At 39.4% G+C, this 72,089-nt stretch overlaps 1 non-coding gene and 2 pseudogenes across 1 annotated transcript; 2 read left to right on the top strand and 1 right to left on the bottom strand.

The window, feature by feature from the left end:
- Window positions 1-20,739: 20,739 nt before the first annotated feature.
- On the bottom strand, window positions 20,740-38,311 carry LOC120110640 (annotated as a pseudogene).
- On the top strand, window positions 25,669-25,776 carry LOC120110706. The gene has a single exon (XR_005511847.1). It is a non-coding gene; the product is annotated as a small nucleolar RNA R71 (small nucleolar RNA).
- Window positions 38,312-43,228: 4,917 nt separating the features above from the next.
- Window positions 43,229-58,154, top strand: LOC120110369 (annotated as a pseudogene).
- The last annotated feature ends 13,935 nt before the right edge of the window (window positions 58,155-72,089 follow it).

The following is a 72,089-nucleotide window of genomic DNA, read 5'->3' as shown; positions in this document are numbered from 1 at the left end:
AGCTTGGATGGCGAGGGCGGGATGGAAGACCGACTCGATCGAGCCCGAGGTACCGAGCCCGGGAGATGGCTCCGGCTAGGCTGGCCTTGTCGCCTGCTCTGGTTTTTGCTGTTAGACGGCGCGGGAGATGCACGTGGGAAAACGGGTGCTTGTAGTATCCACGTGTGGCGGGATCTCATCGGACCGTATTGGCTGAGCGCAACTCATTTAGGGCTCGTTTGGTTCGCGGGAAAAGAAGGGGGGAAAGTGTGGTCAACGGGAAAGTAATGAGATGCCTCTTGTTTGGTTGGAGTTTTCAAAGGAGAGAGAAGGGAAAGTTGTATTCCCATGGGAATGTGATTCCCACATTTCATGGGAAAGTCTTTCCCATGAGAAACATGGGAAAGTTACTTTCCCATGAGGCGGGAATCACTCCATTTTTACTTTTTCCCAAAAAGTCCCTTCAGCATTAAAGAAGCATTAAAGAGGCATTAAAAACCTAATTTTTATTAAGGGCATAATAGGAATTATATATAACTTTCCTAGGAAAGTGGATGGCCAACCAAACATAAGCATCTTGGAAATTTGTCACTTTCCCATGGTCAACCAAACATGCCAAAAGTACTTTCCTAGGCATCCTCTTCCTAGGAATTTGTTTCCCAGGAATCATATTCCTAGGAAGGAAAATGCTTCCCGCGAACCAAACGAGCCCTTAGGGCCGGGATTAGATGGATTTTCTACCGGTTTGATGGATTCGGCTCCCACGCAAACTGTGCGAGAAAAAAATAAAATAATATATATATATATATATATACATATTCTTTTAAATATCAAAATTATATAAATATTTTTTAATATTAATATATATATATATATATTTATAAAGTATTTATTTTGCTATTTTATTTTTTATCCTTATTTTTCATATATATTCATCCCATCTAATATCATTACAAAATTAATAATTTTAAATTAAAATAATTAAATTATTTTTAATGGATAAATATAAAAAAATATTTCATGATAAAAAATAAAAAACTAATTTCAAAATTTTATTTTATTTTTAATTAAAAATAAATATGATTTCTTTTAATGATGTTAAAAAAATGATATTTGTAAAAAAAAATATTTTATAAAAATATAAAGATAAATATAAATTTTAAAAAATATTTATATATATTTGAATTTTTAGAATAATGTTTATGAAAAAAAATCCGAAATAAAAAGATCGGGTTTTTTTATTTAACTAAACGATAGTGACTCATCTGGTCCCACCTCTCACCTCCTCGAACCCCCACTCTCGGAGGCCCTCCCCAAGCGGAGAATGGAAACCGTCGCGATCGCCTTCGCCTCCCACTTCTAAGCTCTCCTTCTTTTTCTTCTTCTCTTGTGGCCTCCTCTTCTCCTCTGATTCCCTATGGCAAGAGGCGGCGCCGCCGTCTCCAGCCACCACCCGACTCAGGAGAAAAGCGCACCAGTCAGTCAGAGCCCCCGCATTGACGGGACGCAGGAGGATGCTGTCGGAGGGGTGGGCTCTGTCGGGTACAGTGGCCGCGGCTTCTGGGATGCCGAGGTTCGAGGAGCTCGACACCACTAACATGCTTCTCCGCCAAAGGATCATCTTCTTGGGCTCCCAGGTTCTCACAAACACCCATTTTTATCTTATATTCTGGCTTAATTTGTTGAATTTTCTATTTAAATCGCGCATTGCTTTGAACTCGCCCATGCCGCAGCAATTTTTTTTTAAAATTCAGACGCAGCGCAAGAGGCATGTGTGGGATCAACCGTTCATTGCATGAACGTTGTTCAAAAACCGTTCGTAGTTAGATAAGGATTAAATACTTTTGAAACATTAGGAAGATCAGATCTTCACCTTTGTGCGAGTAGGTGATCACCGCAACCTGATGATCGTGGTTTTGGAAGAGGGTTCGCTTGAAGCCGCACAAGCGTCCGGCCTCTACGGGTATCCACACGAAGTAGAAGACCGATCAAGGTTTCCTTGTCTTCCCGGGGTGCTAGCTCCCTTGCAGAGACTTCTTTTGATGGCTGATTTTTTCCCTTTTAATTAACTCTTGACTATGCTTGGAAGGAGGAAGAAGAAGAAAGGATCTTTGAAGAAGAACCAAAGGCTAGACACAGCCTTTTCTTTTCCCTGCGTTGGAAGAAGGAAGGGAAGGGGAGGAGGCCGCCAAGGCCTTCTTCTTGTTCTTCCTTGCTTGTGGCTGAAGACCAAAGGGAGGAAGGGGGCCACAAGTTGGAGAGGAATAAGGCTTCAATGAATGCCCTAGGGTGCCGCCCACTTCTCCTTTTAAAGGCATGAAGGGCTCCTACAAATTAGGAGCCCTTGACTTATTTCCAAGAGGGGCGCCGGCCCCTCTTTTCTTGCCGCACCAAGGAGGAACCCCTCCCTCTTGGTTAGCCCTAATCCTCCTCTAAGGAGGATTGGGATGCCCTAATGTAGCTAAGCCCTAATCTAATTAGGCTTAGTCCAAGGGTAAACCAATTTTGGGTCTAATCTAGGTAAGTCCTAATCCAATTAGAACTTAAATTAATTTTGACTCAATTGACTCTTCAATCCTAATCCAATTAGGAGTCTTGTTAATTCATTAGATTAATAATTAATTAGAACTTAAGAAATCCTAATCCAATTAGGATTTATTCAATTTTAGTCCTAATCCAATTAGGACTCTAATTTGAATCCTATTCTAAGTAGGAATCCAAATTGAATTCAAAATCCTAATCTAATTAGGATTGTAGGAATCCTACTCCAAGTAGGACTCCCAGTCCTACTCCAAGTAGGACTCCCAGTCCTAATCCAATTAGGACTCCAGAAATCCTACTCCAAGTAGGTTTCGTGTTTAAGTCCAATTAATTAATTCCCATTGTTCCTTCTTCAATTTATTATCAATCGAATTGATTACTCGTGATTTATAATCACTTTTCAACCATCAGATCGGTCAATACTTCTAGTGTGTGTGACCCCATAGGTTCTATTCTGACTGGTAGTGAGATATATTGTGATCTCTATCACAATGTCATTGAAAACTCCTTTCAATGAGCCGGAACGATTCCCACTCTACTCATTAGGGTTTATCGATCATCGAAATAATCCCTATGAGTCTCACCATCCACCAGTGACACCTAGCAGCATGTAGTGGCTATCCAGCAGAATGTAATGATGAATCTCTAGGTGCAGTTATCGTGTGATACATGTTAGATGTATGCCCTAGAAGCCAATTTTGGCTGACACATTATTAATTCTGGAACATAATTTGTATTTGACTTTATTATTATTGAATAAATAAAAAGCATCTTTTTATTCATATTGTTTATGTGTCTATGAATCGTCCAAGAATTAATAAGATGATGATGCATATTCTTAAAAGTTAAGAATTTGAGCCATGCATCATTGGTGATTAATTTTTGAATGTTCCTGATCAATGGATCATCACGAGGGCGGTGATCGATCCGATAAGATCAGTGCACACATTACTTTCCTTATGGATGGACGAGACTCGAGTCCACGGTGTGGGGACACTGAAGTAATAGTGTAGGTGCTTGTTAGAGAACAAGGGTACTGAGCATGACCAATACAAGAAGTCACTTGGATGTCTATCCACTCGTCAGTGACTTGCTTGATGTTGCAGTAGTGTGACTGGTCCTTTGACCTGCGGTACTTCGGCTACTCACAGTGAGGTTATTGTAGTTTGACTGCACACATACATGGTCTCTAGCCATATGGGTTCATGCAGTGTAGATTGGCTGCAGTAGGTTCACTGTAGGAGTAGGGTATGCACCTATAAGGAATCTATCGATCTTGATAGATAAGGAGAGATCCTATGTGATTTATAAGACTGAGTTCGTAAGACCTCGGCCGGGGCAGTATGCACAGTGGAGAAAGAGTTTTTCACTCTCGAACTTAAGTCGAATAAATCTTCACATATGACAGACGATGGGGTTTGACGAGTTGTCCATGACCTCCGTCCTGTAGGGATCCACGATAGTAGGACTGTATCACACGTCAACTGCACCTAGAGGTTCATCATTCTATTCTACTGGGTAGCCACTACATGCTGCTAGGTGTCACTGGTGGATGGTGGGACTCACAGGGATTATCTCGATGATCGATAAACCCTAATGAGTAGAGTTGGAATCATTCCAATCCATTGAAAGGAGTTTTTAATGATATTATGATAGAGATCATAATATATCTCACTACCAGTCAGAGTAGAACCTATGGGGTCACACACACTAGAAGTATTGACCGATCCGATGGTTGAATCGTAATTAGGAATCACAAGTAATCAATTTGATTGATATTCAGTTGAAGAAGGAACAAAGGGAATTAATTAATTGGACTTGAAACAAGAGTCCTACTTCGAGTAGGATTTCTAGAGTCCTAATTGGATTAGGACTGGAAATCCTAGTTGGAGTAGGATTGGGATTCCTACTTGGAGTAGGATTCCTACAATCCTAATTAGATTAGGAGTTTTGAATTAAAATTGGATTCCTACTTGGAATAGGATTCCTAGAAGTCCTAATTGGATTAGGACTTCGAATTCAAATAAGAGTCCTAATTGGATTAGGACTAAATTAAATATGTCCTAATTTGGATTAGGGTTTCTTAAGTCACAATTAATTATTAATCTAATGAATCAATAAGACTCCTAATTGGATTAGGATTGAAGAGTTCAATTGAGTCAAAATTGATTTAAGTTCTAATTGGATTAGGACTTACCTAGATTGGATCCAAACTGGTTCACCCTTGGGCTAAGCCTAATTGGATTAGGGCTTGACCACATTAGGGCATTTCAAACCCTACTTAATGTGGATTAGGGTTTACCATGAGGAGGGGCATACGCCCCTCCCCTTTTCATGTGGTGCGGGATGAAGAGAGGGGGCCGGCGCCCCCTCTTAGGAAACTAGTCTAGGGCTCCTAATTTGTAGGAGCCCTAGATGGCTATAAAAAGGGACAAGGGGCCGGCGCCCTAGGTAGAAGTGGATTCCTCCTCCTCCAAGCCGTGGCCACCCCTCTCCCTTCCTTGGTTCAGCCGCCATCAGCAAAGGAAAAAGAAGAAGAGGCGTGCACCTCTCCTTGGCCTCCTTCCTTGGTTCCAACGCAGGGAAGAAAAGAAAGGCTGCAAGGGCTTCGTTCCTCTTCCTCTATCCCTCCTTCTTCTTCCTCCTTTCAAGCACATTCAAGAGTTGAAAGAAAGAGAGGAGATCAGCCATCAAAAGAAGTCTTTGCAAGGGAGCTAGCACCCCGGAAAGACAAGAGAGCTTTGATCGGATCTCTGCTTCGTGTGGATACCCGTAGAGGCCGGGCACTTGAACGGCTTCAAGCGAACCTTCATCCAAAAATCACGATCATCAGTTTGCGGTGATCATCTACCCGCGCAAGGTGAAGATCTGATCTTCTAATTAGATTAAAAGTTTTTAATCCTAACCCATCTACGACCGGTTCATGAAACAACGTTCATGAGATGAACGTCGATCCCGCACATGCCTCTTCCGCTGCCATCTGAATTTTTTTGAATTTTCTGCGGCATGGGCGGGTTCCCAACAGTGGTATCAGAGCCTAGGCTTCGTAGATTAAGGTAAGAATTAATTATCTAAAGGCTTATTAGATCTGAAAATTAAATGATCATGCATGCTGAAAATTTCTGCATGCTGAAAATTTCAGGGGTGCTGATTTTTGCATGCTGATTTTTATGTGATAAGATGATGATTCTAATTGCATTGTTAATGAGATTACAAAGTTTAGAATCATGATTATCATGATCAGCAACCTATGTCATGATATAATCAGTTAGTTTTCAGATCTGAAAATTATAATTGTTGCATATGGTGATGATCATAGGATTCAAACCCTTTTGGTATCAAATGTAATGACCTGCAATGTGATCTGTGATGTCATGTAATTTTTCAGATGCTTGCATGCATCTTATTTGATATTTTGAGAGGCCTGCGTGCCTCCTAAAAGGAGATGTAATTTATTTTTATTTTTATTTTACATCTGGTTGTATTTCTGTGATGTGATGTACGTCAACGATCAAGTCGAAGATGATGCATGAGATGAGCAGGGGTCTAAGCGGTTGATGGCGATTGGATCAAGAGTTGGTCAAGGATCGAATCAAGGAGGCTTGGAACCAATTCAAGAGTTGAAGACCAGTTGATCGATTGACGTGCATGTGCTTGTAATACGACCTAACTAGAATCCATGATCATCACCTATTTAAAGTTTAGCTTTAATTATTGCTGCGATTATAACTGCCTGCAATGTGCCGTTTGCATGTGATGTGAATGAGAGTCGAGTAGATAGGTTTACATGTGATGTAGCAAACCCAATTGAGACCTAAATTAAAACCTCCTCAATCAAGTCGAGAGTGAACCGACATGAGCAAGTCATATTAGATTAATTGATCTAATTGGTGTCTAGGAAAGCATGAAAAGTGGTTACTTAATTAGGACCTTACTCTCTGAGTAAGGGGAGCCTCCCACCTGCTTACCTGGCCAATTGTTCGATTACCTCTTATGAAGAGCTCAAGTTGCAAACACTAAGACCTGATTAACCAATATTAAGTCAACAGGTCTTCCACTGTAGTAGAGCTGCTAAGGCCTTTCTGATGTTGATTTGTCTCGGCTGGACACAGTGGTCAAGTTGCATCGGGGGGCTGGACCTCTCTATAGACATGAGATGTTGTAGGGTAAAGGTGGGGTTGGGCACCAATAACTGTTAGGTGAGGACCCAATGACGACTTTATTCCTACGGTTATACGGTGGGTCTGACTTAACTAAGAAATGGGACCAATAACTGTTAGGTGAGGTTTTCATGGCTTAGAGACTAAGTTGCACTGCAACATACTTGAGAAGCATTGTACAAGAGTTGTACATTCATCAATCTATGTGTCACCAATAACTGTTAGGTGAGGTGGCATGTAAATCGGTGGGACCGCAGTACCCACTAGAAACCCTAGTCGTGTGGGATTTCCGTTTTCCTACCAGGGGAGTGTGAGGGATTCGAGAAAATAGTGGGAGTTACATTTGTTCTAAAAGACCTTAGAACAGATTAATGATCAAGTACAAAAGTCTAACTAGAATCTTTACTCTCTGCAGATACAATGTCAGCTTCAAACCCTTTGACCCGTATTCTTGAGACCAACCGATTGACCGGAACCAATTACAAGGACTGGCTTAGAAACCTCAAAATTGTTTTGGACTGTGAGAAAATAGGCTACATACTCGATTCAGATAGCCCCACACTACCAACACGTCCTACTGATGTTCAGCGTCAGATGCATCAAAAATGGATGGATGATGACATTAGAGTTAAATGCTATATGATGGCATCCATGTCAAATGAACTCCAATGCCAGCATGAAAATATGAAGACTGCTAGGGACATACTGGCACACCTGCAAGAGTTGTATGGTGAGCAGAGTCGCACAGCTCGTTTTGAAGTGTCCAAGAGGCTCTTCAAGACAAAGATGCGCGAAGGGCAGTCCGTCCATGATCACGGTCTAACTATGATCAAGGACCTTGAGGAGCTTGAGAAGCTCGGAATGAACATGCACAAGGAATTGCAAGTGGATTTGATCCTACAGTCACTTCCTGATTCATTTGGTCAGTTTATAGTAAACTACCACATGAATAAGATTGAATGCACTAAGACTGAACTGATAAACATGTTGGTAACTGCTGAGGGAGCCTTGAAAGGTTCAAGGGGCAATGTCCTTGCTGCTGAGTTGACTTCTGGTTCCAAGAGAAAGTCTACTTGGAAGAAAAAGAAGCCTGCTAAGAAGCAGAAGAAAGACAAGAAGCCAAAGAAGGAAGTTCAAAAGAAAAAGGCTAACGACAAAGGAAAATATTTCCACTGCAATGTCGACGGCCACTGGAAGAGAAACTGTCCTTCATACCTCGAGAGCCTGAAGAACAAGAAAGGTGACACACCTTCAGAAGGTATAGACTTGCTCATAATTGAAACGAATCTAACGGTTTCTTCTACTTCTAGTTCGGTTATAGATTCTGGTTCTAATGCTCATTTGTGCACTACCATGCAGGATCTAAAGGAAAGTAGAAGGCTGGCGGAAGGTGCGGTAATCCTTCAGGTTGGCAACGGGGCAAAAGTTGCTGCTGTGGCTGTGGGCACCTACCATCTGCGACTACTGTCTGGTTTTAGTTTATTGCTTAGAGACTGCTATTATGTACCTGCTGCTAGCAGAAATTTGATTTCTGTTTCATGTCTAGCACAGGAAGGTCATGTTTTTACTTTTGACAAAGACTGCTGTTCTATTTATTTTAGAAATAAAATAGTTGCACGTGGTTTTATGATTGACAGTCTCTATCATTTGCATATGGATGTATCTATAAATGTGTCTGAGCAAGAAGTGAGTGCCAAAGGATCCAAAAGATCCAGAGATGAGATAAACCAAAAATATTTGTGGCACCTCAGGCTTGGCCACATTGGAGAGGACAAAATGAACAAAATGGATAAAGATGGGCTTCTCGGCTCATTGACTTCCGAATCATATCCAGTTTGCGAATCCTGTCTTCAAGAAAAAATGGCTAGATTGCCCTTTGTAGGACATGGGGAGAAGACCACTGAAATACTTATCCTAGTACATACAGATGTATGTGGCCCATTTGATGTGCTAGCCAGGGGACGTTATTCGTACTTCATTACCTTTACCGATGATTATTCACGGTATGGGTATGTGTATCTTATGAGACACAAATCTGAATCTTTTGAAAAGTTCAAAGAATTCAGAAATAAAGTAGAAAAACAAACTGGAAAACCCCTTAAGGCTCTTCGATCAGATCGAGGAGGAGAATACCCTAGTGGAGAATTTCGGGACTATCTCAAAGACAATGGCATAGTCTCACAATGGACTTCTCCGGGTACACCTCAACTCAACGGGGTGTCAGAGAGGAGAAATCGGACTCTATTGGATATGGTCTGGTCCATGATGAGCTTCACTGATTTACCGATATTTCTTTAGGGAGATGCCTTACTCACCGCAGTATATCTACTTAATAGAGTTCCCTCTAAATCCGTTCCTACCACACCATATGAGATATGGCATGGTAAGAAACCAAGTCTTGGTCATCTCAAGATTTGGGGATGTTCAGCCCACGTCAAAAGACTACAGGCGGACAAACTAGAGGCTAAGACCATAAGTGCTCGTTTTATAGGGTATCCTAAAGAGTCATTAGGATACAATTTTTACGTCTTAGAGGATCACAATGTGTTTGTGAGCCGTCATGCCATCTTCTTGGAAAACCAGTTTATCCTTGATAGAGGCAGTGGGAGGAAAATTGAGCTTGAAGAGAAAGTCTCTGAAAAGCAACGAGTTATGGATCCTATAGAACCCATTAATACAGAGCCAGTACACGATGTCCCTCAACCACCTCGCAGATCTAGTAGGATCTCCCATCCTCCCGATAGATACTTAGGTGTACTAGAAGAGGATACCGAGAAAATGTTCCTAGTGAGAGATAGGGATCACATACAGGATCCCAAAACCTACAACGAGGCGATATCTGATGTCGATTCTGAGAAATGGTTGGAAGCTATGAAGTCAGAATTAGACTCCATGCATTCCAACCAAGTCTGGACCTTAGTAGACCCACCAGAAGGTATTGTACCTATTGGATGCAAATGGATCTACAAAAGGAAGATAGGTTCGGATGGAGAGGTAGAGACCTATAAGGCAAGGCTTGTGGCGAAAGGGTATAGTCAGCGCGAAGGCATTGACTATCAGGAGACCTTTTCACCTGTAGCCATGCTAAAATCCATCCGAACATTGCTTGCCATTGCAGCATTTCATGATTATAAAATCTGGCAGATGGATGTGCAAACTGCTTTTCTGAATGGATATCTTGATGAAGATATCTATATGAAACAGCCTTTGGGTTTCACTTCCAGTGATGGAGATCACAAGGTCTGCAAGCTGCAAAGGTCCATCTATGGACTAAAGCAAGCATCTCGGAGTTGGAACACTCGTTTCGATGACGCAATCAAAATGTTTGATTTCATCAAAAACGAAGAGGAACCGTGTGTTTACAAAAAGGTTAGTGGGAGTGCTATCGTTTTTCTCGTACTGTACGTAGATGACATTCTCCTGATTGGGAATGATATTCCCATGCTAACCTCGGTCAAGGTCTGGTTGTCAAAAGAATTCTCCATGAAAGACCTTGGGGAAGCATCCTATATTTTGGGAATAAAGGTCTATAGAGATAGATCTAAAAGGATGCTTGGCCTATCACAGAAGATGTACATAGAGGAGGTGCTGAAGAGGTTCAGCATGGAAAACTCCAAAAGGGGTCTTTTACCCCTTAGGCATGGAATTCATCTCTCCAAGAAGATGTGCCCCAACACATCTGAAGAGATTCAATGCATGAGCAAGATTCCCTATGCATCGGCAATAGGAAGCCTCATGTATGCCATGCTATGTACACGACCTGATATAGCTCTTGCTGTGAGTGTCACAAGCAGATATCAGTCGAATCCAGGTGAAGAACACTGGACAGCTGTGAAGAATATTCTTAAATACTTGAGAAGAACTAAAGATTTATTCTTAGTCTTTGGAGGATCATCAGAGTTGAAGGTAGAAGGATACACAGATTCAGACTTCATGACTGATGTCGATGATAGAAAGTCAACATCTGGATATGTGTTCTTGTGCAATGGTGGTACGGTGAATTGGAAGAGTTCTAAACAACCGATCATTGCTGATTCTACTATGGAAGCTGAATACATCGCCGCCTCTGAAGCTGCTAAGGAAGACTTCTGGTTCAAAAAATTCATTGCGGAATTGGATGTAATGTCATCAGATGCCATAACACTCTACTGCGATAATAATGGCGCCATAGCTCTTGCTAAGGAGCCAAGGTCTCATCAGAAGTCCAAGCACATAGAGCGGCGCTTCCATCTCATACGCGACTATGTTGAGAAGAAGTATGTCGAAGTGCAGAGAGTAGACTCCGCGGACAACGTGGCAGACCCATTCACTAAACAGCTAAGTCAGCAAAAGACTGAAGCCCATCTTGAGAAGATGGGACTAAAATATATGACTGGTTGGCTTTAGTGCAAGTGGGAGATTGTTAGATGTATGCCCTAGAAGCCAATTTTGGCTGACACATTATTAATTCTGGAACATAATTTGTATTTGACTTTATTATTATTGAATAAATAAAAGGCATCTTTTCATTCATATTGTTTATGTGTCTATGAATCGTCCAAGAATTAATAAGATGATGATGCATATTCTTAAGAGTTAAGAATTTGAGCCATGCATCATTGGTGATTAATTTCTGAATGTTCCTGATCGATGGATCATCACGAGGGCGGTGATCGATCCGATAAGATCAGTGCACACATTACTTTTCTTATGGATGGACGAGACTCGAGTCCACGGTGTGGGGACACTGAAGTAATAGTGCAGGTGCTTGTTAGAGAACAAGGGTACTGAGCGTGACCAATACAAGAAGTCACTTGGATGTCTATCCACTCGTCAGTGACTTGCTTGATGTTGCAGTAGTGTGACTGGTCCTTTGACCTGCGGTGCTTCGGCTACTCACAGTGAGGTTATTGTAGTTTGACTGCACACATACATGGTCTCTAGCCATATGGGTCCATGCAGTGTAGATTGGCTGCAGTAGGTTCACTGTAGGAGTAGGGTATGCACCTATAAGGAATCTATCGACCTTGATAGATAAGGAGAGATCCTATGTGATTTATAAGACTGAGTTCGTAAGACCTCGGCCGGGGCAGTATGCACAGTGGAGAAAGAGTTTTCCACTCTCGAACTTAAGTCGAATAAATCTTCACATATGACAGACGATGGGGTTTGACGAGTTGTCCATGACCTCCGTCCTGTAGGGATCCACGATAGTAGGACTGTATCACACGTCAATTGCACCTAGAGGTTCATCATTCTATTCTACTGGGTAGCCACTACATGCTGCTAGGTGTCACTGGTGGATGGTGGGACTCACAGGGATTATCTCGATGATCGATAAACCCTAATGAGTAGAGTTGGAATCGTTCCAATCCATTGAAAGGAGTTTTCAATGATATTATGATAGAGATCATAATATATCTCACTACCAGTCAGAGTAGAACCTATGGGGTCACACACACTAGAAGTATTGACCGATCCGATGGTTGAATCGTGATTAGGAATCACAAGTAATCAATTCGATTGATATTCAGTTGAAGAAGGAACAAAGGGAATTAATTAATTGGACTTGAAACAAGAGTCCTACTTCGAGTAGGATTCCTAGAGTCCTAATTGGATTAGGACTGGAAATCCTAGTTGGAGTAGGATTGGGATTCCTACTTGGAGTAGGATTCCTACAATCCTAATTAGATTAGGAGTTTTGAATTAAAATTGGATTCCTACTTGGAATAGGATTCCTAGAAGTCCTAATTGGATTAGGACTTCGAATTCAAATAAGAGTCCTAATTGGATTAGGACTAAAATTAAATATGTCCTAATTTGGATTAGGGTTTCTTAAGTCACAATTAATTATTAATCTAATGAATCAATAAGACTCCTAATTGGATTAGGATTGAAGAGTTCAATTGAGTCAAAATTGATTTAAGTTCTAATTGGATTAGGACTTACCTAGATTGGATCCAAATTGGTTCACCCTTGGGCTAAGCCTAATTGGATTAGGGCTTGACCACATTAGGGCATTTCAAACCCTACTTAATGTGGATTAGGGTTTACCATGAGGAGGGGCATACGCCCCTCCCCTTTCGATGTGGTGCGGGATGAAGAGAGGGGGCCGGCGCCCCCTCTTAGGAAACTAGTCTAGGGCTCCTAATTTGTAGGAGCCCTAGATGGCTATAAAAAGGGACAAGGGGCCGGCGCCCTAGGTAGAAGTGGATTCCTCCTCCTCCAAGCCGTGGCCACCCCTCTCCCTTCCTTGGTTCAGCCGCCATCAGCAAAGGAAAAAGAAGAAGAGGCGTGCACCTCTCCTTGGCCTCCTTCCTTGGTTCCAACACAGGGAAGAAAAGAAAGGCTGCAAGGGCTTCGTTCCTCTTCCTCTATCCCTCCTTCTTCTTCCTCCTTTCAAGCACATTCAAGAGTTGAAAGAAAGAGAGGAGATCAGCCATCAAAAGAAGTCTTTGCAAGGGAGCTAGCACCTCGGAAAGACAAGAGAGCTTTGATCGGATCTCTGCTTCGTGTGGATACCCGTAGAGGCCGGGCACTTGAACGGCTTCAAGCGAACCTTCATCCAAAAACCACGATCATCAGTTTGCGGTGATCATCTACCCGCGCAAGGTGAAGATCTGATCTTCTAATTAGATTAAAAGTTTTTAATCCTAACCCATCTACGAACGGTTCATGAAACAACGTTCATGAGATGAACGTCGATCCCGCACATGCCTCTTCCGCTGCCATCTGAATTTTTTTGAATTTTCTGCGGCATGGGCGGGTTCCCAACAATACAGTCCTACTATCGTGGATCCCTACAGGATGGAGGTCATGGACAACTCGTCAAACCCCATCGTCTGTCATATGTCAAGATTCATTCGACTTAAGCTCGAGAGTGGAAAACTCTTTCTCCACTATACAATCTGCCCCGGCCGAGGTCTTACGAACTCAGTCTTATAAATCACATAGGATCTCTCCTTATCTATCAAGGTCGATAAATTCCTTATAGGTGCATACCCTACTCCTACAGTGAACCTACTGCAGCCAATCTACACTGCATGGACCGATATGGCTAGAGACCATGTATATGTGCAGTCAAACTACAACAACCTTACTGTGAGTAGCCGAAGCATCGCAGATCAAAGGACCAGTCACACTACTGCAACATCAAGCAAGTCACTGACGAGTGGATAGACATCCAAGTGACTTTTTGTTTTGGTCACGCTCAGTACCCTTGTTCTTAACAAGCACCTGCACTATTACTTCAGTGTCGCCACACTGTGGACTCGAGTCTCGTCCATCCATAAGGAAAGCAATGTGTGCACTGATCGGATCGATCACCGTCATCGTGATGATCTATTGATCAGGAGCATTCAGAAATTAATCACCAATGATGCATGGCTCAAATTCTTAACTCTTTAAGAATATGCATCATCATCTTATTAATTCTTGGACGATTCATAGACACATAAACAATATGAATAAAAAGATGCCTTTTATTTATTCAATAATAAATAGTCAAGTACAAAATTATGTCCCTAGAATTAACAATGTGTCAGCCAGATTGGCTTCTAGGGCATACATCTAACAACATGCAACTTAGCAGAAATTGGCAGTCAATTGATCACTGTATCCTATCATAAAATGGGGAATTTCATGCATCATATAAGATAGTCGAGCTGCAAGCCTGCATGCATTTTGCTCCTCATAATGGAAAATCTGCACAACATTGAGAAAAATTTTAAAAAAAGGTTAGATAAGGATGTGAGCCTGTCAGCCTATGAGATTCATATGATAGAATATGTAAATGGGCTATCTATATCTCTTATCTAATGATACTCACTTGGAAAAATATTAGAAATACTAACAAATTTTAAACATATATTAAGAGAAAAATTGTAAAATTTAAGTTGATTGTCTATAGAAACTAAGCCTTGCCTTGCCCCTGTTTCTAATCTAGTATATTTTAGGTTGATCATGCTTGATTCATCCTACCAAATTGAGATCAATCTAAGATGACATGGTTGACTAGAATAGCCCTATGGTCATTAAAACACACACACACACACACACACACACACACAGAGAGAGAGAGAGAGAGAGAGAGAGAGAACTTTTTTTTTTTCTTTTGGATAGTTCAACCCATAGGTCAACAACTTGCTCTATGATTACTAAGTTTAGTTTCAACAAATTGGCTCCATAGTCCTCAATGTCAACTCTCATGGATAATCATAACCTTTTTTTGGTGAAAAACGGCAATTCATATAGCTTTAGTGTGAGTACATCCTGCCAAGTCAGAAGAAAGTAAAAAGTACAATGGGGGCGGTAAATCTACTGTGGACGTCCAAAGGATCTTCCCGAAATATCGCGCAACAAAGGAGGTCACCCAGTCTGTTGCCCGGTTCGCCTTCCGGAACACATGTGCCGCCTGAAACTCATCCAATTCCATAGCCAGTCTACGAGTCTCACGAATAAGAGGATGACCATCTTCGTATCCGTCCGCACCCAGGATCCAATCGATCACCACCGATGAGTCCCCCTCGAGGTACACCCGCTCGACACGAAGAGCCCACCTCGCGGAGGATATACCCTCCCAAGCTGCTCGCAGCTCTGCCCCAACTACAGTAAGTCCTGTCGTACAGCGTCCTCCGGCTGCAACCAACCTACCAAAGTGGTCTCTAATCACAAATCCCACACCTCCAAATAACCCATCCATCAATATGCTACCGTCAAAGTTTAACTTGAGATGGCCAAGGGGTGGAGGCACCCAAGAAACAAGGGTGAACCTGGGCGCTGTAGCAGCGGAGAGAGTACCCCAGATGTCCCTGACCATCCCAGGAGAGAACATAGCAGTACATAAAATAACCTCCATAGCCTGAAGCACAGCTCTATCCACCACCATCCTTGGAGTCGACCTCCTGCCCTCAAACAAGCCCGCGTTCCTGTCTAACCAAATATGATAAACCAGGTATGCTCTAAGTATCCCTGTCATAGCAAACCTAGGACTCCGCAAAGAAACTCTCAGCAGATGTAACATGTCCTGTGGTGACTCCACCTAATGGGGAAGAGGGGCCGGTGATGTCCTCCATATCTCCCTGACCCTGGGGCACTGCAATAGAACATGGCCAATAGTCTCCTCGCAGTCCGTGCACATTCACAATACTAAGAGATCCGCATACCTTGTCAGCCCAGCACACTCCTAGATGGTAGGTAGCCCCAGGCCACCTTCCAAATGAAGAGCGTCACTTGCGGGTGAATCCGCATCCTCCAAATCCAACCTCCCTCGATCTGCCGGGTCGGCTCCCTACTGAATAGAGTCTGAAGATCCCTCGCACGCACCTGGGACCGTCCCGACGGCACCCATACTAACTTATCGAACTCCCCCTAGGCAGGAACCGAGAGAGCCAATACCATCTCAACCAGCTGCTCCCCAAACACCTCCCGAATCAACTCCTCCCTCCAGCGTCCCTTATTAGAGTCCATCAGATTGCTAACCCTGCAGCCATCTAATTGCACTGAGTCCACCATGGTCGGCAGGCGGCTAATCGGCTGCGAGGTCACCCAGCAATCCTCCAGTACATCAATGGACCGGCCATCACCAATAGCCCATCTGATCTTCGGAAGAACCAACATGGCTCTAGCACACATCTCCCTCCACACCAGTGAATAGTGACGGGCCGCTCTCACTCCAGGCAGCAGAACACCATACTTGGCCCTCATCAACGAAGACCACATACTGTCGAGTTCCATCATAAATCTAGCAACATGACGAGCCGCTAGGGCCTCCAGCCTCACCAACAAGGACTGCACCCCCAAGCCCCCGAACCTGATCGGCTGACACACCACCTCCCAAGCCCATAGGTGGATACCACCTCTGCCTCCACTCCTCCCCCAAATAAAGTTCCTAAAGAGCTACTCGAGAGTCCTCAAGACCCCCACTAGAATGAGGGAGTTGGATAGCAAATAAATAGGGATCGAGGAAAGGACTGCCCGAACAAGGGTGATCCTACCCATCATCGACAGTGAATGCATCTGCCATCCCTCCAACTTGTGCCTGATGCTAACCTCCAGGGAAGAGCAGTCCGTACTACGCAGTCACCGACCAGAGATCGGAACCCCCAAGTATCTCAAAGTGCCCTCCTGCTCGCCTACCCCCAAAATCTCCAAAATAGAGTGCCTCACCGCCTGTCTGATCTTCAGACTGAAACAAATTGTTGACTTTGATAAATTGACCCTCTGTCCTGACACTGCACAATAGTCACGAAGAATCCTGCCGATGACCCTAGCATCTTGCCGAGACGACCGGGCTAGCAATAAGCAGTCATCCGCGAAAAGCAAATGAGAGATCGGAGTAGCCCCCACCACTGGCCTGTAAGCCTCCAACTCCTGAGTGAGTACTGCCTGTCGCAGAGCTATAGACAAAGTATCTGCACAAATAATAAATAGCAAAGAGGATAGGGGACATCCCTGCCGCAACCCTCCAGAGGACTCAAAGAAACCAGATGGTGTGCCATTCACTAGGATGGCAAAAGAGGAGACCGAACACAGCCCTTCACCCACCGAATCCATGTCTCATGAAATCCAAACCCCTGCAAAGACTGCTGCACAAAATTCCATCGCATCCTATTGTAGGCCCTCTCCATATTTAGCTTGATCCCCATCAAGCTCCTCCCCATCGGGGCCCTGCCCAAGTCAAACATGAACTCCTGGGCTATAAGTACATTATTAGCAATGCTCCGCCCTCCTATAAAAACTCCCTGCTCCAAACTGATCAGCCTCGGAAGAATATCCCTCAATCTAGTGGCAAGTATCTTCATCGTGGCCTTGTACAAGATGATACACAGGCTAATCGATCGGAAGTGACCCTGCTCAGTAGCATTTTGCCGCTTCGGTATCAAAGTAATAAAGGTCCTCTGCCAATCTGACGACATCACTGCTGTTTTGAAAAACTGCTGAATAGCTGCCGTCACATCCTGTCCTACTATCATCCAATACCTTCGAAAAAAACATCGGTGAAGCCATCCAATCCGGGACCTGATTACGTCCAAAGAATAACGCGGCTAACACAATATATATTGGGGTGTTGATTCTACAAGGAGAAGGTAGGAACACTAAAAGAAACTACAAAACTAAAAGAAAATATCAAAGCAGTAAAATGTGATGTGAATGTTTAAAAGTAAATTGACAATTAGATTGTAGTAGTGAAAAGATGTGACCAGAATTAATGGCAGCAAAGCATGGGAATTCCTCACTTGAATCAGGTAATTCCATTCATATTTGATCCATTGGATAACTCAATTAGAGATCATAGCACTAGATTCTCTAATCGGAAGATATAGCATTACAATCAAAATATTTAGTGGTAATTCTAGAAAATCATTCTTCTCTTTTAAAACTAAGGATTGTTATCCTTTTAGACTCTGATTTAAAGATAAAAATATACCCAATGGCAATATTTCAGCAAAAATCATACTAACTGGATAAACAATCAAATCTTGATATAATTAAGCACCTCAACAATTCTATAGAAAAAGACATGGCTGAATCTATAAAAAGAATATGTTCAAGATTATCCCAATACAAGAAAGATCTATTGATGAGAAATGATAAACAAGAATTGTATCAACATGAGAATCTATAACATAGATCAAATATAAATGAAACTACCATCATCCAAGCAAGTTCATCCCTAGCTTCACCAAAGAATTAGCTCTCCATGAATTTTTGGCTCCTCTTGATGATTTCTTTGTAATGTAACCTTTCTTCCTTCAGAACGGCATGCTCCTCCAAGTATATATATGATTTTTGGGGCTAAAAACCCTAGGAAACACGACTTAGACACGTTTGCATGTATTTTTCCGACTTTACCCCTAAGCACCAACGTCAGCATGAAGTTCGGGAGACTCACCAGATCGCATCTGATCTTCAAATTTTGTGTTCTTATATTTATTTGAAATCTCTAGAAGTCTAGTTTTCAACAAAATTTGAATCATCTCATTTGGACTTCTGTAGCTCCTGAAAACATCGAAATACTACACAAAGGTCTGATCTGTCAGGGCCTAGGCTGGCGGTTTAGGGAAACCTAATTTTGCAACCTCATAACTTTCTCTCTGGAGCTCCAATTGACCTGATTCTTGATGCATATGAAACCTCATCATGTCTACTTCATCTCCACCAAGTTTTATTTCATTCGGACTGCAATGGAATATTCAATCTTCTTAACTCCATTCCTACAATAAAATCACCAAAATCAATTAAGACTTGGACACTTTGTGAAGTAAAGCTCAGATTAGAAAAATATCATAAAAATACCCAAATTATGCTTAAGTCTTAACAATTTAGCCTAAAGTGGTCGTATTAAAAGGTACAATTTCATGCACATATACACCTCCCAACCAGCTTATAGCTAGTCCCTAGCAATTTAAGCGAAGAAAAAGAACGGACTATATCCAACCCAGTGTAGATAGCTTTTGCATGAGCTAAGCAATAATTTTCAAGTATAACAAACAAAGTACTCGCAAGAGATCAACAATACTATCAAAATCAGTCCATCAAGAGCAACTCCTAGAATTCGTGTGTGTGTGTACTCTAAGCCGTAACCATCTTACCACCAACCCTGACACATACAACGTCGAGAACATTTCAAACAAAAGCTTCAACTCCATATCTCACAGGTATAATATTTAATAGTGGACTGGTGTAAGGGGTCTCTCTATGGAGTTGAGAAAGGGTGTTCACACAAATATATGAGAAGGCAAGTGTTCATGAACAAGCAACAAAAAAGCATTGATCTTATGATAGGATCACCAACCATTGGGAACTCAACCATTCTTACCACAAACCCACTTAGGATCAAAAAGATCAATAATAAAAGGTTGTAATGAGGCTAAAGTTAAGTAAAATAAAAATAATAAAAGGATGGATAAGAGAATTCAAAAGAACTTTTCAGTACATGCTAGAGGTCTTCACAAGATATAACATCAAGCACAACTTTCTCAAACCGCTTGTACCTCTCTTTTTTTTTTCTTTTCTCTTTTTTTTTCATGATAGTCATACCATTTGGTTGTATTAGCCTAAACATGTGGGTTATACAACCATGGTACTTGGTTATTTCATCAACAAATTCATACTAGCATTTTGAACCTGTGACAAGCGGTTTAGGAACTAATAGAATCATTTTCAGAATGGAGATTAGAGCCTGAGACATTTTCAAGGCCTATGGTAATAGAAAGCTGAAGCTACTGGTGGAGTTGATTAGTTTCTTTGTTTCTTTCTTTTCTTCTTCTTCTTCCTTTTTTTTTTTTTTAAACACAACCTTTGGTTGCAATATTGGAGTCCATTTCAGCAAACCTGCCAGCACCAATGAGAAACCACCACAGTACATCCCCTTTCTTGTCTTCATTATTTGCGGACCAACATTTATCATCCCTAGCATGTACTTGAAAGTAAAAGGTAGGAAAGATATAATAATTTAGGCTCAACTCCAGTGTGGAGGGGGGGTAACGACATATGGGTTTACAAAGGAAAGGGTTCTTTTTTTTTCGGCTCAAAATGGCTTCTAATGGATAAAACATGGGTTAGCTTGAAAGGCTCAAATGTTCATCCTAAATTGACCTTCATCATCTCCTAAGTATAATCAACCAACATACCACAAACTGTGTAATAAAAATTCCCAATAGAGCAACCAATTCAAAAAAAATCAATGAACGCATGCCACAAGTCTCTGAACATGATGAGCTCTCTCTCTCTCTAATGCTCACCAATGCGTAAATACTTAAGTTTGAGAGTTCTCTAATTGTATGCATTGAACATCCATCAAACCACAAGGCTTAGATGCGTGCATAAAAAAAAGAATTCAAAGGGTGTCTTAATAGTGTGACTAAGATAGAAAAATTGACTCCAGCAAAAATACTCAGTAATCATTTTTTTTTAAGCAAATTCATGCAAAAACACATACACATGAGCTGCCCTCCCCCAACTAAAACATGACATTGTCCTCAATGTATGAAAATAAAAGCATAGAAAAAAAAAATAGGATAGAGGTCACCTGATTAGCGGAGCACAAATCCATGGTAAAAACAAGAAGCTGGCAAACCTAGAAATTAAACTAAGGAAACCAAACAAAATAAAACAAAACAAGCAAAAACAAAAACTGAAACAAAGACAAAATAAAGAAAAACAAAAAGAAACAAGAAAAAAAGAGAAACGTACCTGCATGGGCATAGCATCACTGTTCGTAGACGGGGTCCATGAGAAGAATATCTCCTCTACTGGAGCCTCTTTCTCAAGGACCGGCTTGAGTCTCTGGCCATTTACCTTAAACACCCTACCATCTCTAGAATCTTCTATCTCTACCGCTCCATTCTCAAATGTATGCTTTACCACAAAAGGACCAGTCCACCTAGATCGTAATTTACCAGGGTGTTTATGAAGCCTAGAATCATATTAGTATACTCGTTGATTAGGTGCAAACATTTTTCTAAGGATATTTCTATCATGAAATGCCTTCATCTTAGCCTTGTAAATTCTAGAATTTTCATAAGCTTCATTTCGCAACTCTTCTAACTCGGTCATCTGGAACTTCCTAAGCTCACCGGCTTCAGGTAAATCAAAGTTAAAGTTCTTAATAGCCCAATAGGCTCTATGTTCTAGCTTTATCGGTAGGTGGCAAGGTTTACCAAAAACAAGCCTATAAGGTGACATGCCTAGGGGGGTCTTGAAAGCTGTACGGTATGCCCAAAGCGCATAAGTTAATCGCAATGACCAATCCTTTCGGTCGGGGTTAACCGTTTTCTCTAAAATACGCTTAATCTCTCTATTAGCAAGCTCTACCTGCCCACTTATTTGAGGATGGTAAGCTGTAGAAATCTTATGCACCACCCCATACTTCCTCATCAATGCTTCAAAAGAACGGTTACAAAAATGTGTACCTCGATCACTAATGATAACACGTGGTGTACCAAAATGAGACAACACATTTTCCTTTAGAAATTTAATTACTATCTTATTGTCATTGTTCCTACAAGCTGCAACCTCTACCCATTTGGACACATAATCTACTGCAACAATAATATATAGATAACCAAAAGAAGGAGGAAAGGGTCCCATAAAATCTATACCCCAGCAATCAAAAATTTCTATCACTAAAATTGGATTCAAAGGCATCATATTACGACGGGACAAAGCTCCTAATTTTTGACATCTCTCACAAGAACGATAGTAAACATTTGTGTCTCGAAACAATGATGGCCAATAAAATCCACACTGTAAAATTTTTGCAGCGGTTTTCTTCATAGAGAAATGGCCTCCACAAGCTTGGGAATGACAGAATTCTAAGACACTTGCTATCTCATTATCTGGGACACATCTCCTCATAATTTGGTCGGGACAGTACTTAAAAGATGTGGATCATCCCAATAAAAAGAACGTACCTCTGTTAAGAACTTCTGCTTATCATGTGCATTCCAGTCTGATGGCGTCTCACCTGTTACCAAATAATTGACAATATGTGCAAACCACAGCATGGAGGTGATAGAAAATAATTGTTCATCTGGAAAATCATCATGGATCGGTGGTGTATCTATAGTATCCTCAAATATTAGCCTTGAGAGGTGATCAGCCACCCCATTCTCTAAACCCTTCTTGTCCTTGATGGTTAGATTAAATTCCTGCAAAAGCAAGATCCACCTAATTAATCACGCCTTAGCATCCTTCTTTGCGAGAAGGTACTTAAGGGCTGCATGATCTGTAAAAATTGTAATAGGCGAGCCAATCAAATAAGCACGAAATTTATCTAATGCAAATACTACGGCTAGTAGTTCTTTTTTCAGTAGTAGAATAATTCATTTGAGCCCTATTTAAAGTCCTACTAGCATAATAAATGACAAAGAGCTTTCCCTCTCTCCATTGACCTAAGACAGCCCCTACTGCGTAGTCACTTGCATCACACATAATTTCAAAAGGTAAACTCCAATCTGGTGGCTGCATTATGGGAGCCGAAGTGAGCTTTCCAATGAGCATTTGGAATGCCTCTTGGCACTCTTGTGTCCACTCAAATGGGGTATCCTTAACTAGAAGGTTACACAATGGTCTAGATATGGCAGAAAAATTCTGGATAAATCTCCTATAGAAACCAGCATGACCAAGGAATGATCTAACATCCTTCACAGTCTTAGGTGTGGGCAACTTAGAAATCAACTCAATTTTGGATTGATCAACCTCTATTCCCCTAGAGGAAACAATATGGCCCAAAACAATACCCGAAGGCACCATAAAATGGCATTTCTCCCAATTCAATACAAGGCCTTTTTCTTTGCAACGAGCTAGAACCCTTTTTAAATTAAACAAACATACATCAAAGGAGTTACCAAAAACAATCAAATCATCCATAAACACCTTCATGCAATTCTCAACCATATCACTAAAAATACTCATCATGCACCTTTGAAAGGTAGCTGGAGCATTACACAAACCAAATGGCATACGACGAAATGCATAAGTTCCAAAGGGACATGTAAAAGTGGTCTTATCTTGGTCCTCTAAAGCAATTTCAATTTGATAATAACCAGAATAACCATCTAAAAAACAATAAAAGGGATGACCAGCTACACGCTCTAAGATTTGGTCGATGAATGGAAGGGAAAAATGATCTTTGCGAGTGGCAGCATTTAACTTTCTATAATCAATGCATATGCGCCACCCGGTTACTGCTTTGGTAGGGACTAATTTTCCTACATCATTCTTCACTACTGTGACACCTGACATTTTAGGAACTACCTGCGTAGGACTAACCCACTTGATATCGGCAATCGGGTAAATAATACCCGCATCTAATAGTTTTAAGACTTTATTTTTCACAACTTCTTTCATGGTAGGGTTTAGCCTACGTTGGGAGTCTCTACGAGGGTTAGCTCCCTCCTCCAAGTGAATTCTATGAGAACAAATTAAAGGGCTGATGCCTTTAATGTCGGCCATGGTCCAACCAAGTGCAGATTTATGCTCATTCAAAGTTGTGAGTAATTTTTTACCTGGTGATGCACTTAAATCAGAAGAAATTATTACAGGAAAGGTATCACCTGGACCAAGAAATGCATGTTTTAAACCCTTAGGCAGTGGCTTTAACTCGACTTTTGGGGCTTCAATGGTAGATGGCTTCGATTGTTCTTGCATCAAGGGCAGCTCCTCAAATCTTGGTTGCCATGTCCTCGTCCCATAATCCTGAGATGAATCAAAAACAGCACAAATATTAGTAACATCATTAGAGTCAAATGTGCTATCAAACCTAGAATTAATAAGAAAATATTCAAGAGGATCGGGGTCATGTTTTGTGATGGCTTCCTCTTGCATAAGTATATTTATCAGGTAAGTTTGGTGACACTCATCGTCCTCCTGTGGTTGTTTGCTTATGTGGAAGATATTGACCTCAAGGGTCATATGCCCAAAGGACAACTTCATCAACCCATTCCTGCAATTAATAAGAGCATTAGCAGTGGCAAGAAAAGGCCTACCTAAAATAATGGGGATTTTTGATTCAGAAATAAAAACAGAGTGTGTGTCTAGAATCAAGAAATCAACAGGATAGTAAAATTTATCAACTTGAATTAACACATCCTCAACTATCCCCCTTGGTATCTTTACTGACCGATCAGCTAACTGTAAGACCACAGAGGTGGGTTTGATCTCTCCTAATCCCAATTGCAAGTAAATAGAATAAGGCACGAGATTGACACTAGCTCCCAAATCAAGTAAGGCCTGTGCAAACTCATGATTCCCAATAATACAAGAAATTGTGGGGCATCCTGGGTCCTTATATTTTGGTGGAATTCTCTGTTCAATCAAAGCACTTACTTGTTCCGTCAGAAAAGCTGTTTTCTTAACATGGTGTTTTCTTTTTACAGTGCACAAATCTTTAAGGACCTTTGCATAAGTTGGAACCTATTTTATCACATGTAACAAAGGAAGATTAATTTTCACTTGCCTTAGGTTCTCTAGGATCTCGCCACTATGGTCCATAACTCTTGAGGTAGACTTGAGAGCTTGAGAAAAGGGCACTCTAACTGGACTCTTCACTATCTCTTTCTCTCTTGGAACATTAACTACATCACTACTCAACTTCTCTTGTGTGTCCTTAGGCTTGGGAACCCCTTCTATAACCTTACCACTTCAAGTAGTTATGGAATTAACCTCCTTAAGATCTTGCCTATCAGGGTTAGAAGTTTGTGCCATATGCTGACCTTGGGGATTGGGTTGAGCTTGGGATGAAAATTTTCCTCGCTCATTTACGGTTAAAGCACTAATCAACTTAGACACTTGACTCCTAATCTCTTTATTTTCCTCAACCACCTGAGTAATCATTGATTCAAACTTCTGGTTTGTCTTATTTTAAGCCTCAATAAAAGTATGTAATGTGTCCTCTAAAGGATTCCTGGAAGATGGGGCATGGTATGGAGGTGTAGAATAAGCTCTAGGCAGCTGTGGTTGTGCAGGATGTTGCGGGTCAGATTTCCAACTAAAGTTAGGATGGTTCCTCCAACCAGGATTATAAGTATCTGAAAAGGGTGTAAAAGGCTTCTTGTACATACCTAGGGCATTACAATGTTCCTCATACACACCCCTCATTTCAGCAAATGTGGGACAATCCTGAGCTAGGTGATCCACTCCACCACATACAAAACAGGGTCCATGGGACTCAACACAAGAAACAGTATGTGTAACCTTTGTATCCTTTGTTTTTAAGGCCTCTAACTCCCTAGTCAGAATTTCTATCCGGGCCTTGAGATTATCCTCCTCTCTAAGATGGTAAATTCCTCCACTAGAAGGAGTAGCTGTAGGTCATGACCTACTAGTACTATCAGTCGCACTAGGTCCTGTCCAAGTATGAGCTTTCTCAGCTAGGTCATTCAAGTACTCTATGGCCTCATTCGGATCTTTCTGCAAGAACTCATCATTACACATCATCTCTACAAATTGGCGCTCTCTAGGTGTAAGTCCCTCATAAAAGTAACTAACTAAATGCCAACTCTCATAGCCGTGATGAGGACACAAGTTCAACAAATCTTTAAACCTCTCCCACACCTGATACAAAGTCTCACTATCCTTTTGTGCAAAGGTTGAAATCTGTCTCTTCAAACCACTGGTCTTATGGTGGGGGAAGTATTTGTTAAAGAAAACCTATGTCATCTCATCCCAAGATCCTATTGACCGCGGTCTCAATGAATACAACCAACTTTTCACTCTATCTTTCAGAGAAAATGGAAAAAACTTAAGTCTAACTACATCTATTGTACCGGGTTGACTATGAACAGTCGCCACTACCTTCTCAAACTCTCTAATGTGCACGTAAGGATTTTCATTCTCTAAGCCATGAAAGGTAGGAAGTAACTGTATCATTCCTGGTTTAAAATCCTGTTGTAGGACATTGGGTGGGAACATAATGCATGACGGTGTGGCTGTGCGTGTAGGATGGAGATAGTCCTGGAGAGTCCTAATGGGCTGATCTTCGTGATTGCTCATGGTGTTAGAATTAGATGGCGTATCGGGCAAATTCACAGAAAAAATGTCACGTTCTAATTCCGGTCTTCTTGCAAATCTACCTAACTCGTCTCTATGCCTACGCATGCAACACAAAATATATGTATATTATTTTTTTTTTTTTTTTGCACAATCAAATCAAAACTATGAATGAAATAAACTGAAGACAAAAAGCAAGAGAAAAAAAAAAAGAAGAAGAAACGAGGTTACCGCTTTGATGAATTAATTCAGCAAACTTATTCCTTGAAGCGCTTCTTGTACCGTTCTCCCCGACAACGGCGCCAAAATTTGATTACGCCCAAAGAATAACGCGGCTATCGCAATATATATTGGGGTGTCGATTCCACAAGGAGAAGGTAGGAACACTAAAAGGAACTATAAAACTAAAAGGAAATATCAAAGCAGTAAAATGTGATGTGAATGTTTAAAAGTAAATTGACAATTAGATTGTAGTAGTGAAAAGATGTGACCAGAATTAATGGCAGCAAAGCATCGGGAATTCTTCACTTGAATCAGGTAATTCCATTCATATTTGATCCATTGGATAACTCAATTAGATATCATAGCACCAGATTCTCTAATCGGAAGATATAGCATTACAATCAAAATATTTAGTGGTAATTCTAGAAAATCATTCTCCTCTTTTAAAACCAAGGATTGTTATCCTTTTAGACTCAGATTCAAAGACAAAAATATACCCAATGGCAATATTTCAGCAAAAAATCATACTAACTGGATAAATAATCAAATCTAGATATAATCAGGCACCTCAACAATTCTATAGAAAAAGACATGGCTGAATCTATAAAAAGAATATGTTCAAGATTATCCCAACACAAGAAAGATCTATTGATGAAAAATGATAAACAAGAATTGTATCAACATGAGAATCTATTACATAGATCAAATATAAATGAAACTACCATCATCCAAGCGAGTTCATCCCTAGCTTCACCAAAGAATTAGCTCTCCATGAATTTTTGGCTCCTCTTGATAATTTCTTTGTAATGCAGCCTTTCTTCCTTCAGAATGGCGTGCTCCTCCAAGTATATATATGATTTTTGGGGCTAAAAACCCTAGGAAACACGACTTAGACACGTTTGCATGTATTTTTTCGACTTACCCCCGAGCACCAACGTCAGCATAAAGTTCGAGAGACTCTCTAGATCGCATCTGATCTTCATATTTTCTGTTCTTATATTCATTGGAAAGATCTGGAAGTCTAGTTTCCAACAAAATTTGAATCATCTCATTTGGACTTCTATAGATCCTGAAATTATCAAAATATTATATAAAGGTCTGATCTATCAGGGCCCAGGCTGGCGGTTTAGGAAAACCTAACTTTGCAACCTCATAACTTTTTCTCTGGAGCTCCAATTGACCTGATTCTTGATGCATATGAAACCTCATCATGTCTACTTCATCTCCACTAAGTTTCATTTCATTCAGACTGCAATGGAATATTCAATCTTCTTAACTCCATTCCTACAATAAAATCACCAAAATCAATTAAGACTTGGACACTTTGTGAAGTAAAGCTCAGATTAGAAAAATATCATAAAAATACCCAAATCATGCTTAAGTCTTAACAATTTAGCCTAAAGTGGTAGTGTTAAAAGGTACATTTTCATGCACCTATCAGGACCACACCACCTCCCTAATCTTCCTCTCCGATACCGGACTGATCAGTGCCGCAGTCTCCTCCTCTGACACCCTAGCCACAGGTCTCGGCATCTCCGCCCAGCTCCCATCCCCTAACTGCTCCATCCACCTCGCCCTGAAGAAGCTCTCCATAATCCTCCGAATTATGACGGGGTCCTCCAACAACTGCCCATCCTCTCCCCTGATGACTCTGATCCTATTCTGGTGCCTCCTGATCACTGCCGCCTGATGAAAGAATCCGGTGTCCCAATTTTCCTCTGAAATCTACTGGACTCTAGACTTCTATCTCCACAATGTCTCCTGCTATCTAAGAAGAGAGTCATGAAATGCTAAATGCGATGTGAGCACCCCCACCTCCTCATCCGATAGTCCTCCCCTCTGTGCCTCCTGAAACTGTAACCTGGCAATGGCCTCCTCTACCTCTTCTGTCCTCCTAAAAATGTTCCCCCACTTTCTCATGGTTCCACCTCCGTAGCCGCCTCCTCATCAGCTCTAGCCTACGAGAAAACTGGTACATCGCATCACCCCTAACCGAGGCACTCCAAGCCTCCCTCACCATCTCCCAGGACCGTGGATAGCATAACCAAAACTTCTCAAATCTGAAGGGGGCAAGAATTGGGATATGTGCATCAGTACACAGCAGCAGAGGGCTATGGTCCAACGCAATCCTAGGCAGGTGTCTGACGTGATGATTTGGAAAGCACTGAACCCACCCAATTGTAGCACAAGCTCTGTCTAGTCTCTCCCAAACTTGGGCCCATCCTTGCTGATTATTGCACCAAGTGAACCTAGGGCCCGCAAACTCCAAATCTATCAATCCATTAGAAGTAAGAAAGTCTTGGAAATCCTTGATCTTTCTTTTGTAAGAGAACGGCTTCTCCCCCATCTTCTTCTGGGGATCCACAATACAATTGAAATTACCTGCTATCAACATAGGATAACCCTGACCGATCAGCTGAGAAGCCTCCTTCCACAAGATTCTCCTTTTCCTATAATCAGTGCTAGCATACACAGATGAGAGGACCCACGGGCTTCTATTCCCCTCCGAGATCACCATAATTACCTCTTGATTGCAAACATGGAAGATGTCCACTCTACATCAACCCTAACCCCAAGTTACAATAATACCTTCCGATAGTCCTTGAGATTCCACAGCATAGAAACCCCATGACCTCAGTATCGCCCTCCTAGCCTTCTGAAGGCTACTCCCTGAAAGCCGAGTCTCAAACATGACACAATTGTCAAGGTTGTGCTAGTGCACCAACCTACGAAAAGCTGGGGCAAAAGAGGGTTTCCCCATGCCATGGCAATTCCATAACAGAAGCTTTATAAATCACCCTAAGAGTCAGCACAGCCCATATCACCGAAGCTGTTTGTAATAACCCCAAAATATTTTTTTATATAAAAAAGGATAGAATAGTCCTTTAAAATTGATATGAGGGGTAAAATTGGAAGAAATGAAAAGATAATGGCATAGTTGTAGATGCGTTGAAGTGGTAAGGGTAAAATTGGAAAGAAATCAAAAGTTAATGGCATAACAGTAGATATGTTGAAGTGTTAGGGGCAAAATGGGAATTTAATAATATTAAAAAAAGGGTGAATAGTATTTTGATGTGATTTAATTGGAGGGTTTGCTGTGGCTTTGGAATGAAACCGAGAGACAGAGAGGGGGGGGTTCTCAGACGGCAACAGAGAGGAAAAAAAGAAGGAGAGGAAAGGAAAGGAAGAGGAAGAAGAAGAAGAAAAAGAAAAGATAGGAGATCCCGGATGCGCTGCCAGCTGAAGGGAAAAGTGTAGATCTTCTTCCCCTCTACGCAAGGACCTCGATTTCCAAAAAGAAAAAGGTAAATATCCATCCCTATCTAGTCTTTTGATGACATTAGGCTATACAAAGGGTGGATATAGTCTAGAAGGGTCGGATAAGGGTTGTAGAGGCGGTTAAAAGAGGAAGAATCGGATTTTGACAAATTTTTCCGGCACTACGGAAAAACTGTGTCGAAGTCCCAACTTCGGCGAATTATTTAGGAGGTCAAACGACCTCCGATAGCAATGCATGTTACCTCTTTGGAATCCTCTGTGAGTGTAGAATGTTAGGTAAAAATTTCATCAAATTTGGAGTCCTGAAAGTGGATCAAAACCGGGATGAAGTAACCCACTGTCAGTTCGGGTTACTGTTCATCCGAGTGGGAAAATAGGGGATTTCATGCCATAATAGGGTATTAAGCCCAGATTAAGCTAAGGGAGACCTTGTACTCGTGCAAGGGAGTCCCTAATACACATAAATGATGAGTTAATTAATAGAAAAAGAAAAAGAGAAAGAAAAGAAAAGATTTAGGGAACGGGGGAGTTGAATCAATTAAAGTTCCCTATATTATAATTGGCACGTAGATTATGGCCCTTGATACAAGACTAAATGTATTGTAAATGCATGTCACAGTTGGGCAAGAAGCTAGGAAACAAGAGGAAGAAGTTCCCCACTGCCAGCTGTAGATTTTTGGAGGCGTATCAAGGCTGTGCCAGATTGACAGGTGAGTGGGAGTCATGTACTTTGCACTATGAGCATCCTTAATTCATTTTCATGAATGTCGCCAAGTGTGAATTGATTCCACTTGAGCATATTGATTAATATTGTAGTAGATTCCTCTATAATCTTGATTCTCCATGCTTGATTATTCTGTACATGCATTTGAGGGAACATTGAGAGGAATTACGAGGGGTTGATGAGTAATCAAATTGATTCCGAATTGTGAAATGATTTCTTTTGTAAATTGATTTCATTTCCTCTATTTTAAAGACTTGTGAGTCGTAGCTTGATTATACTCTTTTATGAGTAATTAAATTGGTTCCAAATTGTGAAATAACTTCTTTTGTAAATTGATTTCATTTCCTCCATTTCAAAGATTTGTAGAGCCTTTTTAGTGGTATATTGAGTTGTATTGCACTTCCTTGACCCTCACTCCTAACCCTGATGTTAGTTTATGATTGGGTCATGATCGAGTGAGTGGTAATCTTGATTATACTCCTTTTTAGTAGAGTATTGGGAGGGTGCATTATGGCATTTATGCATGGCTTGGCAGTATCTGCAGGACACCTATAGTCGATGGGGTTGAACATCGGCCTTTGTGCACATAGTAGCCTTCTGGGTGGGCGGAGCCCAGTCCCTTCCTAGGGGGGACACGGCCCTAGGCGTAGGATCGGCCGGTCCTACGACTTATATTCTGCTTGCCGCCGGGCATAGTAAGACCCCGCGAGGTGCAGTATGGCTTTCCGCGGATGTAGAATTCCCGCGAGGTGCCGTTTAATATGTAGATGTGAGATGGATTTCTGTCCTGGATACTGGCCGGCATTTATATGATCAGTGTGGTGTCTTATCCTGCATATGCATGTGACAGTAGGGAGTTGTTGCTGGTTCGCCTGGGGCGTAAAACCCACCTCCTGATAGCTGTCTAGCATTTATGTTATCGGTATGGTATCTTATCCTGCATATGCATGTGACAGTAGGGAGTTGTTGCTGGTTCGCCTGGGGCGTAAAACCCACCTCCCGATAGCTGTCTAGCATTTATGTTATCGGTATGGTGTCTTATCCTGCATATGCATGTGACAGTAGGGAGTTGTTGCTGGTTCGCCTGGGGCGTAAAACCCATCTCCCGATAGCTGTCTAGCATTTATGTTATCGGTATGGTGTCTTATCCTGCATATGCATGTGACAGTAGGGAGTTGTTGCTGGTTCGCCTGGGGCGTAAAACCCACCTCCCGACAGCTGTCTAGCATTTATGTTATCGGTATGGTGTCTTATCCTGCATATGCATGTGACAGTAGGGAGTTGTTGCTGGTTCGCCTGGGGCGTAAAACCCACCTTCCGACAGCTGTCTAGTGATGATTTACATATTGGTGTGGTGTCATATTCGATGTATGCATATGGCAGTAGAGAGTTGTTGCTGGTTCGCCTGGGGCGTAAAACCCACCTCCCGATAGCTGTCTTGTTGATGATTCAGCCTATTGACACCTGATTTATATGATTCGGTACTATGACATGTTGAGCATATTCATGAGCAGCATATATGTTGACTTGATTATTCCATATATGCTTCAGATGAGTTGATATTGATTGTGGTGATATTGATGATTTACTCCATATTCTTTATGTTGAGTTCATGTTCATCTTGTTATTGATCTTGAGATTTTACCTCGAGCCATGATTATATCTTGTCTCATGTGCATAGTACTCTCTACTCCACTCACTGAGTATTTATATACTCACTCCCCAGTTTGATGTTTTTGATTGCAGGAAAGGTATTGTATAGAGAGGAGCAGGATTAGTGGTTGCCTGCTAGCTGTGCCGCTCCATAGTATAGTATAGTATAATGTAAATAGAGGTTTATACCTTTTGGTGTATTATAAACCTTCTATTGTATATAGTGCATAGTTACAGTCATAGATCCTGTTGTGGATATGGGTTTGACCATGGATGGAATGGGAACCAGATTTTTATACATATGAGTTATATGCCTGAGATAATGTATTGATATATATTGTCCAGGTTCATTATGTGACGGATTATGTGATTGCTGCTCTGACAGGTAGTGTGTTATATGTATTGAGATAATCCTGACAGGTCACCATAGGAAAGGTGATCATTTTGTGCATGCATCATGCCAAAATTTTTCAAGATTTATTGATGATTGATAGGTAGTAGGGTTCTACGCGGTGGCTGGTGGCCTTATGCCTACCCGCACCCTAGGACCGTCGCGGCGGCCCGCCGGGAACGGGGCGGGGGTCGTGACAAAGCTTGGTATCAGAGCAAAGGTTAAACAAGAGTCCTGTCAGAGCAATAGGGTGAGTCAGGATTAAGTATAGGATTATACTATGGAGCATAGGATTTTTCTGTATGTTATTTTATGAGTCATTTACAACTCAGTAAAATATATCATGACTCAGTGTGTAACGACCATCCTCTCTTTTTGACTTTTTTAGAGAGATATAAAGAATACCTCCAAGGAGAGGACCTGCTCGTCCTGGAAGGAGGATGGAGCCAGATATAGCATTGGATGCGGGTTCTGCACATGTCGAGCCCCAAAGAGAAAAACCTCCTCCTACTGATAGACGGAGGGTTGATGATCAAGGAGATGTAGGAAGTAGAGATGCATTGATGGAACAGTTACTGGCGGAGAATCAGGCTCTGAGGGAGCAGATTGCTCAGGGGAAACCTCCTGCCCCGTCAGTAGTATCTATCCCACCTCCTGTACCTGTGCCAAGAAGTTTGGCCAGGCGGGCTCTAGATAATGAGAGGATTACTGTACAGGAGTTTCTGAGGCTCAGAACCCCGGAGTTTAAGGGGGAAGAAGGTGAAGATCCTCAGAGATTTCTGGAGGAGACTGAAAAGATGATACGGAGACTGCCCTGTTCTGATGCAAGAGCTATAGAACTTGTAGGGCTTACAATGAAGGAAGATGCCTGGGACTGGTACCAGAGGCATATGGAAGATAGATTGTACAGTAGGAATCCTCCAACCTGGGAAGAGTTCAGGCAAGCAGTGATGGATGAGTTCTTGTCTCCGGCTGAGAGGCAGAATTGGGCTCTTCAGTTTGAGAGGCTGAAGCAGATGCCCGGAATGAGCGTATCTGAGTACGCTCGTGAGTTCACTAGATTGGGGAAGTATGCTCCTTACATCATCCCCACTGAAGCTGCCAGGATAGAAAGGTTCAGACGAGGTCTGATTTCCCCGCTTTATAATGCAGTACTGGCAGTAGAGGTCCCCACCTTGTCTAGGCTGATAGATAAAGCAAAACAGTGGGAGACCAGAAATAAAGAGGAAAGAGCTGAAAGAGAACAGAGGAAAATGAGTGTGGGGAAGGAGCAAAACAGTAGAGGTAGATCTGAGGGAGTAGATCTCTCGGAGGGCCCGACGGAGCAGTCTGTACGCTCAGCTCCACCTGCCCCACGTAAGAGGAAATGGAGGGAAAGAGGTCAATCACAAGATACTTTTCTACCATCAGTACCTCGTCCTCCAGTCACTATAGCCAGAACTGAATCTGGGTTCCAATCATGGCCAGTGTGTGGCATATGTGGGAAGCAGCACCCTGGCAGATGCAGAATGGGCCAGGGAGTGTGCTACAGATGTGGACAGCCGGGTCATTTTGCCAGAGAATGCCTGCAGGGTGCCACCCAGCAGTTTGTGCCTTTGGCATCCTACCCTTCTGTGCAGATGGACAGGCCTAGTAGTAGGGGGCCTGTAGGCAGAGGCAGAGGTCAGACACCAGCATCACAGCAGAGTGTTGGACCATCTCAGCCATCAGCTCCAGTAGGTAGAGGGCAAGGAAGGGTGTTCACGGTAAATCCACAAGAGGCACAGGCATTAAATGTAGCTGTGACAGGTATGCTCCTCATTGATAAGATTAAAGCTAGAGTATTATTTAATTCTGGAGCTACCCATTCATTTGTGTCCCCTTATTTTGCTAAAAAGTTAGCTAAGGATAAGATATTAATGCGTATTCCCTTAGCTATTAATACACCTGTAGGGGATAGTATAAAAGCGAAGTATGTATATCCTACCTATGTGGTAGAGATAGAAGGTAAAACACTCCTAATTTATTTGATTTCCAATACCACACTGAGCAGAATATGAAGAGCAGATACACTCACCCCTTTGAGTAATCAGGTAATTTACTCTTTTAAATTCGAGGACGAATTTTATATAAGGGGGAGGATGTAATAACCCCAAAATATTTTTTTATATAAAAAAGGATAGAATAGTCCTTTAAAATTGATATGAGGGGTAAAATTGGAAGAAATGAAAAGATAATGGCATAGTTGTAGATGCGTTGAAGTGGTAAGGGTAAAATTGGAAAGAAATCAAAAGTTAATGGCATAACAGTAGATATGTTGAAGTGTTAGGGGCAAAATGGGAATTTAATAATATTAAAAAAAGGGTGAATAGTATTTTGATGTGATTTAATTGGAGGGTTTGCTGTGGCTTTGGAATGAAACCGAGAGACAGAGAGGGGGGGGTTCTCAGACGGCAACAGAGAGGAAAAAAAGAAGGAGAGGAAAGGAAAGGAAGAGGAAGAAGAAGAAGAAAAAGAAAAGATAGGAGATCCCGGATGCGCTGCCAGCTGAAGGGAAAAGTGTAGATCTTCTTCCCCTCTACGCAAGGACCTCGATTTCCAAAAAGAAAAAGGTAAATATCCATCCCTATCTAGTCTTTTGATGACATTAGGCTATACAAAGGGTGGATATAGTCTAGAAGGGTCGGATAAGGGTTGTAGAGGCGGTTAAAAGAGGAAGAATCGGATTTTGACAAATTTTTCCGGCACTACGAAAAAACTGTGTCGAAGTCCCAACTTCGGCGAATTATTTAGGAGGTCAAACGACCTCCGATAGCAATGCATGTTACCTCTTTGGAATCCTCTGTGAGTGTAGAATGTTAGGTAAAAATTTCATCAAATTTGGAGTCCTGAAAGTGGATCAAAACCGGGATGAAGTAACCCACTGTCAGTTCGGGTTACTGTTCATCCGAGTGGGAAAATAGGGGATTTCATGCCATAATAGGGTATTAAGCCCAGATTAAGCTAAGGGAGACCTTGTACTCGTGCAAGGGAGTCCCTAATACACATAAATGATGAGTTAATTAATAGAAAAAGAAAAAGAGAAAGAAAAGAAAAGATTTAGGGAACGGGGGAGTTGAATCAATTAAAGTTCCCTATATTATAATTGGCACGTAGATTATGGCCCTTGATACAAGACTAAATGTATTGTAAATGCATGTCACAGTTGGGCAAGAAGCTAGGAAACAAGAGGAAGAAGTTCCCCACTGCCAGCTGTAGATTTTTGGAGGCGTATCAAGGCTGTGCCAGATTGACAGGTGAGTGGGAGTCATGTACTTTGCACTATGAGCATCCTTAATTCATTTTCATGAATGTCGCCAAGTGTGAATTGATTCCACTTGAGCATATTGATTAATATTGTAGTAGATTCCTCTATAATCTTGATTCTCCATGCTTGATTATTCTGTACATGCATTTGAGGGAACATTGAGAGGAATTACGAGGGGTTGATGAGTAATCAAATTGATTCCGAATTGTGAAATGATTTCTTTTGTAAATTGATTTCATTTCCTCTATTTTAAAGACTTGTGAGTCGTAGCTTGATTATACTCTTTTATGAGTAATTAAATTGGTTCCAAATTGTGAAATAACTTCTTTTGTAAATTGATTTCATTTCCTCCATTTCAAAGATTTGTAGAGCCTTTTTAGTGGTATATTGAGTTGTATTGCACTTCCTTGACCCTCACTCCTAACCCTGATGTTAGTTTATGATTGGGTCATGATCGAGTGAGTGGTAATCTTGATTATACTCCTTTTTAGTAGAGTATTGGGAGGGTGCATTATGGCATTTATGCATGGCTTGGCAGTATCTGCAGGACACCTATAGTCGATGGGGTTGAACATCGGCCTTTGTGCACATAGTAGCCTTCTGGGTGGGCGGAGCCCAGTCCCTTCCTAGGGGGGGACACGGCCCTAGGCGTAGGATCGGCCGGTCCTACGACTTATATTCTGCTTGCCGCCGGGCATAGTAAGACCCCGCGAGGTGCAGTATGGCTTTCCGCGGATGTAGAATTCCCGCGAGGTGCCGTTTAATATGTAGATGTGAGATGGATTTCTGTCCTGGATACTGGCCGGCATTTATATGATCAGTGTGGTGTCTTATCCTGCATATGCATGTGACAGTAGGGAGTTGTTGCTGGTTCGCCTGGGGCGTAAAACCCACCTCCTGATAGCTGTCTAGCATTTATGTTATCGGTATGGTATCTTATCCTGCATATGCATGTGACAGTAGGGAGTTGTTGCTGGTTCGCCTGGGGCGTAAAACCCACCTCCCGATAGCTGTCTAGCATTTATGTTATCGGTATGGTGTCTTATCCTGCATATGCATGTGACAGTAGGGAGTTGTTGCTGGTTCGCCTGGGGCGTAAAACCCATCTCCCGATAGCTGTCTAGCATTTATGTTATCGGTATGGTGTCTTATCCTGCATATGCATGTGACAGTAGGGAGTTGTTGCTGGTTCGCCTGGGGCGTAAAACCCACCTCCCGACAGCTGTCTAGCATTTATGTTATCGGTATGGTGTCTTATCCTGCATATGCATGTGACAGTAGGGAGTTGTTGCTGGTTCGCCTGGGGCGTAAAACCCACCTTCCGACAGCTGTCTAGTGATGATTTACATATTGGTGTGGTGTCATATTCGATGTATGCATATGGCAGTAGAGAGTTGTTGCTGGTTCGCCTGGGGCGTAAAACCCACCTCCCGATAGCTGTCTTGTTGATGATTCAGCCTATTGACACCTGATTTATATGATTCGGTACTATGACATGTTGAGCATATTCATGAGCAGCATATATGTTGACTTGATTATTCCATATATGCTTCAGATGAGTTGATATTGATTGTGGTGATATTGATGATTTACTCCATATTCTTTATGTTGAGTTCATGTTCATCTTGTTATTGATCTTGAGATTTTACCTCGAGCCATGATTATATCTTGTCTCATGTGCATAGTACTCTCTACTCCACTCACTGAGTATTTATATACTCACTCCCCAGTTTGATGTTTTTGATTGCAGGAAAGGTATTGTATAGAGAGGAGCAGGATTAGTGGTTGCCTGCTAGCTGTGCCGCTCCATAGTATAGTATAGTATAATGTAAATAGAGGTTTATACCTTTTGGTGTATTATAAACCTTCTATTGTATATAGTGCATAGTTACAGTCATAGATCCTGTTGTGGATATGGGTTTGACCATGGATGGAATGGGAACCAGATTTTTATACATATGAGTTATATGCCTGAGATAATGTATTGATATATATTGTCCAGGTTCATTATGTGACGGATTATGTGATTGCTGCTCTGACAGGTAGTGTGTTATATGTATTGAGATAATCCTGACAGGTCACCATAGGAAAGGTGATCATTTTGTGCATGCATCATGCCAAAATTTTCAAGATTTATTGATGATTGATAGGTAGTAGGGTTCTACGCGGTGGCTGGTGGCCTTATGCCTACCCGCACCCTAGGACCGTCGCGGCGGCCCGCCGGGAACGGGGCGGGGGTCGTGACACTGTTGCTGCCACCTACCCCACATCCAAACCCCCTTCAAAAATCGGAAGACCCTTGTTCACACCCACTATTGACTCCTTTAACTGAAGAAAGATTTGGACATGGTTCCCCCCACCATTGTCCTATGCCAAAATGGCACACTGTGTTCATAGACCAGTGCCTTGAGTTCTTGGATTCCCCCTGCATCCCCACCGCAGCTTGAGACCCCAAGCTTGGCCTTCCCTTGATTCAGCACATCCTTGAATTGGTCCCCACTGTGCCTCCCGTGCCATATGGCTGCACTATGCATAGAAACTGCCCCCGTGCTGGCTACAGGCCTCTGCCACCGCTCCGGATTCAAGGTCATCAGCCGCTCCATCGTGGCGTTCCACCATCAACCCCGGTCCCGGCACCGGACAACCCCGCCGCCCCCAGCTCGACAAGCCGGCTGCCCACGAAGAAAGCTCGAGCCAAACGCCTCCCTGATGTCTCTGCCTCCCCCGACTGTCGCGATTCAATACCACCTCCCCTGCGCACCTGCTCCATCCGGCGCAAGGGCGGGGGGCGAGACTCTTAAACCTTTGGCGGATGCTGATGATGAGAGCACAAAAGTGCAATCGTCAGACCATTTTAATTAGTATTTTAGCTAATCATTAATAATAAAATTAACTAATTAACGTGGTATTTGTGTTTGAGTGCAGTAATCCAAAGAAACCAATTAACATTAGGTTTGAGCCCAATGCCCTGGCAGCCCGAGCTCAAGTAAAGCCAGCATCTTCTAGGGCCTACACATCCTATCTTCATCCCGCAACATCGCGAGCATCTCCGTATCCGCATCCAATGATCCAGAATCGGCTCCTTCGGCTTCAGCCCCTCTTCCAAAATAAGCAAGCGAGCATCTCACCCCACCACGCCCCGATCCAGCCAACCGTTGAGGTCCCCAGATTCACGCTCGTGATCCAGCTCACCTCCAGCCGTCCGCGTCGCTCCCAGCACCTCTTCCGGATGCTAGCGCATCCTCACCTTCTGCTTCCGTTGCCAGCACCCCCATCCGGAACTCCAGCCTCCCAAAATTAGGCAGCCATCAAGGAGCCACCTCATAGAAGGAACCCACATCATCCCGTCCGGGCTCCTCCGCATTTAGCCGTCCGTGCCAGCTCTTCCGAATCCCATCTCATCCCGTGATCCCAGCATGGCTCGAAGAAGCAAGCTGGGAACGTTTCCTCCTCTTCTCCCGTCGCTGCCAGCTCTCCCGTGCCATGAACGTTCCAATTCAGCACCCAAAGAGAGGGAAGAGCAACGATCCCGTGTCCGTGAAGGAAACCCCAGCATCCCGGATGACTCCCCTCTTCCGTGATCCTAGCAACGCCTTCCGCATCAAGCATTCCGGCGATCCCGCATCCGTGGCCCAAAGAAGCAAGACCGCGCCTTCCTTCCGCGATCTGCCCAGCCGATCCCGCTGATCCCGCCTCTACCACATCTCCAAGGGCCTATAAAAAAGAGGGGAGGAGGAGAGGAGAGGGTGCTCGGTTGGTGTTGAGGCCAAGAACCAGGGAAGGAAGGGAGAGCTCGGGTTGGGGTTGGAGGCTAAGCAAACAGAGGAGCTTAGAGAGGTGAGCTCGGTGGGAGAGAAGAAAGAAAGAAGAAACAGAGCATTGCTCTGTTCTTTTGGAGAAGAAAGAAAGAAAAAAAATAGTATTTTTATGTTGTTCCACCGTGGGAGAGAAAGAGAGAAGTTTTCTTTTTGATTTTTGTTATTTCTTTTTCTTTATTTATTTGGCAGAAGAAAGGCAGCATCAAGCCACTAATCTTCATTTCTACCTTTGTAATCAATTTATTTTTATCAAATTCTATCATTTCTTTTTCATGCAATCCTTGTTCTGGGTTCAAGTTAATTTCTTTTCTTTATGCAATCTTTAATTCTTCTTTGATGCAATACATTAAATTTTCTTTTATGCAATTATGTTCTAGGCTTTCAATCCTCTTAGCACCGGTTTTCATCATTTTAATTTAATGCCAAAAACTCTTCTTTGATTAATTAAATAAATACTTTTGAATCTGAGTACCCTTTCTTTTAGTTAGTTTCAATTAGAAAATTATATCAACAATCCCCGACATAATGGTTTTCTTTTGTTATTCAAAAATCGCTTTTGAATCTGAGTGAAAGTTTTAATTTTTATGCAACTCCAATCGCCTCCCTGTGGATCGACCTCTTACAACCACTATTCTTCGAGTAGAAAAGGTAAGAGTAGAATAAATTAAATTTTGTTTGTCGTTCTCTAACACGATCTATTTAGCATATTTTTAAGTAAACAGAAATCGGACGAACAAAAATTTGGTGCCGTTGCCGAAAGGCAATCGAGAAGCAAGAACGATCACGAAGATCAAATCGAATTTTGGATGCCCGAAGTGAACGCACTCCGGGTAGTGAATTTTTATTAATTTTTCTTATTTTGATAATTTCTAGTTAATAATTTCGTAGTTATTAAATTCTGAAATTTGAAATTGAAATTTAAAATTCAAAAAAATTAAAATTAAAAAAAATCCAAAATTCAAAAATTCAAAAAATTTTAAATTCAAAATTTGAATTCTGAGATTCGAAATTTGAAGTTTAAAAAAAAAAAAAAAAAATAAAAAATTAAAAAATTATTATTTTTGCTAGTAATTGATAGGGTGCAATCCTCCGAGGTTATCATACCTCTATTGGGACTCCTCACGGAGTAATCTCCAGAGCTTATTCAACGGGCATTCGGAGATTGACTGACGCATAAGGATTGTGTTTAGTTTACATTCAAGTTATTGCTATAAAAAAAATAAAATAAAATAATAATAATAATAATAAATTAAAAAATAAAAAATAAAAAAAATTGTTTGCTCATTTAATCAGTACAACCTAATGACATTGCATAAACTTTAAAAAATTATTGATTATTTGCTGCATTTAGTATTAAGCATTTGCATAAATAATTTAAGGGCAAAACCCATTAAAAAGATAAGGTAGGAAGTCATTACCTGTCCTTAGCCCAAAAATCACCACCTTGCATACTTATCCTAAGCCAAATTAAATTAAAATCAAATTAGACGTTGGCCTTAGGGTTTTCGAGCTCAATTAGGCTCTTGGAAAGAAGCGGCTGAAAGCCACTCCAGTGAGAATTTAGTAATTGGTGATGTCTAGAAAGTTTTACAACAGTGAGAACTGTTACGGTATTGTGGTATCGGTGTATCCCTTCTGGCACCACCACACACCCCGGGACTTTCCTGGTCACTGGTTACTGGATTGCTTAACTGGTAAGCTCAAGCTTAATCTGAAAGGGAGATTAGGAGCTGTCTAATCTAGAGAGAATTTCAGAAACTTTTTAACCTGATAAATCTCTGTGCAACTAGATTTAAGAAGCTACTAAACCTCACTTATTCTAAGACTAATAGGGTCAAATTGTTGTGTGGTGTTGGTTGTGGTCATCTGTGTCTAGCCCTTCTCTTCTTTTAGGATTTCGTTCATTGTAGGAGTCAAATCTAATGAAGTTGATAATGTATGCATGGTAGAAGGTCATTAAGGGATAAGTTAACCCCATTTGATCCTGAGATTGATAGAACTTTTCATCACAACCTGCGAACTGTAAACCAACCGTCGATCTCTACAATGGGTGAACATATTAGAACCCTGAATGAATTTTCGCACCCGCATCCGCTAGTCCCCTACTTGCATAGTATTACCAATTAATAATGCAGCCCAATTCGAGATTCGGGCTGCAACAATAAACATGTTACCCAAGTTTCATGGGTTCGAGAGTGAACAACCCTACATTCATCTAAACAAATTTTTGACAATCTGTCAAACGTTTAGAAATCAAAACTTAGATGAAGAGGGTATTAAATTAAGGTTGTTTTCCATGACTTTAGAGGATCGTGCTGCTGCATGGCTGTATTCCTTGCTTCAAATTCCATCACATCATGGGAACAACTATCTAGAAGTTCATGGCTAAGTTCTATCCCATGGTAAAGACTGAAAAAATTAAGGATGCATCAGAACTTTTAGAGAAAAATCTGAGGAGGAATTTTTCCAACTTTGGGAAAGATTCCATGATCTTTTGGTCAAGTGCCCGCACCATGGGCTTGACAAGGCTGATCTAGTCCACTTCTTTTAAAGGACTACCTCCGGCACATAGAAACATGATTGAGTCCATGCACAAGGGTAGGTTCATGAACCAAACCCCGGATCAAGCCTATGAATTTCTTGTTGACTTAGCCGAGAACGCCCAAAATTGGAGTAGCTATGGTGAGGAAGTAAATAGAGATGAGTTCGGGTCTAGAAAACCAGGTAATTATGAAATGAAAGCAGACCCAGAACTCAAAAATGTCATGTCCAATCTGGTGACTGGAATGAACAACTTAAGCAAAAAGTTTGATGCTTTCACTGTTTCCACTAGCTCGAGTTCATATAAAGAGTTAAATCCCATCATGAAAGTGGATCACGAGTCAAAGTTTATGTATCTTGTGTAACAGTTCTGAGCATCTAGTGGAGTGTTGTCCTAGTTTACCCAACATTAAGGCTGAGCAGGCAAATGCTCTAAACTCATATAGTGCCTTCAAGAAGCCCACTCCCAATTCATTCAGCCCAGTCTACCACCCTGATAATAGGTTCCACCCAAATTTCTCATACAAGCAAAATGAACCTATTCAGCATCAAGGTGGTCCACCAGGTTTTCAAAGAATTTTCCAGGATAGGTCCATCACAAATAAACCAATCATTGGCTCCACCTATTCCTACTTATAGTGCCCCTATCCCTCAGCAAACTACATCATTGGAAGCCATGATGGCTAACATGATGAAGCAGCAACAAGACTTCATCCAACAGCAACAACAGACCAACATGGCTCAAACCCAGACTAACCAATTCCATGCGCAAGCGATTGCAAAACTTGAGGTTAGTCTGAGCCAAATAGCCAACTCTCTAGGGGATAGGAAGAAGGTGAATTGCCCAGTCAGCCAGTGCCTAACCCTAGTAGGCAACAGAATCAAGGGCCGAGAGGCCAGTTTCAGATTGATTCTAATGGAAACCCTACCCATGAAGTCCAGGCAATTACCACTTTACGGTCTGGCAAGCAAGTGGACAACAAAGTCCAACTTCCTGTGCAAGAAAAAGAAGAAAAGCATGAACCAAACCCCACCCAGAAAAAGGCACAAGAACAGGGAACACAAGGAATAGAGGAGAAACCAATAGAGACGTACACACCCAAGGCTCCCTTTCCTAGTAGACTACAAGACTCAAAGAAAAAATCTCAGTACGATGAAATCATGGAAGTCTTTAAAAATGTCCAAATAAATTTACCCTTCCTAGATGCCATCAGACAGATCCCTCCTATACAAAATTCTTAAAAGACTTAACCACGGTGAAAAGAAAAACCAGTATTCCTAGGCAAGCTGTGATGGCGGCACAAGCCTCATCTCTTATTCAACAACAGATTGCCCCAAAATACAAGGACCCTGGTTGCCCCACTGTTGAAATTAAAATAGGAGAAACCATCATTCGGAGAGCCCTATTAGACTTAGGAGCAAGTGTAAACCTATTACCCTATTCTGTCTACACCGAACTAGGTTTGGGGAATTAAAGCCCACAAACATTACTTTGTCATTAGCAGATAGGACTGTGAAGTATCCTAAGGGAATTGTAGAGGATGTAATTGTAAAGGTAAATGAGTTTTACTACCCTGTGGATTTTGTAGTCCTCGAAACTGAACCAGTGAAAAACCCAGAAGTCACATCCCGGTAATCCTTGGTAGACCATTTTTGGCCACTTCAAATGCTGTGATTAGTTGCCGAAATGGATAATGACCTTAGCATTTGGAAACTTGACCGTCCAACTCAATGTCTTTACAGTAGTAATCAACCATCTGAGATGGACGATTTAGAAGAAATTCACATGATTGAAAACATAATAACAAGTCCTTCGAGGAATCAAGTTATTCTGATCCACTAGAAAGATGTTTGGCCCAATTTAGTCAAGATTGTGAGGAAGGAGAGTCGAATCAGGAGGTTAATGCATTACTAGATTCCATTCCTGTAATGGATACTAGCAGATGGGCTACTAAATTTGAATCATTACCTATACCTGAATCTCAGCTAGTACCTTCAATGTCAAACCTCCCCAGCTTGAACTTAAAGATCTGCCTGAAAACCTAAAATATGCATTTCTAGGGGACAACAACACCTTACCTGTTATTATTGCATCAAATTTAACTGAAGAACAGGAAGAGAAGTTGTTAAATATCCTTCAGAAAAATCAAGAAGCGATCGGCTGGTCTATAGCTGATATTAAGGGATTAGCCCTTCTGTGGTCCAACATAAAATTCATCTAGAAGAGGATGCAAAAATCTCTAGAGAACCACAAAGGCGACTTAACCCAGTCATGAAGGATGTGGTTCTAGCTGAAATCATTAAACTCTTAGATGCAGGGATTATATATCCTATTTCTGATAGCCAGTGGGTGAGCCCAGTTCAAGTCGTACCCAAGAAATCTGGAATTACTGTGATCAAGAATGACCAAATGAGTTAGTCCCAACTCGAATCCAAACTGGATGGCGAGTGTGCATCGACTATAGAAAGCTGAACGCCATGACTAGGAAAGACCACTTCCCACTACCCTTCATTGACCAAATGTTAGAACGTCTAGCTGGCCACTCTCATTACTGTTTTCTTGATGGTTATTCTGGATATAACCAAGTTCCAATTGCACGTGAGGATCAAGAGAAAACCACATTCACCTGTCCTTATGGCACTTTTGCCTATCGTCGCATGCCTTTTGGGTTATGCAATGCACCGCTACATTCCAGCGGTGTATGATGAGCATTTTCTCCGACATGGTGGAGAAATTTTTAGAATTTTCATGGATGACTTTTCTGTATTCGGATCTAATTTTAATGAATGTCTCCATCACTTGACCCTTGTTGTAGAACGATGTAAAGAGAAAAATTTAGTTCTTAACTGGAAAAATGTCATTTTATGGTCCAATCAGGTATTGTTTTGGGACACATTGTGTCACAAAGGGGAATCGAGGTGGATAAAGCCAAAGTAGAATTAATTGCCAAGTTACCACCTCCCAAAACTGTTAGGAAAGTCAGATCCTTTTTAGGGCATGCGGGTTTTTACCGCCGCTTTATCAAGGATTTCAGTAAATTGTCGAAACCCTTATGCGATCTGTTTGTGAAAGATGCTATTTTTAATTTTTGCCAATTTGTATAACTGCTTTCGAAAGACTGAAGTCTGAACTAACCTCAGCACCCATCATAAGGTCCCCTGATTGGAATCTGCCATTTGAAATCATGTGTGATGCATCTGATTATGCAATAGGTGCCGTCCTAGGTCAGCGAGTGGGGAAGCTTCCCCATGTGATTCATTATGCGAGCAAAACTCTGAATGACGCCCAACTTAACTATTCTACAACTGAAAAAGAGTTGTTGGATGTTGTCTTTGCTGTTGCCCAAGGTGAAAACCCAAGAGGAGGGGGGGGTGAATTGGGTTTTCTAAAAATTATGTTCCCTAATTTTTACTTTGAATAGAATGCAGCGGAATGATAAGATGTTATTTACTTAAGCTCTAGGCAATTACAAGTAAAGCAATGGAAAATTAAGCTAGAGCAATTATACTATGGCTTTAGGGTGCAATTGATCTAAAATTAACTTATAGTTGTATGATCAATTTTAATCTATGTGTATGGTAAGAATGGAGTGGAAGCTAAGCAAATTCTAAACAATCACTTATAACTCTATAGAAAATAAAGCTAGAGATATTACACAATCAAGCATGAATGTAAGGCATGAAATACAAGAGATAAGGCATCACAAACACAAAGATGTATAGTGGTTCGGTGCACCCCAGCACCTACATCCACTCCCCAAGGCCTCTTGGGAATTTCACTATAATCCCTCAGATTACAGTCGGTTGTTTTACAAGCTCACAACCCAACTTGTTGTTTTGCGAGATCACAACGAACTCGGTCGGTTTTCACAGGCTCACCGACTAGAACCAACCGATTGTTTTCACGGGCTCACAATCCAACCCAGTTGGTTTTCCCAAAGGCTCACTAACCACAACCTTACAACGATTGTTTTCCGGGTTCACAATCAACCCAGTTGGTTTTCCCAAAGGCTCACCAACCACAACCTTACAATGTTGGTTTTTCCTTTGGCTCACCAACAAACCATAACCCCTTGATTCAATCCCTTGATTGAATCAAGTTACAAGATATTAGAACAAGAGTTTAAATCAAATACAAGCTTCTCAAATAAGCAAATATAGCAAATATAACCAAGTAAAGTAAAGAGAAGAAGCCCTCAAACAAATTTGTAGATGAAGGAACTCGGCTTCTTCTTTACTTGACCCTCTTCTGATTTTGCACGAAGTAGAGGATCACCGAGGCAGCACACAGTTGGAGAGGAAGCTTTGGGATTCACTTGGATGTTCTTCTTCTCTCTCTTTTACTTTTGAATGGCCCTTTTGTGCTTTTGGGAGATTCCCTTGTAATCTCTTTGAAATCTCTTCCCTAAATGTTTTGTCTCCACTTCCATACTTCTGCCCTAGCTCTCCTCTTATTTATAGCTTAGATGGCGTGAAAACAAAAATCTAGCCGTTAGAGACAAAAATAGAGCCGTTGGAGTCAAGAAAAAACTAGCCGTTATGCCTCCCAGCGTGCTAGAGTCGACTCGGCTGAAGCAGGAGTCGACTCGGCTGAAATAGGAGTCGACTCGTGAATAGTAGTCTGCCCGGCACTGTAGCTGGGAGTCGACTCCGCACTGTAGCGCTGAAGTTGGAGTCGACTCGAGCACTGTAGCGCTGGAAAAACAACTCTCTGTCTTTTTGCCTGTTCTCGGTCGGAGTCGACTCGAGCACTGTTTCTTGAAACTCCAGAGTGCCAGAGTCGACTCTAAACTTTCAGGAGTCGACTCGAGGACTATTCTTTTGAATCTTTCTTTGAATTTGCTCCTCTAACTTGAATCATTTGAACTTGAAACTTGGGCCAATGAAGTGTAGCTTTCTTCCAACTTTTCTTGAGAGCTTTTGAGGCCTTCTTGTATTTTTCCAACTTGCTATGTTCCTTGCAAAACAAATTATCTTTCTTCTTGCAACACAAACATTAGTATTTATACTTCAAGATTTTGTGATCATCAAAATCAATCTTTAAATCAATCTTTGGGTCATCAGTCTCTCCCTTTTGATGATGACAAAACTTAGAGTATATGCAATATAAAATATATTGTATTCTAGAAGTAATGCATAGCTAAGTTGTTTGAAGTAGAAAATATATATCTTTAAAATTACTTCATGATAATGCTTTAGATTTAATCAACTTATCATAATCAACACATAAAGCATTATAAGCATATACTTAGATATTTCTCCCCCTTTTTGACAACATCAAAAAGATAGTGAAACATTAAGCACAAAATAAGGAATACTCAACATATTTCTTTTCTTATTGTACTCTGATTTTCATGTCATAATTCATGCAAGAATATGATCATATAACTCAAGGCAATAATGTTAGAAAAGATTAGATGAGCATAGGGCAGAGCCATTATTAATGAGAACACATCGAATGTGGTTCCAAAGATAGTTTTCAAATCAAGTGTAAGGTGAATCTTTCTCAAGTTTAATTCAAAAAGTACCAAGAATGATATTCAAAGAAAGCACGAATGGAAATCTAACCATTCTTTAATAATAGTATGAAAGCTTGTTCATTAAGATCTTTTGCCCAATATATTAAGTATTTAGGCAACATGAGAGCATTGAACTAATTTTCAGAATATAAAAACAAATTTTTTAAAAAAAATATATATATATAACATTATGTTGGATCATTAATTTTAATGGCTTCAAAGTTCTTTCATGATAAAAAAAAATATTGTGAGGCATACATATCAAAATATGAATTCATGAAATTTATGATATATCTTAGAGCATACATAAAATGCAAAGCTTTGAAAGTTCTTTTAGAGTTCTTTTAAAGACTTTCTTTTATTCCTTAAAAAATAAGCACAATTTGATACATAAAAATATGAATTGGCACTAAATTGAAGTTCTAAAGAGCAAGCCCAATTAGGACTCATTAGTGAATTCCAAAATAGATTTTCTGGAGATACTCAAGAAAATTCAACACATTATTCTCCCCCTTTTTCATTAAGTTAGAGGCTCTTAGATCAAACTGTTTGAATTGCAATTTGGTTCCATGATTTATGCATAAGATATATTAACCAAATAACAAGCCTCAAGGTGTATCATAAAATTTTCAGATTTGAAATTTTCAGGGATCATAACATATTGAAGAGTATTAGGATCACTTTTCATTTAGTATTCTTTCTCTCTCCTTTAGTTATAGATTTATGCGATAAGTTCCATAAGATCTCTTCCTTCTGAAATTTTCTTTCTCCCCGCTCAATTAATCATTCCATTTAAGAGTTTAAAAATTGAAGATAATGTTCAATAAATTGTCAATCTCGAAAATATTATTTTCTATAAGTTTCAGCTTATTTTCATAAGACTCAAGGTTTGAGATAAGACAACCTTTATTAGAAACTCATCTCAAGGTATAAACTTATTATATATTAAAGCAAGTCTTTGCAATATAAGGAGGTTCATCAAAATCAATTCATAACGTATAGAAAGATATTTATCAAGGATGGACGTTGATATTTTGCATTTAGATTGAATATCCAAAGGCTCCCCCTCAAAGAATGCATTCTTCTTTAATCATTCTTTTCTTTATTGAATTTGCAAATTTTGATGATAAGGCGTGAATAGAACTGAAATTATATGATATCGAGAAATGTAGAGTGATCTTAGAATTATTCAAAATTTGTACCAATTACTCTTTCTAATCCTTCAAGAACAAGTTATGCTTTCTCTAAATCTTTTGAGAAAATATATAGAAATATTAATCAGGAAAATGATTCATTTGAAGCTCAAATTCTTTCAAAAGCATTTACATTTTCTTTCTTTTAAGAATCAATTTGAGTGGGAGCTGAAATGTTTCTAGATTAAGATCATTTATTCTTTTAATAATATATAATCATATATTTTGATGGAAGTCTTTAATTAATGTAGAAGAAGAAAAACATATAGATGATCATTGAAGTATATATATTTATAGAACTCAATATCTTAATCATAGTTTTTTCAGCAATGTATACATGAAGCATAATAAATTTTTTTAATATCAAAATAAAATCATATATTTAAAATATTTATTGGCAATTAAGATCATTGAAAGACACATCATTTAGACCAATATTAGTACACTTTAAGGATAAGAAAAGATATGTTTCGGATGCGTATCGAGACAATCAACCAAGGCGTCAAAATTAATTCTGTTTTTCTTATGTTAGAATTTTCATTAGAAAATCATATTGAGTTATTCTCCTGAATGACGCGATCATTGAAGCATATAACTAAGGTTACAAAGAGTGTAACGATATAAGCATTTTACGTTAAGTTTAAGCTTTTAATACAAAATCAGATTCTGAATTTTCATAAGAATTTCCAAGAAGGCTTTCAAAATTATAATTTGAGATATGTATCTTCTACATTGTAGCTCATCTTAAATCACTAAGATTGAAAATACATATTCAATAACATTTGAGCACTTTCAGAATCTTTGTATTTAATATTGAGTTTTCGATACAAAATGGAGGATATTTTAACAAGTATTAGGACATTATGTATCAAAGTTGCAAGTAGAAAGATAGATCAAGATTAATTCATTTTGCCTAAATAGAAATTCCTTCTCTTCTTCTTTTTGTAAATCTATTTAACTTTCAAAGATAATCGTGAATGATAAAAACTGAAATTTCTTTTTAATATTACCTATAAAAAAGACTTTATGTGGTATTTCAAACATTCAAGCATTGGAACACAAGTTAGTTTGAAGCAAGGGTGAAGCAAAGACTTGTGAGCAAAGTTAAGACATATTTCAAGTATAGGACATATTTCAATCAACTTATCCAAGCATGGAGCATTACAAAAATATTGGAGAATCCATAATTCAAAACATTATGCCACATGCAAAATATATTATGTGTTAAGTCATGCATTAAAATATTAAGAACAAGCATGTCAAGGATCAAAATCAATTTTTTTCAAATAAACTCCTCCTATTTAAATATAATCTTCCACTAATTTCATCCTTAAGGTGTGTTCCAAGTGATTAAAACTTGACTTTGATTCTTCTTATATACTTTTATTTACTTTGTCATTCATTTCCTCATTTTTTTTTGAATTTCTTTTCTTAAACCAATTAACGAACATTTTGATATTGTTTTTCGTTTTTACTTTTCTATGTTCTATACTCTATTTGCTCCCTATCTGGTGGAGTTGGAAGGGGCACGAGGGTACTACCACTAGCCTCCCTCTTGTGCCGTCCCTAATATACCCTACACGAATAGTTGGGTCAAATAGTGCCGGGTACTACCACTAGGCCTCCCCAATTGGCACCATCCCTATGATGAGCAATATAGAAAGGTTAAAATGTTCACTTCAAACTCTCCCTGTTTAAGTGTAATTAATTACGGATTTTATCCCTTCCCAAAAGAATGCTCACACAAGTCTCACAAATGTGCCGAATATATTATGCTTGTTTTGCTTTTCCTTAAGATTGGAGTATTTGCCTTTACTTAGATTTACTTCTCTTGAATAATATCCATTTTCTTTTTTTATCTTCTCTCTCTTTTTGTTATTCTCAAGTAATTTACATGAAAGAGCAGAATAAAGAAATAATCTTATGGTATCATATAGATGTATATCATGCAAAACAACATTTTCATTGTGCTCAAGGATTCATAACTTCTCACAAGTTATTTTAAATCAAAATTTTAGCATATACTTGTGTATTCATGGTTTATGATATAGGCCAAAGAAATTTTAGTTTGAGCAAACCATGAAATAATTTCTAAAAGCATAAGTCAATTAATGCAGATATAGACATGGATATCTAGAAATTAATATTTAAGATTTTAATCATGCCACAATAAGATTTAAGTTATTGACTTTGCTTAGCTAATTTATGAGAGAGGTATCTAAAATTACCGATTCATTCTGCATTCTTCAAGTCAAATACCTACTAGATTTTTTATGTATGAAACTTTTGGCTGAAGAAGGTCCTCTCTCTTATTTGCATGTGAATGTTTATTGTATCTTACGTGGAGGATATCCTTCAAGTTGAAGTCTCTCATTTTCTTGCTCAAGGATCCTGCATTATTAACAAAATTCTTTTTCTTTCTTGAAGAAAAGTCATTAGTTTCTTCAAGATATAAAATATTCATATAGCATATTTCTTAACTAGGTGACTCAATCATAAGATATGACAACAATTGAATATGAGTCACTTTACTCAAGAGATTGCCTAAATATAAGCAAACACATATCACTTGAACTAAAGAGATAGTTTCATTAACCAAGATGGTTCAAGGACAAGCATGTGAAGTAATAGGAAGATTTATCAAGGTCAAATCAATTTTTTTATTTTCAGAATCAATTTAGCTTAGATTCATTTGCTTAAGGATAATTATCAATAAGACATGTTAGCTAAGTTTTAATCAACTTATCTTAAACAGTTGTTTCTATCAAAATTCAGATTATGATTTATTTGTATCAATAAAATATGATTCATTAAAGTTAGATTGAAGTCTTGCACAAGGGCACATAATGAGCATACAAATCTGGTTTTACTAGCTGTATGATAAAATACTTATTCTATCATGCTTCAATACAGCTTTAAAACAATAGATCTACTTTGCTCATCCTTTTCAAATTTTACAAGATGGGGTCATAGACATACATTCTTCATGCCAATCTTCTATAAGAGTTTTCTTGTGGACTAATTTGGGTCAATGAAGATCCCCTTCTTGTTTGTCTTAATTTGGAGTTCAAGAAAAAATGTTAATTCATTCATTATACATATTTCAACTCACTTTGGCATGAGCTTAGTAAAATCTCCATATAAATCTTCATTTAGTAGAACCAAAAAGGATGCCATCAATGTATGCTTGTGAGCAAGCAAGATATCACAAATTCTGTCTTCTTCTTAATGTATAGATTTATTACTTTTTATCAAGAAAGTTACTCAAGCTTTTATATCATGCTTTTGATGTCTTGTTCCGCAATCATATATTGCTTTATCATATTTGTAATGAGTGTTTTTCAAATAAGGTAGTTATTTTACATAGATCTTTTCTAATGAAATAACCACATAGGGAGTGGCATTCTACACATTCATTTGACAGAATATAAAGCTCATAAAGCAAGCAATGATAATGGGATCTTTACTTCTAATCATGCAAGAATTTCATCAAGATCTATTTCATCTATTTCTTGATTTAGTCTTTTAGTAGTCATCAATTTTTCTTCATTAAGTGCATTTCTGGAAAACTCAATTTGGTTCTAATTATTACAAATTTTCAGGGATTGTTATATGTAAAAGATTAACCATATACATATATAATTTGATTTAGTATCTTGTAATAAATCATTAGTCTCATAAAGAATAAAATGAATTGATATTTCTATAACCTAGAATCTTTTCATTAAATGTTTCTATATGCATTGCTTGAATGAATGATATCCAAAAATAGAAATATCTTTATCAAATTTGGCATTATTTTCAAACGACCATATCAAGCATAATATATATACTACTGAAAAATATGAAAGATAGGCAATAGATCATTTTCTATTTTTCAGAAGATCAAATAAAGTTTTCAATCAAAAATAGATCTAATAGAAACCATATATATGAAAATAATGATGATAGCTTTTTAAAAAAAATCATTTAAGTACGATGACTATCATACAACATTGCCTTTTTTATTTCTTCAAGGATTCTATTAATCCTATTTTACTTATGGTGTTCTTGGTGCAGAAACAATTGTATTCAATATTATTTTCTGTGCACAACTTAATACAAAATTGGTTTTCAAAACTATGCCATGATACTTCTTTGTTTTCATAGTTTGCAAATCTTTTTCACTTGAACCCTTTTTGTGAATTTGTGCCAATGTAGAAATATTTCAATTTGAGTGCCAAGAACAAAACTAATGTAAGCTTTTGAAAAACTTAGTGATGGAAACAACATCTTTAAATTTAGAAATTAATTTTTGTTTGTTTCCTTAGTTAACATGCATAGTAAACTTTGACTTTTTTAGATGATAATCTAAGTAAGCCAATGGCAAGGTCTTTTGAGATTAAGTACATACTAGCATGAGTTGATTTTAGTATGCCAAAGATGGTTTCTTTAATCTTGGTATTCATAGTGCATATATTCAAAGGCATACTAAGTACACATTTTCATATCTATGATCAATAAACAATAATGTCATGGATAAAAACTCTCAATCAAGCATATAGAGAATTTATAGAGTTATTCTTAATAAATTGATTAATCATTTAGCAACTTACTCCAATAGTGAGTAAAGCATACTATAAAATGAAGTGATTTGATTATATTTCCAAAAGTATTTTCTATATCACAAAATTGATCAATACTTACAATTCATATTTTAATCAAATACTAAAGCAAAAATAATGATGAGATGCAAGGGTTACTGATTTTATTATTATTATTTCTTAATTACTTTTCATAAGTATATTTTAAGTTTTATTTTTTTTTTTTTGACGTGTGTCTAGAACACCCATTTGTATGAAAGTTCTATTTGTTCCATGGGTATCTTGGCACACCTACATCTACATTCTCATATTTTCATTTTGGGGTACCCAAGCTTGCTTGGGTCCTTGAGAGTTAGGACATATAGTTCCTTTTGGAACCCAAATTTGGTTCATTGTAATAACCTTTACCACTTGATTTAATTATGTTAGAACGATATGTAAAGTTGTTATGCCCATTCTTTTCATGTTTGAAATAAGTTATCTTATTTAATGGTTTGCTTGGTGAATTGATAACCTTTTTCTCTAGAGATTTATTGTTAAGTAAAAGAGTCAAGCCAAATTTTGATTTATCATAAGCAACATATTGGCTTTCAAACATCATTTTTAATCTTTCTGAACTTTACAGTGAATTTGTTAATAAAAGATTTTAATTGGTTAATTTCTTTACTTAAATTTTGATTTTCTTTAAATAAACTCTGATTTTTTTGAATCAATTGTTCTAAATTTAACCTTAAGCTTTTATTTTCAGAATTTAGTTTATCTTGTATTTCATCACTAGAATTTCTTTCTTTTGAAATTTCGAGATTTAGCTTTTTAAGATTTTTATTCTTCATAGCTAATTTTCTACATTCACCATACAAATCATGAAAAGCATTTAATAATTCATCATAAGGAAAATTCTTCATGAAAATTATTTGATGTAGAAGTAGATTCAGATTTTACCTTATCTTCTTGTGCCATAAAGCCACAAGTTAGTTACCTCTTGTAGTTCTTTGAAGCTAACATCATCATTGTTGCTCTTAGCTTTCATTTTCTTGCTTGACTCTTCCTTCGTCAAGGCTTTCTTCCTTTTTATCTCTTCTTTCTTTCTTCTTGCTTCCTCTTCTTCTTTGTCTTTAGGAAGCTTTTGAATTTTTTTGTTGTTCTTTCTTCCTCGAGTCGACTCGGGTTTACTTGGAGTCGACTCGACTGCCTTGAGAGTCGACTCGAGATCTTCAGGAGACGTCTCGTTCTCAGAGGCCTAAAAGATGATTCTCTATCTTTTGAACTGTTCTGCCTCGGAGTCGACTTGGGGTCTTGTTGGAGTCGACTCGGCTAACTTGGAGTCGACTCTGAAATACTTGGAGTCGACTCGTTCACAGGATCTCCCAAGACTGAGTCTCTGCCTTTCAGACTGTTTTTCTCTAGGAGTCGACTCGGACAAACTGGGAGTCGACTCGGCTAATGTGGAAGATTCTGCGAGTCTCATTGTTAGTATGCAATTGAAGCACATATGAGGCTAATCTGAGATTTATCATAAATATTTCTTAAAATATCCCAGATTTCTTTAGCAGATAAGCATGCAGAAATCTTATGAAATATAGATTCATGGATAGCACAATATAGAAAGTTCATAGCATTAGCATTCAATTGTGCTAAGTCTTTTTCATGACATTTTGAGAGAGTGTGTGGAGGTCCATTTATAATGATATTCCATATTTTAGTAGTTTTGTGATTGAACAAAAATTTTCATTCTAGCTTTCCATTGAATATAGTAAGTTCCATCAAACAGTGGAGGTTTGTTTATGGAAAGTCCCTCGGCAAATAATATGTTATGTGGGGTTGTCATAATCTTTAGCTCTAGTCGGTTAAGACTATAATTAATAGAAGAGCACCTGCTCTGATACTACTTGTTGCCCAAGGTGACAACCCAAGAGGGGGGGTGAATTAGGTTTTCTAAAAATTATGTTCCCTAATTTTTACTTTGAATAGAATGCAGCGGAATGATAAGATGTTATTTACTTAAGCTCTAGGCAATTACAAGTAAAGCAGTGGAAAATTAAGCTAGAGCAATTATACTATGGCTTTAGGGTGCAATTTGATCTAAAATTAACTTATAGTTTGTATGATCAATTTTAATCTATGTGTATGGTAAGAATGGAGTGGAAGCTAAGCAAATTCTAAACAATCACTTATAACTCTATAGAAAATAAAGCTAGAGATATTACACAATCAAGCATGAATGTAAGGCATGAAATACAAGAGATAAGGCATTACAAACACAAAGATGTATAGTGGTTCGGTGCACCCAGCACCTACATCCACTCCCCAAGGCCTCCTTGGGAATTTCACTATAATCTCTCAGATTACAGTCGGTTGTTTTACAAGCTCACAACCCCAACTTGTTGTTTTGCGAGATCACAACGAACTCGGTCGGTTTTCACAGGCTCACCGACTAGAACCAACCGATTGTTTTCACGGGCTCACAATCCAACCCAGTTAGTTTTTCCAAAGGCTCACCAACCACAACCTTACAACGATTGTTTTTCGGGTTCACAATCAACCCAGTTGGTTTTTCCAAAGGCTCACCAACCACAACCTTACAACGTTGGTTTTCTCTTTGGCTCACCAACAAACCATAACCCCTTGATTCCAATCCCTTGATTGAATCAAGTTACAAGATATTAGAACAAGAGTTTAAATCAAATACAAGCTTCTCAAATAAGCAAATATAGCAAATATAACCAAGTAAAGTAAAGAGAAGAAGCCCTCAAACAAATTTGTAGATGAAGGAACTCGGCTTCTTCTTTACTTGACCCCTCTTCTGATTTTGCACGAAGTAGAGGATCACCGAGGCAGCACACAGTTGGAGAGGAAGCTTTGGAATTCACTTGGATGTTCTTCTTCTCTCTCTTTTACTTTGAATGGCCCTTTGTGCTTTTGGGAGATTTCTCTTGTAATCTCTTTGAAATCTCTTTCCTAAATGCTCTCTCCCACTTCCATACTTCTCTCCTAGCTCTCCTCTTGATTTTATAGCTTTAGATGGCGTGGAAACAAAAATCTAGCCATTAGAGACAAAAATAGAGCCGTTGGAGTCAAGAAAAACTAGCCGTTATGCCTCCCAGCGTGCTAGAGTCGACTCGCTGAAGCAGGAGTCGACTCGGCTGAAGCAGGAGTCGACTCGGCTGAAATAGGAGTCGACTCGTGAATAGTAGTCTGCCGGCACTGTAGCTGAGAGTCGACTCCGCACTGTAGCGCTGAAGTTGGAGTCGACTCAAGCACTATAGCGCTGAAAAAACAACTCTCTGTCTTTTTGCCTGTTCTCAGTCGGAGTCGACTCGTAGAGTCCCGGAGTCGACTCGAGCACTGTTTCTTGAAACTCCAGAGTGCCAGAGTCGACTCTAAACTTTCAGGAGTCGACTTGAGGACTATTCTTTTGAATCTTTCTTTGAATTTGCTCCTCTAACTTGAATCATTTGAACTTGAAACTTGGGCCAATAAAGTGTAGCTTTCTTCCAACTTTTCTTGAGAGCTTTTAAGGCCTTCTTGTATTTTTCCAACTTGCTATGTTCCTTGCAAAACAAATTATCTTTCTTCTTGCAACACAAACATTAGTATTTATACTTCAAGATTTTGTGATTATCAAAATCAATCTTTTAAATCAATCTTTGGGTCATCATTTGCTCTTGACAAATTTCGTCCCTATCTGATAGGATCCAAGGTCCTTATTTATTCTGATCATTGCCGCCCTTAAGTACCTTCTCACAAAGAAGGATGCTAAGGCAAGACTCATTCGTTGGATCCTATTGCTTCAAGAATTTGATCTTGAAATACGAGATAAAAAAGGATCTAAAATGTTGTAGCTGACCACTTGTCCAGATTAATTGTTGAATCATCTGGAGAATCCAATGTTCCATGGTATGCTGATGTAGTCAACTATCTAGTTACTGAACGAATGCCCAGTTCATGGACCAAACAAGAAAAATTCCGCTTCCTAGCTCGCGTAAAATGGTATTTTTTGGGGATGAATCCATACTTGTTCAAATACTGTTCCTGATCAAATCATCAGACGATGCATCCCTGAACACGATCAAACGAATGTCCTTTTCTTTTATCATGACCATGCTTGTGGTGGTCATTTTAGTGGGAAGAAAACTGCTGCAAAAGTTTTGCAGTGCGGATTTTATTGGCCCACACTTTTTCGAGATGCGCATGACTATTGTAAAGCATGTGACCGATGTCAAAGACTAGGAAAAATTTCAAGAAAAAAATGAGATGCCCCTGAACCCGATCTTAATTGTAGAAATCTTTGATGTTTGGGGTATTAATTTTATGGGTCCTTTTCCTATGTCATTTGGGCACCAGTACATACTCCTAGCTGTTGACTATGTGTCTAAGTGGATTAAGGTTATCGTGTGTAAGACCAATGATCACAAAGTAGTGATCAGGTTTCTTAAGGAGTCTGTCTTCGCTCGCTTTGGCACCCCTCGTGCTATCATTAGTGATGGGGGGAAACATTTTTTGCAATAGAATTTTTAAAGCCCTTGCTAGGAAGTACAACATCACCCACAAGGTCGGTACACCATATCATCCACAAACGAGTGGACAAATTGAGATTTCCAACAGAGAAATCAAGACCATCCTTGAAAAAACTGTCAACCCATCTCGAAAGGATTGGTCCCTTAGGTTAACAGATGCATTGTGGGCATATCGAACGGCCTACAAAACACCAATTGGAATGTCCCCATATAGAATTGTCTATGGCAAGGCTTGCCATTTACCTGTCGAGTTAGAACACAAGGCCTATTGGGCAATCAAATGCCTAAATTTCGATCTCGATAAGACAGGAGAACATAGAAAGCTACAGCTCGACGAGCTTGAAGAAATTAGGAACAATGCTTACGAGTGTATTAAGAAGTACAAGGATCGCATGAAGATCATGCATGATAAAATGATCATTCGTAAGAAATTTCACCAAGGACAAAAAGACCTTCTATATGATTCTCGATTACATCTATTTCCTGAAAAACTTAAATCTCGCTGGACTGGCCCATACACAGTAGAGAAAGTGCACCCGCATGGTGCAATAGTAATATGCAATACCAAGGATGGTAGGTCCTTTCAAGTCAATGGACATCGTTTAAAACCATACCTTGAGTATCTGAGTCCAGAAGTCGATGAGACACTTCTGACCGACCCTATCTATTATGAGTAAATCGGAATTGTCTGGCTGAAGACATAAAATTTAGCGCTCTTTGGGAGGCAACCCAACATGTACATATCTTCTATAAAAAAAATCAATAAATTACTAACATGTAGGTTTGGGGATTTTGCCCCAATTTTCAATTTATCCACCCATATCAGGTAACTTTTTCTCTATCCTCTTACTGCTTTAAATTTTCTTTAACATTGAGGACAATGTTAGATTTAGGTTTGGGGGTATACTTAAGCATTTGGAATTTTATATAAAAAAAAAAGTTTTTAGTGAAAATTCTTGAAAAAAAAATTTCTAATTTCTTTACAACACACAAGGTATATAAAATCTAAGAGCCCAATGACTAGTCGGAAGTAGTGCAAAGTGAGTTCTTTTTATTAAGTTCCTTTTAGTAAATTGTAAGCTAATTACTGTTTTGAATTTCACAACACATCTGGCCTGCATTTTCTAAGGTATAGGGTCGACATTGTGTTGAGAATATGGTAGCAACCTCGAATCCTGATGAACCATCTTTTTCTGATCCAAAAAAAAAAAATTCATATTTGGTGGATTTAGTCAGGTACATCGAAAAGGGCTACCTATTGTCAAAGATCAGCGGGTTTGTGATGAGGAACCCGAGCATAGGTCCGTAGGGGAGTCTTAATGCCCGACACCTCATGCCAACTGGTGTGAGAATTGTCGACTAATTGCTCGCTACATAGAGGAATCATCACAGGAGTAAAAGTGCACAATATATACATTATCATTTCTCTTTCATGCAAAAAAAATGAAAAAAAAAATAAATGTATATTGACCTTAAGAAAGACAATAGTGTGAAAACCGTCGTTGTAAAAATTCGAGTAAACTGGAATATTACATATAAAGCCCATGAGGTATTAAAGTAAACATCCACAGCTCTCAAAATTCTGCAGATAAGATGATTTTGAATCAGCAAATAGGTCTTGTCCGACCAATTCTTGGAAACTACTAGCATTAGCGATATTTTGGAGATCCAAAACCTTAGCTTGTGCATAGTCCAAACTTCACTGAGCACTTAAGTATAAATAAGTCTTACAACTCCCTAACGGAAAACTTAATGACTTCAATTTAAATTGCATACTAACCTAGAATTTGGGCTACTTAGTAATTAAAACCTTGTGTGCTTTTGAAATTCTTATCAGTTATGTACTTGAAATTAGACTTTCATTTCATAAAATAAATTTTATTTTGGGAATGAAGTTTGTGGGTAATTTTACTGCAAACCCTCACGAGACAATACTCGTCCACTAGGGTAACCTAGAGGTTTAACAGCTTGTTGCACGTGCTAAGTGCAATCGTAATACTCTACGAAAGTGAGTATTTATCTTAGTTCATGTATATTTATATATATATATAATAAATAAAACTTTCGCACTCTCATTTTATCATTGTCGCACTAAATTGCTAGAGACTAGCAATAAGCTGGTTGGGGGGTGTGATGAGAGCACAAAAGTGCAATCGTCAGACCATTTTAATTAGTATTTTAGCTAATCATTAATAATAAAATTAACTAATTAACGTGGTATTTATGTTTGAGTGCAATAATCCAAGAAACCAATTAACATTAGGTTTGAGCCCAATGCCCGGCAGCCCGAGCTCAAGTAAAGCCAGCATCTTCTAGGGCCTGCACATCCTGTCTTCATCCCGCAACATCGCGAGCATCTCCGTATCCGCATCCAATGATCCAGATCGGCTCCTCCGGCTTCAGCCCCTCTTCCAAAATAAGCAAGCGAGCATCTCACCCCACCACGCCCGATCCAGCCAACCGTTGAGGTCCCAGATTCACGCCCGTGATCCAGCTCACTCCAGCCGTCCGCGTCGCTCCCAGCACCTCTTCCGGATGCCAGCGCGTCCTCACCTTCTGCTTCCGTGCCAGCACCCCATCCGGAACTCCAGCCTCCCAAAATTAGCAGCCATCAAGGAGCCACCTCACAGAAGGAACCCCACATCATCCCGTCCGGGCTCCTCCGCATTCAGCCATCCGTGCCAGCTCTTCCGAATCCCATCTCATCCCGTGATCCCAGCATGGCCCGAAGAAGCAAGCCGGGATCATTTCCTCCTCTTCTCCCATTGCTGCCAGCTCTCCCGTGCCATGAATGTTCCAATCCGGCACCCAAAGAAGGGAAGAGCAATGATCCCGCGTCCGTGAAGGAAACCCCAGCATCCCGGATGACTCCCCACTTTCGTGATCCTAGCAACGCCTTCCGCATCAAGCATTCCGGCGATCCCGCATCCGTGGCCCAAAGAAGCAAGATCGCGCCTCCCTTCCGCGATCCGCCCAGCCGATCCCGCTGATCCCGCCTCTACCACATCTCCAAGGGCCTATAAAAAGAGGGGAGGAGGAGATGAGAGGGGTGCTCGGTTGGGGTTGAGGCCAAGAACCAGGGAAGGAAGGGAGAGCTCGGGTTGGGGTTGGAGGCTAAGAAACAGAGGAGCTTAGAGAGGTGAGCTCGGTGGGAGAGAAGAAAGAAAGAAGAAACAAGCATTGCTTTGTTCTTTTGGAGAAGAAAGAAAGAAAGAAAAAATAGTATTTTATGTTGTTCCACCGTGGGAGAGAAAGGGAGAAGTTTTCTTTTTGATTTTTGTTATTTCTTTCCTTTATTTTATTTGCAGAAGAAAGGCAGCATCAAGCCACCAATCTTCATTTCTACCTTTATAATCAATTTATTTTTATCAAATCTATCATTTCTTTTTCATGCAATCCTTGTTCTGGGTTCAAGTTAATTTTTTTTCTTTTATGCAATCTTTTAATTCTTCTTTGATGCAATACATTAAATTTTCTTTTATGTAATTTATGTTCTAGGCTTTCAATCCTCTTAGCACTGTTTTCATCCATTTTAATTTATGCCAAAACTCTTCTTTGATTAATTAAATAAATGCTTTTTGAATCTGAGTACCTTTCTTTTAGTTAGTTTCAATTAGAAAATTATATCAACATCCCCGACATAATGTTTTTCTTTTGTTATTCAAAAATCGCTTTTGAATCCGTGTGAAAGTTTTAATTTTTATGCAACTCCAATCGCCTCCCTGTGGATCGACCTCTTACAACCACTATTCTTCGAGTAGAAAAGGTAAGAGTAGAATTAAATTAAACTTTGTTTGTTGGTTCTAACAACGATCTATTTAGCGTATTTTAAGTAAACAGGAATCGGACGAACAGCTGACCGCCTGCCGCCCTGGCTTCGCCAAAGAGAGCATCGTCCCTCCCTTAGGGTTGGACGGGCCTCCCACAAGCTGGCCCGCTGCCTTAGGTGGGCTCCGAGCTCATTTCAACGAGCTCGGGCCCGGCCCGTCCGTAAGAGGCCCTTTGCTCGAGCTAGGCCTCATTTCAGCCCGACCCTGACTGAAGTTGGCCCGACTTGACTCAAGCCTATCACCCAACTCGGTGCCCAACCCGGACCCGAGAGCGAGTTAACTCAGACCACCCGCGGACACGCCCGCTGGTATCAGAGCAGGTGCTCTAAGGTTAATTGTTGATCTCACGATCAAGAGCCAAAGATCATAACAACTCAAATAGATAGTTTTCTAGGAGAGGGACAATTAATTGATAGACCTCCACTATTTAGTGGCATAAACTTCAAAGTCGGGATAAGGGCCTTGCTCGACTGGAAGGACAGGATTGGTTTCAAACCGGAGGAAAGAATGAAGTTCAGTGGCTCTCCGTAGTCGACTGCGGGCTCTCCCCTTTCTGACTGGACTGACTCGGGGAAGGGTAAATTTGACCTCCTCCTAAGCATGCTTCACAGCCACTCATTCGTCCTGACCAAACAGTAGAATCTATCTCTCAGCGATTCATACACACATTGGAAAGCACGCATGCGCATTTTCATTCAAGCACATGACTACGATCTATGGAATATTATAGTCAATAGGCCACACACAAACATCAATCATAATAAGAAAATGGCTCAGCAAAATGCAAAAGCCATGAATATTCTATATTGTGTATTAGATGATAATGAACTTAATTGCATATCTTTTTGCACAACTGCTAAGGAAATATGGAATATGCTTGAAGTCAAATATGAATGCACTAACAAATCGGAAACATCATGTGTAGAAGAAGAGCAGTATCATATTGCAAATCCATGCTTCATGGCATATGAAAATGAGATACATGAGGTACATGCTAAAACTGAAAGCAATTTTACATTTGATGAACTTCATGATGTCTTTTCTGATTTGTATTTAGAATATAAGAAACTTATTTGTAAGAACAAGAACTTGAAGAATGAAAATCAAATTCTAATAGATGAAAAATTGAAACTAACTAATAAAACTGAAATCTTAATTAAAAAAAATAAAGAACTAAATCAAAGAAATCAACTTCTCACTAAGAGCCATGATAGACTTAAGAAGAACAATGAATTGCTTTCAGAAGATAATAAAAAATTAACTAAAGAAGTTGATAATTTGAAACCTATTGTTGAAAGATTCACTCTCAGCTCTGAAAAACTGAATTTAATGATAGAAAACTCAAGAGCTGTATATGACAAAGCTGGAGTAGGATATCAATCTTGGTACAACCAAAAATCTTTCAAGAATATGTTTGTTAAATCCTCTACTGTCCATCCTAAAACAGTTTTTCACAAATCTGATAAAATTAATAAACAAAAATAGAAAACTGAAAATTTATTATCTATTAAATCTATGTTGTTTAAATTTAACAAGAGTATGCAGAAGTATATTACTTATAATCCTAAAAACTGCAAACTAATAAACAAAATGGCAATTAAGAGAATATGGGTTCCAAAAGGAACAATTATAGCTAACCTGCAAGGACCCAAAAGAGCTTGAGTTACTAAGTTGAAAACCTGATTATTTTTCAGCAGGTGTGTCTAGCTACCTAAGATTTCAATGAAGGATATTATCTGGACAATGGGTGCTCTAGACACATATTAAAAAATGAAACTTAAAATATACTTAAAAAAGTAATTGAAATGAAAAGAATAATGAAATCAGTAATCCTTGCATCTCATCATTCTCTTTGCTTTAGTATTTGATTAAAACATGAATTGCAGGTATTAATCAATTTTGTGATATAGGTAATATTTTTGAAAATATATTCAAATCACTTCATTTTATAGTATGCTTTACTTACTGTTGGATAAGTTGCTAAATGATTAATCAATTTTATAAGAATAACTCTATAATTCTTCATATACTTGATTGAGAGTTTTTATATCCATGGCATTATCTTCTATTAATCATAGACATAAGAATATATGCATGGTATGCCTTTGAAAAATATACATTATGAGTACCAAGATTAAAGAATCTAGTGGTATTATTTTCTTTTGGGATATAAAATTAACTCATGCTAGTTAGATCTTAATTCCAAAAGACCTTGTCATTGGTTTACTTTGATTTATTTCTGCAACGTCAAAGTTTGCTATGCATGACAACTAGAAAAACAAACAAGTATCATTTTCTAAATCTAAAGATGTCGTTTCCATCACTTTGTCTTTAAAAATTCTCCACATGAACTTATTTGGATTGAAAGCTCAGGAGATAAGCTTCTTGATTTTATAATTATGGATGATTTCTCTAAGCTAACGCTGGTTTTGTTCTTGACACTTAAATGAAAATATTTTCTGCATTGGCACAAACTTACGAAAGGTTTCAAATGAAAAAAGTTTGCAAACTGTGAAAATAAAGAAATATCATGGCATAATTTTAAAAACCAATTCCTTGTTAAGTTTTGGAAAGAAAATGATATTGAATATAATTGTTTCTGCACTAAGAACATCATTGCATATTGGGTTTATAGAAAGTAAAAATAGAACCTTTGAAGAAATGTGATGGACAATGCTATGTGATTTGCCAAATTGATTATGATTATAGCTATCAATATAGCTTGTCATGTTATAAGGCTTCTATTAGAACCTTTTTAGAAAACCCCTTATGAACTCATGAAAAACATGAAAATCAAATGTTGTATACTTTCATGTTTTTTAGTTATACATGTTATGTTCTCAATAATGAAAAATATGCCAAATCTAATAAGAATGTTTGTCTTTGGATATGACTCATCAAGCAAAGCATATTGAGTATTCAAATAAATAGAACTCTAATTATAGAAGAATTAATTCATATTATTCTTGATGAGACTAATAATCCTTCATCAAGGAAGGACATAGATGTTATTGTTGTTGCAGGTGAGCTTGATAAAGGAATTAGGGCCTTAACCCTAAAGAATTGCTCTGCATCAGAAATGATCATGGAGAGGATCAATTTCAGCAAGGTAAATATATTGAATGTAAGCAATTCAACATCCTAAAGGTATAATCATTTAATGATCATTCTCAAGACACCGTTCCCGCCAAGAAAAAAAGTGCAGCACCAATAAATCCATGAGAGAGTATTTGTAAAATGGCTCCATTGAGTCCCATGTCGGTCAAAATCAGATCTTATGATAAGTATATAGTTAATCTTTTTGCTTACATATAACAATTTGAAACTAAAACACCTTAAGGATAAACAAGATTATAATTGGTCAAGTTAAACTAAATCATTTTTGAAAGAGATAGAATTTGAAATCTTGCCAATAAAATCTAAAAATTTGTTAATAATTAGAACCAAATTGAGTTTTTCATAAATGCACTTAATGAAGAAAAATTGGTGACTAGTAAAAGATTCAATCAAGAAAAGATGAAATAGATCTTGATGAAATTCTTGCATAATTAGAAGTAAAGATCACCATTATCATTTGCTTGCTTTATGAGATTTATATTCTATCAAATGAATGTGTAGAATGTACTCCTATGTAGTTATTTTATTAAAGAAGATCTATGTAAAATAACCACCTTATTTGAAAACACTCAATACAAATATGATAAAGCAATTTGTGATTTGGAACGAGCACCAAGAGCATGATATGAAAGTTTAAGTAACTTTTTGATACAAAGTAATATTGATAAGACTATGTATCAAAAGGAAAACTCTTAATTGTTCAAGCATATATTGATGACATTATTTGTGGTGCTACTAATAAAACTTTATGTGAAGTTTTTACTAAGCTCGTGCAGGAGGAGTTCGAAATAAGTAAAATGGATGAACTAACATTTTCTCTCGAATTCCAAACTATGACAAACAAGAAAGGGGATCTTCATTGACCAAAATAAGTTCACAAAAAAATTCTCATAGAAGATTGGTATGAAGAAGGTATGTCTATAACCCCATCTTGTAGAATTTGAAAATGATGAGCAAGGTAGATCTATTGTTTTAAAGCTGTATTGAAGCATGATAGAATAATTATTGTTTTAAAGCTGTATTGAAGCTGTATTGACCAGATTGTATGCTCATTATGTGCCCTTGTGCAATACTTTAATCTAACTCTAATGAATCATATTATATTGATAACAAATGAATCATAATCAGAATTTTGATAGAAACAACTGACAATTAGATTAAAACTTAATTTGTGATCTTTTGAGCATAATAAGAATTTTGTTTGCATGATATATATTTATGTGTTATGAAGCATATTAGATTATTTCTTTATTTCTACTCTTTCATGAAAATTAGTTGAAAATAATAAAAGAGAAAAAGATAAAGAAAAGAAAATGAACATTATTTAAGGGGAGTAAAAACTAAGTAAACGTAAAACCAAAAACATTTGAAGAAAATTAAAATGGTCATTAATTAAAGAAAGAAAGTTAATAATAATAATAATAATATATAAGGGAAGGAATGACAGATAAATGAAAAGGATAATCTCTAAGTAAAAACAAACAAAACTAAAGAAAGTTGTGAAAAACAAATATAGCTTCAATCACTTTAAACCACATCTTAAAGATAAAATTGGTGCTAAATTATTTTTAAATGGAAAGGTTATTCGAAAAGAATTGATTTTGATCCATGACATGCTTGTTATGATTGGCATGCTTTGAATTATGTGCTTACAATATTTAGATAATAAAGATCTTCCTTAAATACAAGTTGTAATGCTCCATGCTTGGATAAGTTGATTGAAACATGTTTTATCAACAACAAATCGATATTCATAACTTGGAATATGTTTTGACTTTGCACACAAGTTTTTGCTTCACCCTTGCCTCAAAATAACTTGTGTTCCAAAACTTAATGAAAATTGTTTTCACTTGTATTTGAATTCATCTTGTGTTCTTCTGATCAAAATTTTCTTCATTAAATTAGTTCCAATGCTTGAATTTTTGAAATACTACATAAAGTTTTTATAAGTAATATTAAAAAGAAATTTCAGATTTATCGTTCACGATTATCTTTGAAATCTGAAAGTTAAATAGATTTACAAAAAGAAGAAGAGAAGAATATTTCTATTTAGGCAAAATGAATTGATCTTGATCTATCTTTCTACTTGCCTAACTTTGATACATAATGTCCTAATACTTGTTAAAATATCCTCCATTTTGTACTGAAACTCAATATTAAATACAAAGATTCTGAATGTGCTCTAATGTGTTTGAAATATATATTTTCAATCGTAATGATTTAAGATGAGCTATAATGTGGAAGATATATATTTCAAATTATAACTTTGAAAGCCTCCTTAAAAATTTTTATAAAATTCAGAATCTGATTTCGTATAAAAGCTTAAACTTAATTTAAAAATGCTTATATCATTGTATCTTTGTAACTTTACTTATATGCTTCAATGATTGCATCATTCAGAAGAATAACTCAATATGATTCCTAGATGAAAATTATAACTTAAGAAAAATAGAATTAATTTTGATGCCTTGGTTGATTGCTCCGATATGCATCTGAAACATATCATTTCTTATCTTTAAAATGTACTAAAATTGGCCTAAATGATGTATTTTCAATGATCTTGATTGTGAATAAATGTTTCTAAATATATGATTTTATTTTGATGTTAAAAAGATTCATTGTGTTTCATGTATACATTGCTGTGAATCTATGAGTAAGAAATTAAATTCTATAAACATTCACTTGAATGATCTTCTATATCCCTTTTTGCATGATTGTTGCTTCCATCACTAAAAAAAAAAAGCTATTTTTAAAAGAGAGTGAATGCTCCTAAAACTAGAAATAGTTTAACTCACTCAAATAACTCTTAAAAGAAAGAAAATGTAATTGCTTTTGAAAGAAATTGAGCATCAAAAGAATTATTTTCTGATTAATATTTCAATACATTTTCTCAAAGATTAAGAGAAAGCATGACTTGTTCTTGAAAGATTAAAAAAAGTAATTGCTATAAATTTTGAATAATTATAGTTCACTCTACATTCTTGATATCATAGAATTTCAGTATTATCCACGCTTATCATTAAAATCTGAAATTCAACAAAAAGAAAAGAATGATTAAAGAAAAATGCATCTTTTGAGGAGGAGCTTTAGACATATCAATCTCTCTAGATTTTGCATCTTATTCAAAAGTCATCATCATATGATGCATACCTTGAATATTTTATGAATTGATTTTGATGAACCTCCTTGTATTGCCATTACTTGTCTTGGTTATATATAGCCTATACTTTGAGTTTAATTCTATAGAGCGTTTATTATCTCAAATGAATATGATTTGATGCTTGCAAATATGCTCTCAATGGGTTAAGTTGAAAATATGCTGAAATTTGTAGAAAACATATTTTTAAGATTAACAGTTTGAATTATCTTAAATGGAATGCTTAATTAATGGGAAGAAAGAAAATTTCAGGGGAAGAGATCATATGGAACTTAATCGCATAAATCCATAACTAAAGAAGAGAGAAAGAATACTAAATGAGAAGTGATCCTAATACTCTCTGTTGCTGGAAATTGGACTCGAGGGCGACCACTGGCTGAGAAGGGGGAGCTCCGGCAAGTATGGCGGGTGGTACATCGGTGGGCTGCGTCCTTCGGGGGACCTGCAAAAAGCCGATGATCGGGGCTTCCGGCGCCGGCCCTCCAATGCTTAAGTCAGAGGGGGGCTTGATTTGGATAAGGAGACGAGTTGTATATCGGAGTCTAAAAGTCAGAATCTAGAAGAAGAATCCCCCTTTAAAGAGGAAGAAGTTTTTCTTTTATAGGAGGGATACAGGGTTACCTGTGATGTGACTGAATGAATTAAATGAGTTACCATCATGATTGAGTGTGGTCATCTGAATTAATGCGTTGCCGTGGAGGACGAAACTGAAGCCAATGAGTTGTTGTAGATGACCGGACGTAGTTGAGTGAGTCGATGAGTTGTCGTGGATGGCCTAAGATTTTGAGTAATCCGGAGATCCGTGGAGACCATGCACATTAATTGTTGACAGTCATAGCAGGGTATGGTCCCTGGTTGATGTGTCATGGCGTGGCCGGCAAGCAAAGCATGGTACGGTGAGACTGCTGCAGGACGTGGCCACAGCATGTGGACGACGAGCTCGATTTTCTGAGCTCGGCCCTCTGAGCTCGACCTGCATGAGCTCGGCCTTTTGAGCTCGGCCTGCATGAGCTCGGTCTTCTGGGCTCGGCCTGCATGAGCTCAGTCTTCTGAACTCGGTCTACATGAGCTCGGCTCGGCCTGCATGAGCTCGGCCTACACGAGCTTGGTTTTCTGAGCTCGGTCTGCATGGGCTCGGTCTGCATGAGCTCGGTCTGCATGGGCTCGGTCTGCATGAGCTCGGTCTTCTGAGCTCGGCCTGCGTGAGCTCGGCCTGCGTGAGCTCGGCCTGCATGAGCTCAGCCTGCATGAGGTCAGGCTTGCTATCGGATTTGGGTGCTTTAATTGTATTTGTGGGGTGGTACATTTTTTTCCCAACACTACCCCCCGACTTTCGAGTTCGAGCTGCTTTTTGGCTCGGACGAAGGAAATAGTCCAGTTGTCGATCGTTCTGTAATATAGCCAAATGTCTATGAAGATGTATGTGCTAAGTAGGATGTACCTCTCGTGCAGTCGGAGCTAACGGCCTTAAGCCGAGTTGTCCAAGCAGAGCTAAGTGATTTTGCTCTGAGATTGACTTCAGCAGTCTTCTTTGGCTTGTGGTCGACTTAGCAGGGTGCCCCCACTCAGATCAGGGCGTGTTGTCATAGGAGGCGTTGAATGGCGTTGAAGGGCATCGAATGGTGTTGAAATGGCATCGAATGTCGTCGAATGTCGTCGAATGGCGTCGAATATCGTCGAAGGGCGTCGAATGGCATCGAATATTGTCGAAGGGCGTCGAATGGCGTTGAATATCATCGAATGGCGTCAAATGTCGTCGAATGGCATCAAATGTTGTCGAAGGTCGTCGAAGGACATCGAAATGACGTCCCGAGCTTGGTCGGAGCATCATTGGAGATACATACAGGAGATGGACTTCGTCCGTTGGCGATCGTGCGCCCTTATTTGGAGCGGGACGACGTTGGAGATAGAGATACCCGTAGGTCATTTTTTGGATTCTCCGATCTGGAAATAGATAAAATATTAAAATTATTTGAAGCCAAAGTGGCATCCTGTACCTTTTGGAGATATTTTGATGGCTCTCGAACTTCGAAGTTCCTCGGGACTTGGCTCAGCACCGGCCTTTTGAGGTTGGCCTTTAGAGCTCGTTCTTCTGAGCTCGGTTTACATGAGCTCGGCCTGCATGAGCTCGGCCTGCATGAGCTCGACCTTCTGAGCTCGGTCTGCAGGAGCTTCTCAGCCTGCGTGAGCTCGGCCTGCATGAGCTCGGCCTTCGAAGCTCGATCTTCTGAGCTCGGCTCGGCCTGCATGAGCTAGATCTTCTGAGCTCGGTTGCATGAGCTCGACCTTCTGAACCATGAGAGGATTTAACTTCATAGTACTTTCTTGGGGTGGAATCTCCTGTGAATCTAGCCAGAGGAGCGCTCATCCTTTGGAAGGCATTACAAAATAAGGCATCAGTTGAGCTTTCATTATGTACTAAAATCCTTTTTAAAGCCTTGCAATGATGAAGAAAATAGCTACAGCGTCGTCATAAAGAGGGCTCAACACTCTTTTGGTCTTCATCGAAAAAGAAGATGACTTTCGCAGTGCACGGATGCTTTGAGGAAGCTCCTTCTTTCGAGCTCGATGCTTTAAGCGCCTCTACTCGCCCGCCCTCTGATGATATTGTTGATGCCCATGAGAGGTCAATTGTCGTCCTGCTCCTCACGCGGCACTGAATTTTGTTTCTCAGGCTCTCTCTTATAGGCATGATCATGGACAAAACAACTCAACCGACCTTGACGGATAAGTGCCTCGATCTCATCACAGAGCTCGTAGCAATCCTCCGTATCATGGTTGCGATCTCGGTGGAAGTGGCAGTACTTTTTCGAGTGCTTCCGCGACTCTGTCGGTCGCATCCTCAATAGAGGTAAGAGGTAGCCCTGACCCTCAATCTTCATGAGGATCTCTGCTCGGGTGGATGTGAGGGGAGTGTATGTCTGAAACTTTTGGAGGGGAGACCTCGAGTGAGCTAGGCTCTTGGGCCAACGAGGCTCTTTCTCATGCTAGGAGGATCTGCTGCTTGGTTGGGAGCGCTCCTCGTGGCGCGTTGATAAGTGCCAAATAATGTATAATTTAATATCTTATTCATAGCACTTATCATTATTTTAATTCACATATTTTGTAAATTCAATTAAAAAATTGTGTTACCTTCATCATTGCACTTTAATAAATTATTAAAGGTAATTCGAGTTTTACTTATTTACTGATTGAGCTTAATGTATGCAGGTCAAGTCACGCTTAATTAGGTAAAGCCTAAACTACACTGCATCATTTCACAATTTTACATTCTCCAGAGTCGACTCCAAGAACTCTTCTCCAAAACCCAGTGCTTCCCATTAATTCCTGACTCTTCATACGTTCACCTAAATTTCTTCCCACTCGTTCCGACTCTTTTTCCACATGATCCAATTCTCTTATTTTAATCTCAAAAACAATAAAATTCTTTCAATTATTTGTCTTTCAGATCTCAAAGCATACCATCATATTTGCACGAATCCCAAAGCTCCATCCACTCCCCACATCTCGTTCAACTAAAATCCCTCACTCCAACCATGTTCACAGCCAAGTCTCACTAGTTCCCAACAACTCGATCAATCACATCCGTTTCCCTTCATCCGCATGAGTCCATGCAATGATCTCCCAGCATTCCGGATCATTTCCCCCTGCCTAAAAACAGAACCCACGTTCCTTCCGTCCGCATTATCCCAGCATTTTGAACCAACTCATCTTCATCTCCCCAATCCGTGAACGCGTCCCAGCACCCCACGTATCTTCTCCATCTTCATCTCCTCTGCATCCCGGATCTCCCAGCATCCCGCTTCTTCTGGATCATCTCCCATCCACGGACGTGATCCATCTTTATCCAAGCAAACCTCAGGATTTCATTCCTCCTAACGGCTTTCTTCTCATCTTCCTCTCTCCCTTCTGCATTCCAAAAATCTCCTCCCAGCCGAATCATCCAAACATCCCCTGCTTCAGTTCGAATCCAGCATCACTTCACTGTTCGCGTAGGATCTAGCTTCATCCCATCCGGATTCATCCCAGCATCTTCCGGATAAGCTCTCAGCCAACGGCAGCATCTCAACAAATCCACGGATTCCTCCCGGCCTTGCTTCCTTATT

This window comes from Phoenix dactylifera, chromosome 4 (assembly GCF_009389715.1).
Source record: "Phoenix dactylifera cultivar Barhee BC4 chromosome 4, palm_55x_up_171113_PBpolish2nd_filt_p, whole genome shotgun sequence".
In the NCBI taxonomy this organism is placed as follows: Eukaryota; Viridiplantae; Streptophyta; class Magnoliopsida; order Arecales; family Arecaceae; genus Phoenix; species Phoenix dactylifera.
Note: the sequence above shows the minus strand (reverse complement) of the source record. Positions and strands in the feature narration are given on the sequence as shown.